The sequence below is a fragment of the Somniosus microcephalus genome, chromosome 16, assembly GCF_052327205.1.
Source record: "Somniosus microcephalus isolate GS21.2 chromosome 16, FLI_Smic_1.0, whole genome shotgun sequence".
Taxonomy (NCBI): Eukaryota; Metazoa; Chordata; class Chondrichthyes; order Squaliformes; family Somniosidae; genus Somniosus; species Somniosus microcephalus.
Window position 1 is genome coordinate 65,510,890 of NC_141002.1, and position 72,089 is coordinate 65,582,978.

The 72,089-nt window shown below is 45.7% G+C and overlaps 2 protein-coding genes across 2 annotated transcripts; both read left to right on the forward strand.

Annotated features, from left to right (window-relative positions):
* The first annotated feature begins 11,464 nt into the window (after nucleotides 1-11,464).
* On the forward strand, nucleotides 11,465-17,098 carry LOC147106239 (caveolin-2-like). Its single transcript, XM_086009172.1, has 3 exons — nucleotides 11,465-11,847; nucleotides 12,362-12,549; nucleotides 15,311-17,098. Exons 1-3 carry the CDS (start codon nucleotides 11,488-11,490, stop codon nucleotides 15,459-15,461), a joined length of 699 nt encoding a protein of 232 aa, XP_085865298.1. The 5' UTR covers nucleotides 11,465-11,487; the 3' UTR covers nucleotides 15,462-17,098.
* Nucleotides 17,099-20,704: 3,606 nt separating this feature from the next.
* Nucleotides 20,705-34,933, forward strand: LOC147106240 (caveolin-1-like). Its single transcript, XM_086009173.1, has 3 exons — nucleotides 20,705-20,895; nucleotides 22,819-22,983; nucleotides 32,944-34,933. The coding sequence occupies exons 1-3, from the start codon at nucleotides 20,866-20,868 to the stop codon at nucleotides 33,283-33,285; spliced, it is 537 nt and encodes a 178-aa protein (XP_085865299.1). The 5' UTR covers nucleotides 20,705-20,865; the 3' UTR covers nucleotides 33,286-34,933.
* The last annotated feature ends 37,156 nt before the right edge of the window (nucleotides 34,934-72,089 follow it).

Genomic DNA, 72,089 nt, shown 5'->3' on the forward strand with positions numbered 1-72,089 from the left:
CAAATTATTCAAATTACCCCATCCACAGGAAATTGGCCACGGTCTGGGGTGCAGCCATGGAGGATTTCCTGCTCCACCGAAGATCTACCATCATTGCAACAAAAAGGAAAATCCTTCCCGAGGAATTTACCCACAATGGACGTAAATCTAATTGTCTCATAATATTCTGGCTTACCTCTTTTATATATATTTTTTAAACAGGGCAGGGATGTAATACGTACCGCCCTCCAGCTATTTGACATGGTTCACATTTCAAAGACTTTTTTAAAATTATGGTTAGTGCCTCCATTACCTCCTCCCCAACCTCCTTCCGACTTATGAGTGTTTTACTGGTTAAAAAAATGATATGGATTGCTACATACAGCACTGTAAAAGGGCCAAAGTAGTTCAGCATTGTTCTGAAAAATTAGTTTGTGTGGATCACTGTATTATGTTTGAGCAATCATAATGCAAAACTAGATTTTATTATTATACCTGCCTTCACTGAATGCTGTATTACTCACTGTTCCATGTGTATATTTAGGAGTATAGAAAAGAGAAGTAACCATTGGATCTGTTCAATGGATTTTGCATCGATTTCTATTATGTTGGGACTGAGGTGGCCATTTGAACTATATTCTGTATATAAGGAATGTATTGCAGCACCACAGGTTGGTTCCTGCAGCCAAACAAAAGCTACACCTATTACGGAATTCCAAATTAGTGACTGGTGCTGGGATTAATGTTGTGGATTGTTCTACTGGTTAGGCATGTATGACTGAAGCATGTCCAGACAGTCATTTTTTCTGCTTAAAAAATGTGAAAAAGATAGATCTATCACAAGTTTTTCTTTTACTATCTTACTGGATTCTGCGTTGACAAGAAAAGTTTATCACCCAGCCAACTTTTGCACACTGTCTGCAGCTACAGGTGTCCCAGATGAGTTGACTGCAGTTTGTTTTTGAATGTATAGGATTTGTCCTCCTGTAGTGCCTTCTATATATCATAACCAGCTAAATCATTCATTATAATTCATAGTCTATCACCTTTTAAAAGCTATAATCTTATCCATGCATCATAAACAAATGCAGCTGTAAACTATAGAAGTATTTTCCACAATGCAACAATACATGACAGGAAATTCTAGTTATAAGTCCTTCCTGTGCTGAAAACTGTGGAATTTTTGTAACTTTTAATTTTTTCCACACATTACTAGACATATTAATTAGGAAAACAACTGCAGGAAAATGGGTGCAACATGGATTTCAACCTATCGCAGGAAGTGCTTGTAGTAGGAACTCCCTGCCTTCGATTACATCATTGTCCTTCAAAAAAGAATACAATGGAAACAACTTAGGTTTCAAAACATTCGCCAGCCAACATGCAGATTTTAGCATCAGTAACATTATCTAATTGATCACAAACAAAATAAAAGTGAGGAGCCTTTTAAGCTTAGTGCGAGTACTTAGAGTTCCTCTTTAATAATGGTTACCCAATTGCTGTAACCATCAAATAATCAATTAATGTCAAAAGTTTATTTTCCCTGATCTTTAATTGCTAAGTGATTTTAAAACCATCCTTCTTTGAAAATGGTGGTCTTCAAAAGTTTTTGTCATATTTTCATTATCTTGGAGTGGAAAAATGCATCATGTCCAGCTGGAAAATGTAACATAATTGAATTAAAACGATACTATTTGGTCACTTGGGTGAGTAGCTACCTGCAAAATAAAACCTTTCGATTCATTTGAAAGCTAGGAAGTCACGATGTTACGTACAGTGGGCCATCTATAGAACCTATATACAGGAATACTAACCATAAGAATTGCCTCCATAGTTTTTAACAATTATCTCTATTGCAAGGATTATATGCCAGATGCCCAAAAGTCTCCCCCAGTGACTTCACAAAGCAGGGTCTGATCTTTTCCGCTTTGTAGGTTGGCTTCCTATCCTGCTGAGATACAGACCATGCAATCTCTGCAAGGGACACACGTTCAGCCCCAATAAAGTGCTCAATCTTCAACAAAAAGTCAGAATGGTAGGTTAAGTTAGTTGGGCTGACATTCAGTCACTGAACAATGCAAATATGGATAATTGGTGAAAATGGCAAGTTTATTCTTTCACCAGAAGGAACAGGAGTATTCTATCACACTCTTGCCTTCAGCCTTATAAATGACACCATGGCAGAGTACCCAGCCTCTGCTCTGCTATTGTACCGTGATGAAATGACTGGTCCAGTTAAGCTTTGGGTCAACAGTGACCCCAGGATGTTGGTGGTTGGTAACTTGGTGATGATGGTGCTGTAAAGGGCCTTGTTGAACATGGTCATTGCCTGGCACTTATGTGCCACAAAAGTTACCTGCCAGTTGTCCAGATCATCTTGTAGGATAGCATGAGCTGCTTCATTATGAGAAATTGTGAATGGAGCTGAACCATCAGTGAACAATACCACTCCTGACTTTACAACTTCATTGATGAAGCAGTGATATGTGAAAATGCTAGTTGTGTGGTGACCAGAGCTGTAGACAAGATGGGCTCGATTTTGCCAGGCCCGAGGAGGCGGGATTGGAGGCGTGTGAGGTGTTAAAATTGCAAAAATTGGCGGGCGGATCCGATCCCACCTCCAGCCCGCCTCTGGGCAATTTTGCCAAAATCAGGGTTTCAGACCCCGTTTCCATCCCGCCTCCAAGAGGCAGGATAGGCCTTTAAGGCCCTTAACAACCAGTTAAGTGCCTCTATAATTTATTCTTTCTGAATTTAACACATTTCCCCCATGCTGCACGTCTCCTCTGAAACACACCAGTGAATCCTGGCGGGCTCACAAGTGGATGGCTTACTAACAGCTGCAGCTCCACCATTAAAAAGGAGTTTTCACCGATGATCATTTGCCTGTGGCAGAACTTTGTTGTCTCAGGTCTGGGGAAACTTTTAGCAGGCCTACTCATTGTTGTAGAAGCTTGGAGCCTGAGACCCATCTCCAGTGTGACCTGGGAAACCCCTCTCCCCACTTTAACTGAGCACTTCCTCAACTGAGGTGTATACCAGAAGCATGGGAACCATTTATTTCCTTTCCTCCTGGACATCAGATTCGGACGAAGACCAGCCGCGGCAGCAGCAGCACCCGGAACAACAGCAGCACCAACAGCAGGAGCAACAACAGGAGCGCCAAGCTGCTGCTCAACCACCTGAAACTGTACAGGCCAGAAGGTGCCAGCGCATGGAAGCACGTCGCCACAGGAGATACCCCCAAAACAGGGTTTACAGACAGAGGATGAGCTACCTCAACATGGCTGAGCAGCAGTGCCAAAGGAGGCTCAGACTTTCGCGAGAGGTAGTGGGTGACATCTGCGCAATGCTGCAGCAAGACCTGGAGCCCAGAGAAGCGGGTGGACACCCCTTATCAGTGGCCGTCAAAGTCACCACCACACTCAACTTTTTTGCTTCAGGCTCATTCCAGTGATCAGCAGCAGACATCAGCGGCATCTCCCAGGCGGCCGCACACACTTGCATCATGCAGGGAACCGATGCCCTCTTTGCCATTGCAAACAATTACATCAACTTCTCCAAGGATCAAGCAAGTGTAACCGTGCATGCGGTTGGGTTTGCGAATCTGGCAGGCTTTCCAAGGGTGCAGGGCATCGTTGACTGCACATATGTGGCCCTTAAGGCACCCCATCACAATCCAGGTATTTTTGTCAACCGCAAGGGCTTCCACTCCCTCAATGTGCAGCTGGTGTGTGAGCACAATAAGGAAATTCTGCATGTTTGCACCAAGTACCCTGGTAGTTGCCATGACTCCTTCATCCTGCGGCAGTCTAGTGTGCCTCCGCTCTTCAGTCTGCCAGACCAACTTTTCGGATGGCTACTTGGAAACAAGGGCTATCCCCTGAAGACATGGCTAATGACGCTGTTGAGGAGGCCATCCAACGAAGCTGAGAAGCGCTACAACTCCAGCCACATTTCCACCAGATCCATTATCGAGCAAACCATCGACTTGCTGAAGATTCGATTCAGATGCCTTGATAGATCAGGTGGAGCCCTGCAGTACTCAGCAACCAGGGTCTCCAGAATCATTGTGGTCGGCTGTGCACTTCACAACATGGCACAGCATAGTGGCTTGCAGCTGGCTCAGGTACAAGTGGCTCATCGCATAGCCTCCTCAGATGAGGAGGAGGAGGAAAGCGACAACGAACAACTTGCTGAGGCACATCAACCAGTGGCAGCAGCACGCGGGTACAATGCCGCCCGGGATGCAAGGGACGCACTCATCTTGGCCAGATTTGCTTAGCCTGCTCAATCAATCGTCTCCACAATGACTGTGCAGTGGTCACTGCTACCAATGCTGTCATGCGACAGGTAGATTGGTGAGGATGAGGTCAAGTAGGTTTTTCCCTCGTGTTGGTTCTCTCACCACCTGTCGACAGGCCCAGACTGGCAGTTATGTCCTTCACGAATCGGCCAGCTCGGTCAGTACTGGTGCTACTGAGCCACTCTTGGTAATGGAAATTGAAGTCCCCCACCCAGAGTACATTCTGTGCCCTTGCTACTCTCAGTGCTTCTTCCAAGTGGTGTTCAACATGGAGGAGTACTGATGCATCAGCTGAGGGAGGGCGGTAGGTGGTAATCAGCAGGAAGTTGCCTTGCCCATGCTTGACCTGAAGCCATGAGACTTCATGGGGTCCAAAGTCAATGTTGAGGACTCCCAGGGCCACTCCTTCCCGACTGTATACCACAGTGCCACCGCCCCTGGTGGGTCTGTCCTGCCGGTGGGACAGGACATACCCAGGGATGGTGATGGAGGAGTTTGGGACATTGGCTGAAAGGTATGATTCTGTGAGTATGGCTGTAAGCTATAGGTGTTGCTGACAGCACAGCATAAAGCCTTAAACTTCTCACCCCCAACAGAGTCAGAGAACCACTGTCATTTCAGGGGGGAGTCTCGTTGGCTTTAAGCACAAAAGAGGCATGTGGAGTGGCAGTACATCATTTGCCAATTGCTTTTAGTGATTTTACTGCTCAGGGAGCCAGTGTACTACAGGGTGAGTGGACTAGGTGAGATACAGCTAACTGACCCTACCCAAAGGTTTGGGGAAAGGCAGAGAGAAATGGAGTGTTGACCTTTACCTTAAGCGGGTTGGAATTCAAAAATGAGGAACTGATGATAGTTGCCTCTTCTCAATTGTGGTGATAGCCATGTAAATCTTTTCTGCATTTTCTCCAATGCTACAATATAATTTTTTCATATGGAGACCAGAACTGCACACAGTACTCCAGGTATGGTCGAACCAAGGTGCTATATAAAATTAACATTACCTCCCTGCTTTTGTATTCTATTCCTCTAGAAATGAGCCCCAGTCAGAACTTTGTTTGCACTTTTTAAGGACTTGTTCAGTGCAGAGGCTGAGGGAGGATATCTCGGTGATAAACTCGGGGTGGGCCTTGGGGAGACCAGTAGAGAATGAGGATTTTAAAAGAAAGGCCAAAGGGGTGGATCAAGGGGTGCTTGAAAGAGGAGAACCAGAGGAATAGGAGAAAGAGACCAAAGTGAGACTGTCATGTTGTAATTACATTCTTCTGCCAGTTTGGCACCGTCGCTCCTCAGTTTTGCATCTCCTAGCTCCTCAGTCTATGCTCCACAAAAATATCAAGTATTATATAAAAATAAGAACAATAGATATTACTTTAAAATGAAGATTGAATTATGTCTGCATTCCTTGGTCTAATTATCCCTTTCTCGAAAGCCACTACATTGGCTCCTGGTCTGGCAATGCCTCGATTTTAAAATTCTCATCCTTGTGTTCAAATCCCTCTATGACCTCGGCCCTCCCTATCTCTGTAGCCTCCTTCTAGCCCTACAACCTTCCAAGATCTCTGAGCTCCGCCAATTCTGGCCTCCTGTGCATCTCCGATTTCCTTCAGCTGCCTAGACCCTAAGTTCTGGAATTCCTTTCTTAAACCTCTCCTCTTTTAAGAAGCTCCTTAAAACCTACCTCTTTGACCAAGTCTGTCCTAATATCTCTTTATGTGGCTCGGTCTTGAGTCTGTGTGTGTAATACCACAGGAGATCAACTTGTAACATATATTTACAATAAAAATTATGGTATCTAACCACTTGAGAGAAACAAATTATTACGATCTCTACACTAAATTAGTATTCTTTCCAATTAACATTTTATATACAGTGTTTCTTTTATATAGTTTAGATAACACATGTCTGACCTAACCTTTGATGGTTCCAAACAGACTCTGTGCTTGGACAAATCAACTTACTTAAATACGCCTTAAAATAATTGCCAAGGCTCCCTGGATTTAAATAAATGACAACTCAATTTATAAAGGAGCTGTCAGTCATTCACATGACTGAACCAATCATACTGTCTTGTGTTTTAATTATGTGGCTTAGTACTCCTCTCACACCTATAGCAGTAACTAACCAAACCTCACAACTTTATATAATTTTTTGCTGGGCATATGTAAATTAACTGCAGCTGGCTTTGAACTCTTTGGGGTCAATTTTAACTCAGCCATGAGGCGGGCTTCGAGGCGTGTGGGGGGTTAAAATCGCAGAAACTGGGGGCCGGGACCCCCCGCCTGGTTCCTGACCCCGAGCCATTTTAACCCAGGTGTGTCTGATGGTCCCGAATCAGTCCTGCCTCCAACAGGCGGGACTGGTCTTTAAGGCCCTTAATCAGCAATAATTGGCCTTTATAATCCCATTTTAACAGGCCCTTGCATTTTTAAGCCTTTTCCCACGTAAAAGACGCCTGGTGGGGATCATGCCTGTGAAACCTCGCGTGAGCACTATTGGCTTGCTGACTATCAGCTGCAGGTCAACCATTAAAGAGGAGATTTGATCAGTCATCATTTGCAGGTGGCAGGACTTTGTTGTTTCAGGTCTGGGGCAACTTTTACCAGGCTTAACCACACCTGTAGAAGGTTGGAGCCTCACACATATCTCCAGTGTGACCTCCTGGGAAACCCCGCTCACCACCTTCACTCAGCGCTTCCTCAATGGAGGCATATACCAGAAGCATGGGTGCCATTTATTTCCTTCCCTTCTGGGCATTAGATGAGCTCGAACACCAACCGCAGCACCAGCAGAACCAGGAACAACAGCAGCAGCAACAGGAGCGCCAGGCTGCTGCTCACCCACCTGAAGCTGCACAGGCCAGAAGGGGCCAGCGCTTGAAAGTGGCTTGAGAGCACCTTACTGTACATCAGGGGATCATGGGGACCCGTATCTGCACTGGCAGTCCTACTCAGAAGGACTTCCATGAATGTCTGGTTTCTCTGTTCAATAGATGCCCATTGTTCCTCAAGAGATGTCATTCTATTATGAGCACTCACCATGTTTTCCATACCCTGGCGACTTATCTCCTCCATGGAGGTTGCCATCCTTTCCATGGTGATGCGTTCATGCGCCAATGACTCCACAAAGGCTCTGCTCATGTTCACTATGGACTCCTCCATTCGCTCCACACTCACATCAACCCTGGAGACAAAACCTACCAGAGACTCCTGCATCTGTTCCTGAAGTTTCAGCCCCGCTGATCTTATGGATGGATCCAGAGGCACAGGGTCCACATGCAGCTGAGCCGAGCTGGCAGAGTCCTGCGCCCTCCGACTAGCTCTCTCCACTGCTGTCCCTGTCTCCACAATTTGCTGATGTTCACTTGTGAGCTGTGATACACCAGGTGACAACACTACTCTATGTCCTGAAGGTCCCACTGAGGTGTGAGTGTCTGCGCTGGTGCTGGGTGCACTGAATTCTGCTGACGCTGCGCCCTCAGAGGTTGCAGATTCCTCTGAGGAGTCTGGAAGCTCAGGCTCTTCCTCCTGGATAGTGGAGGCGGGGGCTCTCGATGGTCCTGTGGGGGAGTGAAGGAAAGAGTTAGAGATGTGAGGTCAAGGTTACATGCACATTGCATATGATCATAGGTCCATCTGTTAGAGCTTCCGAAACATTATCAGCGACTCATGCAATGTCAATGAGAGAGATGGAAAACTATTGTGTCACCAGCTTGGTGTGATGCACCCGTCTGTCCGTCCCCGACATGCGCCTCATCCTCCAGTCCTATGATCTCCAGGACCGCCTCCTCCCAGGGGGTGAGGTGGGCTACTGATGGTGGCCCTCCTCCTGTCCTCGCTCGTTCTCTTTTATTGTGAGCTCTCTTTTCCTGCAATGAGGGAGACAAGTGGAGTTTGAGTGAGAATGAAGGAGTGAGTGTAGAGAATCCATAGCATAGATGCTTAGAAGGAGACAAAGATGAAGTGAGGTGGCAAGACCAAGGGCCCTCCCTGTGTGCTGTCAGTTGTTTTCATAGCATCAGAGTGATAGGGAGTGTGAGGGTGAATGTGAGCATAGAGAGGGAATGGGTAAGGGTGCATGGATGTCAGTGTCAAGTGGGATGTGAAGGAAGAGATTGCTAAAGCTGAGTGCTGGTGAGGAGAGGCAATGGAGATCAGATTGAGAGTGATGGGAACTTCATACTCACTTTTCCAGTGTGCTGAAGGTCATGAAATCTCTTCCTGCACTGTATCCAGGTTCTGCGGGTAGCCGATAAGGAATTGACCTCCTCTGCCACTTGCAGCCACGCAGCCTTTGTCTGCTGAGGAGGCATCTTCCTCCCTGATGAAGGGAAGAGCACCTCCTTGTGAGCTTTTGCTCCCTCCACTAAAGCCTGCAGGGCAACGTCATCAAAACGGGGTGCAGACCTCGGTCTTTCTCTTGCCATTCTGCTTTCAGCTCAGTGTATCAGCAAATGCCAAAAGGTTGGCAGCCTGCAGAAGAAGCAAGGTTTGTTGCCGACCCTAAATGCAGCAGCAATACAGGTAGACTATCCTTTATCCGAAAACCTCGGGACCAGCCAAGTTTCGGATAAAGGAGAATTTCGGATTTCGGAAGGTGGGTCGGCAGGGGTCCGCGGGGGGGTCGGCGGGGGGTCGTGCGCACAACTTACGCTGACGCTCAGCGTAAGTCAGTCGGGGTCGGCGGGGGTCGGGATCGGCGGTTGTCGGGGCCGGCGGGGTCCGCGGGGGGGTCGGCGGTTGTCGGGGCCGGCGGGGTCCACGGGGGGGTCGGCGGTTGTCGGGGCCGGCGGGGTCCGCGGGGGGGTCGGCGGTTGTCGGGGCTGGCGGGGTCGGCGGTTGTCGGGGCCGGCGGGGTCCGCGGGGGGGTCGGCGGTTGTCGGGGCTGGCGGGGTCGGCGGTTGTTGGGGCCGGCGGGGTCCGCGGGGGGGTCGGCAGTTGTCGGGGCTGGCGGGGTCGGCGGTTGTCGGGGCCGGCGGGGTCCGCGGGGGGGTCGGCGGTTGTCGGGGCCGGCGGGGTCCGCGGGGGGGTCGGCGGTTGTCGGGGCTGGCGGGGTCGGCGGTTGTCGGGGCCGGCGGGGTCCGCGGGGGGGTCGGCGGTTGTCGGGGCCGGCGGGGTCCGCGGGGGGGTCGGCGGTTGTCGGGGCTGGCGGGGTCGGCGGTTGTCGGGGCCGGCGGGGTCCGCGGGGGGGTCGGCGGTTGTCGGGGCTGGCGGGGTCGGCGGTTGTCGGGGTCCGCGGGGGGGGCGGGGTCGGCGGGGGGTCGTGCGCACGACTTACCCTTTATCCGAACTTCCGAAACCGGAACCCTCTAAAAACCGAACGTTTTTTCGTTCGTACGCACGACTTACGCTGAACGAAAAAACCTTCGGTTTTTAGAGGGTTTCGGTTTTCGGAAGTCCGGATAAAGGGTAGTCTACCTGTAATGACGTCATATTATGCGACTTTCTGACTGGAAATACTCATTTGTCAAGGGTTCCCACACGTTGTAAATCAATTGGCCAATTGAGTTAAAATTGCATCAATCTCACACACCCATTTAGATTCGTGTGGGAAACACTAAATTCAGCGAACCCGGCAATTCCCTGCACCTGAGTTAAAATCGACCCCTTTATGTATTGCAACTGGATTTAAAGGGTCTGCCACCAAGTCAAAACTAGAAAAAATATTTAATTTTTGTCATACCTCACTCGGGGAATGCTGATGTAGAATGCTGTTGTGCTGTGTAACGCTTCCACATTTGTGTTTTAAAATCTCTTGGCCTAGAAATTGGGTTGGGGCGCCAAAGTGGCGCAAAAGTCGCCTGAGCGCAGGATTTAGCGCAGCGATCGGAGTGATACCGATCGCCAGAAATTCAGTTTCAGTGCCCCTCGAGGGACACGGGGCGAGGCTCGAGGTGCTCCGCGTCCCTCTTAGGGCGCTGAAACTGATTATCGCAGCGCAACGTGCCGCAGTGCCACATGCTGCGGCACGGCATGCTGCGGTACTGCAGGCCTTCCTCCCACTGTTAAGGGGGAGGTGCCTGCAACAGCGCAATCCCCGCTCGTGAGTGCCGGCAAATGAGCCCGGCACCAAGGAGAAGTGCTGGGCTCTCGGGAAACAGCCGGCAATGCCGTGGGGGGGTGGCGGTTAGGAGGCCGGGGACGGAGGTGCTGGCAGGCGGCCGCCGAAAAAGCGGCCGCCCCACACCTCCACCTTAACTTGCGCCACTGCCGGCACAGCAAGGCCCCGTGAACCGGGCGCGGGTAGCGAACGGCGCAACTGCGGCGTTCGCTACCAAATATCGCGAACGGGGCACAAATGGGGCGCTGCGCACACCGATGACGTCATCGGTGGCGGCGCAGCGCAAATGCCTAACGCCACCATTAGTGCCCCTACTGAATATCGCGGGAGACGCAGCCAGTGGCGCTACAGCCACTGACTGCCTCTTTAGGCGCTAACAGGTGGCGCTACTCACCCAATTTCTCCCCCCTTGTGTTTTAAAAATATTGCTTAAGCAGAGTAGATGGACCTTTACGCTGCAACTAACTCATTCTGTGTATTTTTCACAGAATTTAGTTTAATTATTAACATATCCTGCTTTCTCTTTCCTAGCGAAGTTTACTGTTTTTTGGAAGTGCCCCAGATATGGGAGTTTTTAATACTTTGACCTTTTTAAATGGTGCCAGTCAAAACCAATACTCACTTTTGCATTTTGCAATCTGTCTGGGTTGAAACCGTTGCTCTTGATGGCTGGCAGGACCAACAGACTGGCTCCTCTTTTAAAAGAAACATGAAAAAATAACAGCAATAATCATTTTGAAAGTAAGACTGATAAAATATCGATGTCATTTGCAGTTTGCACATCACCCCCGCCAATGAGAAAACGGAAGGCTTTGCATTTGTTCTGAAGTGAGCAGTATTTGGATCTGGGACAGGCAGGGGGGGGGAATGCCTATCCAGTGGGAAACTATTTCTTGAATCTGTCCACATTAACTTCATATGCATGGGCTGGTTTGAATCCCGAATTAAAGCTCCAGAATTTAATTGACTATTGGCAGAAACGCACAGACACTGAAAGATGGCAGCTTGCCCATTTTGCCAGTGAATTTGCACATCACATTGCTGCCCCTCCACCCACCTAAATCTATCAGCGTTGCCAAGTGGTTGCCTGTGGGCGAGCTGTGTATGTGTGTGTGTGTGCATCGAAGTCCTTGTTTGGAGGGATGCATGGGTGGCTGATACAGGCCATGGGACTCGAGTTTAATTCCATCTCTGACTGCGCCCAGCGGGCGTGGCTCTGGCCCAGAGCCGCCGCGCTGCTCGATTCGGGGCAGACTGCAGGAAGAGTTGGAACAACGAAAGGAACTAAAAAAATCCAGAAGAAGAGGTGGTGGGTGGGGGGGGGGAAGCAGGGAGAAAAAAATACAATGGGAAAGGAAACGGGTACTATTGAACGCGGGGTAAAGTTTGAAGATGACGATTTTTTTAAACCGACCGAGTTCCTCCCTCGCCGAGAAGAATCGCTGCCGGAAGAGAAAGAGCACCACAAGCGAGACCCGAAAGGACTGAACACTCACATCAAGGTGAGCGAGAGCTCGGGCGGGCAGCACCGCGTCCACTGCCCCTACCGACCTTCAGACCGTGTATTCCTCGCCTGTGGGTGGGCGCAAACAGATAGTTAGTGCAAGTGTCCATATGACGGGCGGGAATGTGATCCGGGGGGGGGGAATTGTCACCGATGGTGGGGGTGAGTTCGGTCGGGTTAGGTGCAGATTGTACAAAGTGACAGCGAGCTACAAGGGACGTTTGTGTGGGTAGTTTGTCCCCTGGCGTGGACCAAAATAAAGTGATCAGGCGATAGAGCGTCGGTCTTCCGCGCCCCTTTAGTATCGTTGTACATCGACGAATCAGCCCTAAAATAGAGATAATTTAGAAACAAAAATCATTAAAAAAAGTTCACAAGGATCCACTGAAATCCATATTTTGTACACGATGGTTAACGAAGGTATTCTGGTAAAATTGCACGCCTCATTCCAGGTTTAAATGGGTGTGGTGGCACGCTGCCTGTGGTCACTGATGTGCATTGTTTGTCTCTAGGTGTCTTTCGAAGATGTGATCGCAGAACCTGCCGCGACGCAAACTTTCGACGGAATCTGGATTTGCAGCCACGCGTCGTTTGAGCTCAGTAAATTCGTGCTGTACAAATTGCTGACCCTTTTCCTCGCCATCCCCCTGGCCTTCATCATAGGGATTCTCTTTGCAATAATAAGTTACATCCACATTTGGTAAGCGTGCCTTTTCCCTAAATCGAGGAAGCAGTGTTTTGCCTTTTGCAACTTGTCGCCTGCTCCAGTTGATATAACTAGTTATAAATTAGATATAATGGATAAGATAACGTTTAGTTCATCCAAAGATGAAATCAGATCGTGAGAATACAGAAATTCCTTTCCTGCTAAAAACGTGTCCAGTTTGCCAACACAAACGAAATGTTCAACTTGTCAGCCTTCTATGGAACGGAAAACATTGGCCTGAATTTCCTGCGTGGGCGCCATTCCCACGCCCATTCTCCCGATCTTAAGATTCCCTATCAATCTAATGAGAATAGCCTGAATGTAAAAACGGGCGTAAATCAGCGCCAAAGGAAAACTCGGAACTCTCACCACAGCCCAGAATTTGCGGGAGTTGGGTGTCCCTGTTAGTTTGACTTTTTCCCTCACCATTCAGCTCAAAAATGTTGCTGGAAGTGCCAGCTGATAACGGGCAACGGGGCATCTGGCACCTGAATGAATGACAGGACCAACAGTCTATCTCCTTAACCAACAAGATTTAAGGATTGAGAAAGAAAGAGGAATGGCAGAGAAGAATCAAATTAGATATATAGAAAGGGAAATAAAGATTGGATTAAGAGAGAGCGAGGAATAAAAGACAGGAAAAGTAAGTTTTTTTTATTTACATTTTTCATTTTAAAAATCTCTAACAACAATTTACTACCTGTAGGAATGAAATCCACAGTTAAATTGTTCCCTTTCTGGGCTGGAGGGGTTGATTGGCATTGCAGGAACATAAATCTCCTCATTAAAAAGGTACTCATGCTGTTAAGTACTGGCCCTAACTTTCTATGGCAAGTTTAATGGTCAATTAAGGTGAAAATGCAGCAACTTCATGAAACACATGGGGTGGTTGAGGACGAGCTGCCATTTCCGCGAGGCTAACGAAAGAGTATCTCTTCCATGCCACAAGTTGCTGGACTATTTACATGCCATTAAACTCGCCATTATTTTGGCAGCAAATTCTGGGTCGCTATATTTCTCTTCTGAAAATTGAAGTTTTAACTCATTCAACCATCACTCACGCACATTGGCGGGTAGATGGAATTAGGATACAGATCAACCATGATCTATTTGAATGGCGGAACAGGCTCGAGGGGCTGAATGGCCTACTCCTGTTCCCATTTTCATACATTTCCGAGCTAAATTAGAGGCTACTTACTGTTACTGAGGGAAGATAGGATCAGAGAAAGAATCAGAACCAGAAAAAGAGAAACAGAAGAGGACACTGGGAGAATCAGAAAGGCCAGGAAAAAAGACAGAGAAAACTCTCTCCTTAAATATAAGATAGTCACTAATAAATCCAATAAGGAATTCAGGAGAAACTTCTTTACCCAGAGAGTGGTTAATAACATGGAACTTGCTACCACAAGGAGTAGTTGAGGCAAATAACATAGATGCTTTTAAGGGGAAGCTAGATAAACACATGGGGGAGAAAGGAATAGAAGGATAGGGTTAGATGAAGTAGGGTGGGAGGAGGCTCATGTGGAGCATAAACAGTGGCACAGACCAGTTGGGCCAAATGGCCTGAGAACCTGCAAGCGGGAAAGCTTTTCAACTTTTAATGTGACTTATGTTTATGCCATAAAAATGCATTATAACAAAGAGAAGATACAGAGCCGGTCTCAGGGAGGAATAAAAAAAAATGAAACACTCAAAAAGTTGCAACTAAATATCAGAAAAACGATTCTGTTTGCTGCTGCGCCTAAAAATTTGGTCGTAATGTTCAGAGAGCCTCTGAGCAAGCGCATTCGCAGGAAACACGTACATGAGGCTTCACAACATGGCCAGTTTTATGAGAAGAGATGTGTTTGGATGGAGGGATCGATAGACGACCATAAAATATCGAAGAGATTTGGGCATATTGTTGTTATGTGCATAACTCACACCTAAATTCCTCAACCTTTTAGGCCGCATATTTGATTCGCACCCAGAAAGCACTTGTTACTGGCCGCAAATATGCAGGAAATTCAAGCCCAAGTACTATATATTTTGGCAACAAAGGTGGTGAAAGACCGATGTTATGCAAATAGGAATTATTAGGCTGGTTCCAAATTTTTCTAACTTATTTTTAAAGAAAATTAAAATACACTAGCGTTTTTAATGTTTTATACATTGTTAACATAGCCAAATATATATTGTTATTTCCTATTAGGATATTTTAACAGTATAATATATTTGAATATTAGGAAATGGACAAGAGTGGAACAAATGAAATGGGTAAAAATGAGAAAATACTGAAGATACACAGGTCAGTCAGTTCGTGAAAGAGAAAGTTTAATGTTTCAGGTGGGACTCCTCATCAGAACAGGCAGGATGAGGCAGGAGAAGCCCCTTTACAGGACTGACCAAAATAAAAAGGGGAGGAGAAAGCAACAGGTAGAGGTCAAGTGTTCAAATGTGCTTATTACTGTGGGTGTTGGACAAATACATTTTATGGGAAATTCACTATACCTTTTCTGTTCTTAACTGGTTTTATATACACACATACACACACACACACAATTAACAGGAGAGCATGAAAATAAGTATGCAAAGCTTATCTGTTCATGGCATATACCAATGACAGTAGGGAATTGATTTGAGGTGGGAAGTTGTTGCATCTCTCAGTGGGTTGAAGATGCACAACTTGAAACATTTGAATTTTCCGTGTGTTAACTTGTATCATTATGAATCTGTAAGATGCTTGTGAGTAATTGAGTCCATGTTTTAACTTCAGGTTTCTTATGCCCCTTGTGAAGACCTTTATGATGATTCTGCCCTCCTTTAAGGCTATCTGGAGAAGTATTATGGACATGTTTATTTCTCCTCTGTGTCAGAGTATGGGACGCTGCTTCTCTGCAGTCAATTTCCGCTTCACTCGAGCTTAAGGAGGCAAGAAAAAGGTGGTTGATGATCAAAGAGTACAATCAGTACCTAAAAGGAATTTTTCCAGATATTATGAAAAAAGACTAGCATTATCTATGCTTATACTTTTCATTCCAAATGCACTTTCAGAAAGTATCTGACATCTTTTTAAGTATATATGCACTTTTGCATAAAGTTCATTTAGAAATATGTATACATATAATTGATATTTTCTATTATAAGCCAGGATGCACACTGTTTCTGGTAATAATTAAGGAAGATTATACAAAGATATTGCTGTGCAATAATTAAATCTTGTATTATATTTCAGGAAATGCTCATATCTACTTAATACAGTAAAGTTAAAGTTAAATCCAATCATTTAAGAAGAAACAGCCCTGAACTCTTGATGGGTTTTGAGAGTTGCAAATAAATTAGTTTCCATGATGATTCTGTTATTTGGAAATGTTGGAAGGCAAAACTGAAGAAATAGAATTCATTTCACAGGTTTCAGTCCAAACAATAAGCATTTACTATTGGCGGTAACTATGTGCAGAGGGTATATTGTTTGCAAAAGTAATAAAATATAAATAATATTCAATCATAAACGATTTCTAATGCATAGTACATTTTTAAATTATGATCTGCAACTCCCTCAGTCTTAATTTATATGACTAGAGACTTGTATTGTTCTTATATTGACAAATTCTCTAATGTCTTCCTCACTAGCCTCCCATCCTTCTCCCTCCATAAATTCCAACTGGTCCAAAATGCTCACCTATCACCCTTGTCTTTGCTGAGCTACATTGGCTTCCAGACCCCCAATGCATTAAGTTTAAAATCTTTGTCTTCATCTTCAAATCCCTCCATAAACTCCCCCTACCTTATCTCTGCCCTCCTGTGGCTTTAGATTTCCTCCAGCAATCTTTAGTGCTCCAACTCTGACTTTTTGTCCATCCCCTCCTCCCTTTGCCGGAACTTTGGTGGTAGAGCCTTCAGTCACTTTCGCCCTACTTTATGGATAGCCCGCCCTGAAACCCTCTGCCTCTCCTCGCTGCACCTTTCAAAACCTTCCCAAAATTCAGCTTTTCATCCAAGCTTTCAGTTACCCCTCCTAACCTCCCTCTCCATGGCTTAGCATCCATTCCCTTATCTATTCCTTTGTTCTACTCCTCTGTAAAGCACATTGGGATGGTTTCTACACTAAGTGCAGTATTTAAATGCAAGTTGTAACTTGTTGAATACCCAGTAGTAATGTTTTAATTGTGATAATGAGAAACAGAATGGTCTGATCTGTTTCTTCTTAAATTAGTGGGTTTAACTTTAATTTTACCATATCAAGTGGATATGAGTAATTCCAAATCAGTATACATATACACACTTCTTTGTTATAATGCTTTATGTTGTAACTTTATAGACCAAAATTGTGCTATTGTATCAACATATAATGTTAAAATGTTGGTAATCTTTTAGATGTTGTATTTTGCAGCACTTGTAAAGGTTGTGCACTGCACTTATGTAATGGACTCTATATAAATCTGCTGTGTGATGTTTGTAGATCTATCTACCTGTGCTTTAAAAATCTGTGCATAGATTGTACAGTTTTAAGATTTTTTGTGAGGTACATTACAAAGTTATAAATAAAAACAATTCAGTGGCATCATACTTTTCTGTTTATTTTCGCCACATCATTTGGTCCAATATTAGCTTGAAATCAGAATCAGTTTTAATAAGAACATAAATAATACCAATGTAAGAAATACCACATTTTGAAAAGAGTCACTATAAGTATCAGCTTATAGTGTAGAAATCCAATAGGTAATTCAGAAGAAACTTCTTTACCCAAAGAGTGGTGAGAATGTGGAACTTGCTACCACACTAAGTGGTTGAAGCAAAAAGTATAGATGCATTTAAGGGGAGGCTAGACAAGCATATGAGGGAAAAGGGAATAGATTTTGCTGATAGATTTAGATGAGGAGGAGGCTCATGTGGAGCATAAACACCGACATGGACTGGTTGGGCTGAATGGCCTGTTTCTGTGCCGTATATCCTATGTAATCCTATGGACTGTACAATTACTGAATACAGTTACAACAGGTCTATTTTTTGCTATGGGAGTGAGGTTTTAAAAACTTTCTCTCTGACCTCTTTCCATGTCCTGTGGGTAAAGGCACCACCCATATAATACTGTCTTACAAACCAAAAAATCTCAGATTCAGTTTCTGTTCTGTGCTGAGTTAACTGGCTACAGCCAGGGCAACAATTGGTGTACCACAATTGACATCAATCCCCTTCGACTGGGGGAAGTTCACCGCAAGCTACCCAGAGGAAGTTTGCAGACGGGACCATAAAGTCAACCTGCCAGAAGGAGCAGCTTGTATATAAAGCTGTCACATTGAGTACAAACTGTAAATGTAGCCTTGCTAAACTGTGTGGCAATCTTGGACTTTGAACGTAACTTGCTGTACTGTAACTAAGAGAACCCAGCTATGGTTGAAATACTGACTACATTGAATGTGTCTTCCTGTCTGTAATGATTTATACTCTGCTGATTAATAACCACTACCCTAAGTGCTGATTGTAACCTCAATGCATAATTAAAATACTGATTATAAACTCAATACCTAAACCTAAATATCAATTGTAATCTCAAAGCGTAACTAAAGTTCCAAATGTAACCTCAGTGCATAACCTAATTGCCAGTTGTAATCTCAATGCTTAACCTTATGAGGCTTCACAACAAACTAAATTGAATGTCTTATAAACCTTAAAATATATCATAGATATCTGAGCTAGACTGCATATACAAAGGAAAGGAAAGCAAAAGACTCAGAACAGTACAGAAGGAGGCCACTTGGCCCATCGAGTCTTTTGAAGTTAGTCCCACTCCCCAGCTCTTTCCTCATAGCCTGCAATTTTTTCTCCAAGTATTTATCCAATTCCCTTTTGAAGGCTACTATTGAATCTGTATCCACCCCCCTATCAGGCAGTGCATTTCAAATCCTAACCACTCATTGCATAAAAAGTTTTTCCTCATATTGCCTCTGGTTCTTTTATCAATCACCTTGAATCTGTTCCTTCTGGTTATTGACCCTACAGGCATTGGAAACAGTTTCTCTTTATTTATTCTATCTAACCCCTTCATGATTTTAAACACCTATCAAATCTCCTCATAGCCTTCTCTGCTCTAAGGAAAACAACCCCAGCTTTTCCAATCTATCCATATTACTGCAATCCTTCATCCATGGAACCATTTTAGTAAATCTCTTCTGTACCCTCTCCAAAGCCTTCATGTCCTCCTAAAGTGTGGTGCCCAGAATTGGGCACAATACTCTAGCTGGGGTTGAACTTGTGTTTTATATAGATTTAACATAACTTCCTGGCTTTTGTACTCTATGCCTCTATTTATAAAGCCCAGACTTGCATGTATATAGCACGTTTCACAACCTCAGGATGTCCCAAAGCGCTTCACAGACAATTAAGTACATTTGAAGTGTAGTCACTGTTATAGTGTAGGAAACATGGCAGCAAGTTCCTATATATCAACAATGTGGTAATGACCAGATAATCTTTTTAGTGATGTTGCTTGAGGGAGAGATATTGTCCAGGACAACGGGGAGAATCCCCTGTTCTTCTTTGAATATGTCATGGGGTCTTTTAATTCCACTTGAGAAGGAAGACGAGGCCTCGGTTTAATGTCACATCCAAAAGGTGGCATCTCCGACAGGGGGATGGAGACACAAGATTCCAGAGTCAGGGGTGGGGGAAGTTGTAGGTCTGGAGGAGGCTACAGAGATAAGGAGTGGTGAGGTGATGAAGAGATTTAAACACAAGGTTAAGAATTGTTAATTTGAGGCGTTGGGGGGCCGGGAGCCAATGTAAGTCAATGAGGACAGGCATGATGGGTGAGCAGGGTTTTGCACGGGATAGGATATGGGCAGCAGACATTTGGATGACCAGAAGTTTACAGAGGGTGCAGGACGGGAGGCTGGCCAGGAGAGCATTAGAATAGTTGAGTCCGGAGGTTACAAAAGTATGGATGAAAGTTTTAGCAGCAAATGGGCAGAGGCGAGCGACGTAATAGAAGTGGAAGTAAGTGGTCTTTGTGATGGATGGGATACATCTTGGGCTTGAATAGGACACTGAGATTGCAAACAGGCTGGTTCAGTGGCTGGGGAGGTGGATGGAGTCATAGCGTTTGAGACGGGGGATAAAGAAAATGGCTATAGTCTTCCCAATGTTTAGCTAGAGGAAATTAAGGCTCATCCAAGACTGGACATCAGAGAAGCAGTCTGACAGCACAGAGGCAGTGGAGGGGTTAAGAGCGTTGGGTGTTTCAGTGTACTGTGGAAGGTGGCTCCATGTCTGTGGATGATGTTGCCAAGGGGCAGCATTGACGGGGGTTGGTGTGTTTGACTGGGGCAAAGGCTGCAGAGATGTTGAGGACTAATGCACCTTAGTCACAGAGAATGTCCCAGAAATCAGTGGGAGTGGAAGGAATCTAATGTATACTTGTAGGGGACGTTTGATTGTATAGGTAGCGCAGTTCTTAAATTATATTCTGCATCAAGGTGTGTTTTCTTTTATTTTGGTCCCGTCATCTTTGCTGCATCAGTACAAAATCAGAGAAACCACGGCAAATTAGGTTCAGGTAGAGAAGACTTCTTTTGACGGATGGTGTCCTGTTATTAATACAATTAAAAACCCCACGAGTTTGGCTTGTTTGCCGACTTTACACGATGCTTGGAATGCCTCCTTGATAAATATGATGCGAACAAACTTCGACTTCCTGTCCCTGTGTACAAAGGTTTGTTTCTTTTTGAGACGAAATGCTTTTCACTGTTCACTCTGTTACCATGCCTGGTGACCCTTTTCCCAACCACACATCCAGTTATATGTAAGCATCTGTTGAACTTCTGTCACTACTTTGCCGGAGTTATTTCTGTCCTTTCTACACCCAACACATGCCATGCCTCTCACGGTGTATTCCCTGTTCCTCCTGTTTGTGTTTATATTCCCTCGACCTCCTCCTGCACATTCTCCATCTCTCTTGTGCTATTACATTCGTCGCTTGCATTGCCTCGTGCAGATTCTACCTTCCTCTCCTACAGATTCTCTCTTACACGTTCGCAGTAGATTCTGTCATTGGCCCATACCCCGGCCCGCAGCCCTGACATTTGCTATGATTCACTGCATATGTATGCATGCATTCTCTATTTCCCGCCGTAACTGGGAACTTCACGTTAGTTGCATTAAGAAGCAGCGCTCTTCAAGCTCAGAGCTCCAAATACAGCCCAAGGGAACTGGCGCCCTGCCACAAAGCCCGGCGATCACTACCTACTTCAAATGTAATCTTCCTTCCGCAGGGCACTAATACATCTAAAGCTGCAGCAGACTTTTTGTTACATTCCAGTTGTTTGAGGAACTATGTCTGGTGACAAGATCGGAGAATTTGAGGTAAGGAACGGATGCATCCGCCTTACTTGTAACACATATTCGAACTATCAGACGTGACCTGCTAACGCGGGTAGGATTGCAGTGTCTTGCGCGTCGTATCTGTTGCGAAGAATGCAGGCAGGTCGTATAGTGATAGCGGGCACACACTGCAGAATAACTGAATCAGTCGTGGCTCAGAAGCAAAATATTTTGCCGAAATCCTGCCATGTTTACCGTGTGCTAATAAAAAAGTTAGAAAATACACAAGTTTTTATTAAACAAAACTAATATGCACCTAGGATTTTTTTTTAAAAACCTTGCAAATCAATGAAACACGAAACTACTTGAAGTTAGAGAACCGGAATAACGTTTGGAAATGGTCTGTACTCCTTGCCGAGAATGTTAAGTTGTTACATTGTCTGAAAGTTTATTACTGTAAGTTTGCAATCCAATTAATGGCCATTCATGTATATGCATATGACCTTCCCTCAAACACAGGGCTTCACCCAAGATCCCCCAAACACTTGGAACTTATTCTATTCCTTTCAACCTCTGATTCCCGCAGCCTCTCATTGAGTTCCCAAATTCTTGCTGATTTATGAATCCTACATTTTCAGGATTTTTTTTCAAAAAGCGAACTTTTGGAAGGAAGGGAATCTGGGATGCCGGTGAAAGACTGGACACAGGTGTTGGGCGGAATCACTCCCCAATAGCTTGTGACCGCAATTATGCATTGGGCGGGGGAGTGAGTCAGTGCTGGGAGATTTCCCAGCAAATGGTTACAGTGCAGTGCTGGGAATAGGGCGCCTGGACTCGCTCACTGTATCCCTTGGTGAGAGATTTCCCAGCAGATAGTTGCAGTACTGTGCTGGATTCGCTCACTGTACCCATTGGTGGGAGATTTCCCAGCAGATAGTTGCAGTACTGTGCTGGATTCGCTCACTGTACCCATTGGTGGGAGATTTCCCAGCAGATAGTTGCAGTACTGTGATGGATTCGCTCACTGTATCCCTTGGTGGGAGATTACCCAGCAGATAGTTGCAGTGCTCTGCTAGATTCACTCACTGTATCACTTGGGACATTTCCCAGCAGATTGTTGCAGTGCTCTGCTAGATTCACTCACTGTATCACTTGGGACATTTCCCAGCAGATTGTTACAGTGCTGTGCTGGATTCATGCACTGTATCCCTTAGCGGGAGATGTCCCAGCAGATTGTTGCAGTGCTCTGCTGGATTCACTCACTGTATCAATTGGGAGATTTCCCAGCAGATTGTTGCAGTGCTGTGCTGGATTCGTTCACTGTATCCCTTGGTGGGAGATTTCCCAGCCGATTGTTGCAGTGCTGTGCTGGGTTCGCTCACTGTATCCCTTGGTGGGAGATTTCCCAGCAGATTGTTGCAGTGCTGTGCTGGATTCGCTCACTGTATCACTTGGTGGGAGATTTCCCAGCAGATTGTTGCAGTGCTGTGCTGGATTCACTCACTGTATCAATTGGGAGATTTCCCAGCAGATTGTTGCAGTGCTGTGCTGGGTTCGCTCACTGTATCCCTTGGTGGGAGATTTCCCAGCAGATTGTTGCAGTGCTGTGCTGGATTCGCGCACTGCATCCATTGGTGGGAGATTTCCCAGCAGACTGTTGCAGTGCTGTGCTGGATTCGCTCACTGTATCCCTTGGTGGGAGATTTCCCAGCAGATTGTTGCAGTGCTGTGCTGGATTCACTCATTGTGATTCCCTGTGCTGCCTCCTGGTGCAGGGCTGGGATTGGCGCCGTTGCTGCCAGCCCCGGTTTACAAGGGTGTGGTGCAGCCCTACTTTCCCCTTTAAATGCGATCAGGCTCCAAAAAGTTCCTCTTAGGCATCAGGCGGCGGCCACCTTCGGCGTTTTATCTCGGAGCGGCTCTAAGTTTGTCTTTTAAAAAAGCGATTGCTCTCACCCTTTCCAGGGACTTTTATATCCGTCGCCGATCAGAGACCACGGGAATATTTACAAACCGAACAATAAAATGGAAGATGAGAAGCTGAACGAGAAATATGTGACTGATGTTCACACCAAAGAGATCGACTTGATCAACAGAGACCCGAAGCATCTGAACGACGATGTGGTTAAGGTAAGGCACAGATTTGTTAAAGTTGGGGCTTATTCAAGAACTAAAGCTAAATATTCGTACACAAGGTATTCTGCAAGCAACAGGTTTGCAGGGACGGGGTGATTTCTAGGGCAAGTCCAAACTGATGTCAGTACTGTTGACAAACTCCTTTATTGCAAAGTGTGTTTGTTACTATTTCCCTGCGGGTTTGTGTCTCCCCCGGTGAAGGTGCCAGTGGTTTACCGCCTGCAAGGTTGAGTTGAACGGGTGACTTGCTTTATAGACTGTTGTCACCGGGGAGGGTTTCCTACTGAAAAGCCGTCACAGGGCTGTGAGGTGGAAATAAACATGAAAATAGTTAAGCGGCAAATCATCCGTGAAGAGCTCTGCGATTTCAGCAGCCCACAAGAACTTGCGCTATAAGCAGTTGTGTGAAAAGCGGGGCGTATCCCCGGTCTCTTGAAAGGATCATGTGTGGTCAGCACTTTACATGGGGTATTTACCAGCACCAGCAGCCAGCCCCACTCCACCCAGCAGTCAGCCCCACTCCGCCCTGTGCCCAGTCCCACTCCACCCAGCGGCCAGCCCCACTCCACCCAGCGGCCAGCCCCACTCCACCCAGCAGTCAGCCTCACTCCGCCCTGTGCCCAGCCCCACTCCGCCCTGCGGCCAGCCCCACTCCACCCAGCAGTCAGCCCCACTCCGCCCTGTGCCCAGTCCCACTCCACCCAGCAGCCAGCCCCACTCCACCCAGCGGCCAGCCCCACTCCACCCAGCGGCCAGCCCCACTCCACCCAGCAGTCAGCCTCACTCCGCCCTGTGCCCAGCCCCACTCCGCCCTGCGGCCAGCCCCACTCCACCCAGCAGTCAGCCCCACTCCGCCCTGTGCCCAGTCCCACTCCAACCAGCAGTCAGCCCCACTCCGCCCTGTGGCCAGCCCCACTCCGCCCTGCGGCCAGCCCCACTCCACCCAGCAGCCAGCCCCACTCCACCCTGTGCCCAGTCCCACTCCGCCGAGAGCCGAGCCCCACTCCGCCCAGCCCCACTCCACCCTGCCCACTCCGCCCTGCCCCCAGCCCCACTCCGCCCAGCCCCACTCCGCCCAGCCCCCACTCTGCCCTGCGCCCAGCCCCACGCCGCCCTGCCCCACTCTGCCCTGTGCCCAGCCCCACTCCGCCCTGCGGCCAACCCCATACCGCCCTTTGCCCTGCCCCACTCCACCCTGCAATCAGCCCCATTCTGCCCATCGCCCCACTCCACCCAGCACCCAGCCCCACTCCACCCAGCAGCCAGCCCCACTCCGCCCTGCAACCAGCCCCACTCCGCCCAGCGCCCTGCCCCACTCCGCCCTTTGCCCAGCCCCCCTGCGTGCAGCCCCACTCCACCCTGCGTCCAGCCCCACTTCGCCCTTTTCCCAGCCTCACTCCACCCAGCAGTCAGCCCCACTCCGCCCTGCGCCCAGCCCCACTCCGCCCTACGCCCAGCCCCACTCCACCCTCTGCCCAGCCACGGGGCTTGCCCTGCAGGCAGCCCCACTCCGCCCTGCCCACTCCACCCTGCACGCAGCCCCACTCTGCCCAGAGCCGAGCCCCACTCCGCCCAGCCCCACTCTGCCCAGCCCCACTCCGCCCTGCGCCCAGCCCCACTCTGCCCAGAGCCCAGCCCCACTCCGCCCAGCCCCACTCCGCCCAGCCCTACTCCGCCCTGCACCCAGCCCCACTTCACCCTTTGCCCAGCCACATTCCGCCCTGCAGTCAGCCCCACTCCACCCTGCCCACTCCGCCCTGCCCCCAGCCCCACTCCACCCAGCCCTACTCCGCCCTGCACCCAGCTCCACTCCGCCCAGCCCCACTCTGCCCTGCCCACTCCGCCCGGTCACCGCGCCCACTCCCACCCGGCAGCCAGCACTGAGGCCACTCCACCCAACACTGCTATAAAAAGTCCAACATGTAGCAGATTACTGTTCTCAGTGTTCGTCAGAATCAAGAACTTTAGGATAACCCATCCCCCAACATATTAATAATTCATATAAGCATATTAGCAAAAGAATCCAACAAACTAAATGAGTTGATTTATAAATTTCAGAGCGGCATTAGATGGGGGAAGTAACTTGGTTAAAGGAAAACCATCTTTATCACAAAATGACTTTTTTGAGAAAAGTATAACCCGAGTCTGTGTTTTGTATTCGTCATTACATCACATACAAGTGACATGTTGATGTGACTATATGCACAATTGTATGCAATGACAAAATCAATACAGTAAAGGCATTATTGTTTCTTCCATTGTATCTGACATAAAATTTACTTTATTACATTTTAAGAAAAATTAAGATCAAGTACAGAAACTACACTGTTAAAGCTGGTGGTTCAGTAAGTAGGGAACGGTAGCATACTGGTTATGTTACTGGACTAGTTATCCAGGAGTAATAAGCTCGAGACCATGAGTTCAAATCCTGGCAGCTGTGGAATTTAAATTCAATTAATTAAAGAAAATCTGGAATAGTAAGAATCAGTAACGGTGACCATGAAACTATCAGATTATTGTAAAAAAAAAACTCTGGTTCACTAATGTCCTTTAGGGAAAGAAATCTGTTACTCAGTCTGGCCTATATGTGACTCCAGACCCACAGCAATGTGGTTGACTCTTAGCTGTCCTCTGAAATGGCCTAGCAAGCCACTCAGTTGTATCAAACTGCTAGGAAAAACCTTCACCTCACAGACTGCAGCGGTTCAAGACCACTACCACCTTCTCGAGGGCAATTAGGGATGGGCAATAAATGCTGGCCTTGTCCACATCACATAAATAAAAAGAAAGTACCTACTATCATAGAGAACATTTTCTTTACTATCTGTTTAGAAACTGTAGCCCCCTCCCAAAAAAAAATACAATGAAACCGTCGTTAACTCTAACCATGGAAAGCACGAGGATGGTGAATTAGCAATTTGACAAGCTCATTGAAATTCTTTCTGATGAAAGCTCTGTAGAGCTAACTTGGTGGAGCACTTAACACATTCCAACCAGTATGGAAACTAACATGTGGAAAAGTTTAGATGATTTTGTATCTATCTGTACTTATAAAATGTTCAGTTGACTGCCAACGTCTGCACACAGAACTTGTGGCGTAATAACATAGTAACAAAATATTGAAATTAATCTTTACTACAGGAAAATTCAGATTGATAACGCAGCATATCAAAGCAATCGTTTCACACACTGTTAACTGTGAGCGTTGCAGTGGTAAATAGAAAGATATTTTTAAGTCTTCAAAAATGTAACTTTCTTTTTTAGTCAACCACTTGCTGTGATCCAAAGGGCTACATTCTTAAACAAAAAGCAAATGTATTCAGCTCTTGTATGTATGCACTCTATTTTTAAAACTGTTTTTCAGTTTAAGGGTTGGTTCTCATTTTTTTTTTTAAAGTCCTCGGACACTGAAACTCCTATTATAGAAATATGGAAGAAACCACAAGTATAAGTCGTCAGTTATTTTTACTCTGTGTCATGTTTGTAGCCAAAATTAAATAAAAACACAATACTCCTTACCTTGTTAAAAAATTGCAGCGGTAATAATCAAAGCAGCAGCATAGGCCAGCAGTTTGGATGATGTCATCATGCACTGTCCACTGGTTACTGAAAACCATGTTTCAGCCAATGCATTGCTTTTACATTTATGTCAGACAGGAAAAATGTAAATTGATAGGATTCAAAAACTGTATACTAATACGAATTTTGTAAAATAGTTTAACTGGAGTAAAAATAAGTGCTGCTTTTAATTTCTGGGACTATCCCAGAGTTTATACTATGTGGTATTACAACTTTTGTGATTTTTTTCCCCCCTGTAATTATTTAAAGCTAATTAAATCCTTCAATATTTCCAAAAAAAAATTGGAGCCCGATTTGCAATCCAAATCACCACAGCTCAAGAGCTATATTTTGTGTTATGACATGGCACAATTTAATTCATTACCATGGCTAATTGGCATTTTTGATTTGCATTTATTTACGCACTGCCACATTCTTCTGGCCAGACTACTGGCAACTGATAGCCAAAAATAAAATTGTTCCTTTTCCTAGTCTGTTAAACTCATGAGCATGGGTTTTGCTTTTAATTAACCCACCAACTGTTTGGTCACTTTTGTCCTCGGGCAGCAACCGCCACATGCATTAAAAAGGAGAGCGCAGAAAGTCTATCCAAGTGATAAGTGCAGGATGGGTTCGAGTGAATCAAATTCCTTGTGTTCCTCCCCACCCCCTGAATTATATGGCATTTGAGAACGTCTGGAATTGTGCCACATTGAACCATGTTTGAGAGGAGAGATGGGGGCTTTGATTTAAAATAAAACTCCTAAGTGCCTGCAGAGTTAAAGCCAGTTTCTAGCTCTCGTTAGCCGTGTCAACGTTTCAGCAGCTGGCAGATGGGCTGGTAATTCTGCTGGCTATTGAGGGAAACGTTAGTGCCAAGGGAAATAATTTTTAGCTGGCAGCAGCTGTTACCAACAACTAAAACCAAGCAGAAATCTTACTACACAAGGAAAAATAAAACTGACTCCAAGCTTTTTATGAGGGGAAAAAGGAACATGCATACCTTACTGAACTCTTATACAATCAAGGTTAGGAGTCTACAGATGCATAATTAATTTACAATTGAGCTGAATTATGCAAAATGATGGCACAGCGCCTTTAATGCAACATCAGCAAGATGGCCTACACATCACCAAAAGACAAAGGGGGAAAAATTGGGTGGCGCCGTGCCCCGAAAACGTTAACGTTCCCTTGCTGTAAATTCAGTAGTAGCGCCCCAAGCAGGAAGTGGGGCACTACTGGAAAGCGCTCCACCTCCTCTTTGGGGTGCTACTACTGAATTTTGCGGTGCTACGTGCAGCCGCGCCATGCACGGCAGCACATAGCGCCGCGTCATTGCAGGCCTCCTCCCCTAATTAAAGGGGAGGGGCCTAGTGCTGCCTGCACCGGGGCCCCGCCGGACCACCAGGGAGCAGGATGCCGTGAAAACAGCCTGGCACTCGAGAGGAGTGCTGGGCTGAGCGATCGCAGCCAGCACCCCGCATACAAAAGCGAAAGGTGCTGGCAGTCGGTCAAAATAAAAATGGCCGCCCGACACCTGCCCTTTAACTTGCGCCGCTGCCGAACCGCCCCCTGATCCTGTCGCGCATATCGTACAGCGATAGGTCAGGGGGCGCAAAGGAAGTTTGCAGCCGGGGCGCTGCGCACGCGACATCATCGCCGCGGCACGGGGAGCTACCGGCTACGGCCGCTGCTTACCTCCCGCTGAATTTCACGGGAGGTGTTAGTGACACCGCGCCCGGGCGCTAGGGGATATATGTCCTGAGGTGCAAACCAACCCACATTTTCCCCAATGACTCCCATCTGGCTTTTTGATGGCACAAAAGAGATATGATGCCAAACAAATGAAGTGGGGCAAACAGCAGTCATTAGAGTTGGGGAACATCTAGGAAACAGTGACTGTAACATAATCAGGTTTGATACAAAAAATTGAAAAGGAGAGGGAACAACCAAAGATAAAGGTACTTGTCTGGAAAATGCAATTCAATGTGATAAGAAAAGGAACCAACCCAGATACATTTGAAAGAAAAAATGGCAGGTAAGCCAACAGAGAAGCAATGGAAAATGTTCAAACAGGAGATGTTTAGGGTACAAGCTGATAAGCAGTCTGGTTAACTAAGGACTGTATACAACTTCAGAAGGACGGAAACAGGTTAGCAGGTTCGGTAGATAGATGTCAGATGAAATTTAATACAGAGAAATGTAAAGTGATACATTTTGGAAGGAAGAATGAGAGGAAATGTATACTAAATTATAAAGCTTTAAAATGAGTAGAAGAGAGAGACTTAGGGGTTCAGATACAAAATCTTTAAAAATGGGAGGACACATTTATAAATTGTACAAAAAGCATATGAGATGGTAGGTTTTATAAATAGTAGTATTGAGCACAAAAGTAAAGAAAAGTAACTTGCATTTATACAGCACCTTGCATGTCCTCAGGATATCCTAAAGCACTTAACAGCTAATGAATTACTTTTGAAGTGTAGTCATTGTTGTAATATAGACAAGTGTGGTGGCCAAAATGCACACAGCAAGGTCCCACAAACAGCAATGAGATAGATGATTAGATAAATCTATTTTAGTGGTGTTGATTGAGGGATAAATGTTAGCCCGGACACCAGGACAACTCCCCTGCTCTTCTTCATAATGCCAGTGGATCTTTTACATCAACTGAACAGGCAGATTGGCCCTTGGTTGTTTAAATCAGTGTTGTCCAATACATTAGCCACTAGCCACATGTGGCTAATTGGGAATCCAGATGTGACTAATTTCATTACTGATTAGTAAATAAAAAATGAGTAATATACACTGTCGTTGGGCAGTTGATCTCAATACACATAGTTACACAGGATGTGCATGTGTTCTTTAACCTTCATGTGCGTTTGTTGGTAAAATAGTAAGACGAAAAGCAGAGCGTATGAGTTTCTTTTGATTGTTGTGCGTGTTATACTTCCTCGGTTACTGAATGGTGGTAGTTGTTAAGTAAATATACATGCGAAGTACATTTATCTGTACTGTGTGAGTGTATGTAAGGCATTTTCCACTGAAATTAGTGTGTGTGCTTGAAACAGTGTTGCTGTAGCCATACCCATGCCTCGTCAACAATTTCTAATGGGCAACACTGGTTTAAAATGTCAGCTGAATGACAGCACCACTCACAATGCAGCACTGCATTGAAGTGTCAGCCCAGATGATGGGCACAAATCTCTGGAGTCAGACTTGAACCCACAACCATTTGATTCAGAACCAAGAGTTCTACCACTGAGACAAGGCTGGCACTTGAAGTAATGGTAAACCGATATAAATTATTGGTTAGGCCACAGTTAAAATATTGCATCCGGTTTTGGGTGTCCTACTTTAGGAAAGATGTCAAGGCCATGCAGAAGAGATTCACTAAGATACTAAGATGATACCTGGTTCAAAGGACATTAGTTACGAGAAAAAAATAAGAAAACTGGGGCTTTTTTCATTAGAACAAAGAAGATTAAGAGGAAATTTGGTAGAGGTGCTCAAAACTGTGAAGAGTTTTAATAAGGTAAATCAGAAAAATGATTTCACTGCCCATTAAGTTAGTAACTAGAAGGTGTAAATTTAAGAACATCACTAAAAGCAATGAAGGCAGAGGTTAGAAAAACTTTTTATTAAGCAAAGAAATTGTTAGGACATGGATTTCCCTATCAGAAACAGTGGCCGAAGTAGAATCCATAATCGCTTTCAAAATGAAAGTGGATAAATATTTGAAGAAGAAAAATTTAAAAGGGTATAGGGATAGGGCTTGGCAATACGACTTAAGGCGATAGGTATTTTAGAGAGCTGGCAAAGTTGCAATGGGCCAAATGGCCTCCTTCTGTGCTGCAAAAGTATATGATTCTACCTTAGTGGGGTGTTAAATATGTTCATCATCATTACCAAACTGATAGAATGTGACAGTTCTCCAAGAATACAAAATGTAAGTTTCCACTGTTGATAGAAAGCTCATTCCTGCCTACTTTAGCTAAGCATAGTAATTATGGAGATTCAGATTGGTAAACAATGCACCAAAAGCTTTTATCTACAAGATGTGTAAATAATGTTTTAGAAACCAGCATATATAGAGAAGATTTCCACTGTTGACTATGTATAGCAAAATAATAAACAAGGCATTTATGATTTTGTTATAAATAGTGCAACTTTTCCACCACATCTATAAAGTTGTAGAGGTGCCAAATATTTTTTAAAGAAAAAGGAATAACTTGCATTTATATAGTGCCTTTCGCATCTTCCAAATGTCACATATTGACTGGCCATTCATCTCATTGCCATGTGCAAACTTTCTGCTGCATTTGCACACAGAACAGTCATTGCACTTCAAATAAATTCAATTTACATGAAGCACTTTGAGACATTTTTGAGATGTGATGAGCTGCTATGTAAATAAATGTCTCTTTTTTTCCGCTCCACTATCCCTTCTCTCTGACCCTGCTACCACATCTTGCTCTTAGCCCATTTCTATCTCCTATTAAGCCACGTCTTTCTCAAAAACTACATTTATCTGATACTATGCACCCATAAAATGAAATCATAGCAAATATTAGAGACAGCAAATACTAGTTATGTTGAGGCAAGAATTAGAATACTTCAAATATGTTCTGCTCATAGCCTAATTCTTTTAATCTAAAAGCTTATCACTGAAATTTAATTCTTGTACTTGAACTCTGGTATTCCCAGTACAGGAATGTGTCACAAGATCTATGTCAGAAGATTATAAATGAATGATACCAAGTCACTGTAATATTCCATTGTGCGTAGGCCATTTTGGCCTAATTTGTCTGATTGATTTAGTGTTTAAATGCCATTTCCTGTGTGTCCCCACTGCACACGTGAACACACTGGATAAATGTACGTAACACACTTCCTATAAGAGCCACATTATTCTATGACTGAAGGTTTCTATTCCCTCGTGATATCACGCTGGTCATGTTCTTCACAGATAGACTACAGTATAACTGTACACTGCTGACATGCATATAAGTCATGCAATTTAAAAAAAGAGTTTTTATACAGGCATCTTGGGGAAAAATTAAAAAATAATCCAAACTGCTCCATGGTCTCTAGTTTGTCTATTGTCACCAGCATGTAATTCTATTCTGAATACCAATGAACTTAATGAATCAACAGGTCTTCTTAGGCAGTCCCTCGGAACCGAGGATGACTTGCTTCCACATTAAAAATGAGTTCGCAGGTGACTGATGAGTCCAATGCGGGACCTACAGTCTCTGTCACAGGTGGGGCAGACGGTGGTTGAAGGGGCGGGTGGGTGGGGTGCTTAGGTTGACGTGCGCTCCTTGCGCTGCCTGCGCTTGGCTTCTGCTTGTTCCCGGCGAATCAACAGGTATATAAATATTGACACAGAAGGGCTCTGTATATTGCCACTTTCAGTGTCAGTTTGGAGGTTTGTCTCCAAGTGATTACCTGCTGCATAATACAATGCACCATTTTCCAAGCTCTCCAGCTTGTACTTCCAAATGATTAGATGAAATATTCTATCTGATTGTTTCTGGCACCCGTGTCCAAAATTGTGATTAATAACATGCCAAAACTCATTTGCACATGCCTTGAAGCTCCCTGACTTTTAGCCCATCTCAACTGTTAATGCGTATCCTATTTCCATAGTTTGCCACATACACTTTCAGATCTAACTTTCATCACAAAAACGAAACCAGTTACTTTGCTCTATTTTTACTAAGGGAGGATGTCAGGAGGATAAAGAAAGAAAGGAAGACATGCATTTCTATAGCGCCTTTCATGACCACCGGACCCCTCAAAGTGCTTTACAGCCAATGAAGTACTTTTAAGTGTAGTCACTGTTGTCATGTGGGATGAAAGTTTTCTTTCTTTGCTGCTGCAAAGGCCCTTTGTATAATGAACTTGAACTTTCTCAACCCATTTCTAATGGTGAGAAGCCCAAAGCTAAAATTGTAACCAAAGGAATGTACTCTTTAAAAAAAAAACATTAATAGCAATTGGAAAAAGGGAAGAGCTTGGACATTAACGGATGAGGAAGTTGAAAGAAAAAACTTTCAACAGAAGACAAATGATTGGAGGCAGCCAGAATGCGAGACAGCAGAGTAGAACTTGAGGGCAGGAAGAAGTGTAGTTCTTGCTGCTGAGCGGCAGGTGAGCATTAGTTTGCTCTTCGTATGCTTAATGGAACTCACACCTGATGAGTTGGTGAATGTGACGTATTCCAATATTGGTGATTCACAGAGAACCAAGCTTTTAGATGTTATTTGGGCAGAATAAGCAGTTCAGTATTGTTGCTGCCCAATATATTTTGATAGTTAATTTGTGTAAAATAGTTAAAAACCATTTACTGCAGAAGTTAATCAGAATGGTTCTGTATTTCTCCTGTCATAGGTGGATTTTGAAGAAGTGATTGCTGAACCAGAGGGAACTCACAGCTTTGATGGTATTTGGAAGGCCAGCTTTACCGTCTTCACAGTGTCTAAATACTGGTGCTACCGCCTGCTCTCAGCACTCTTTGGGATACCTTTAGCGATTATTTGGGGAATTTACTTTGCCATTTTAACATTCATCCATATTTGGGCAGTGGTGCCCTGCATTAAGAGCTATATGATCGAAATCCAGTGCATCAGCAGAGTCTATTCAATTTGCATTCACACTTTCTGTGACCCTTTCTACGAAACCGTGGGGAAAATGTTCAGCAGCATTCGAGTAACGATGCAGAAAGAAGTGTAAATAGGAAAATATTGATAGAAGTGCTTGGTCACTTTATCATATATGGCTTCCCACAAATGGAAGTGCAGTTTCTTTTCACAGAAACACCTTGGTGCCTTTACTAATAGCACTGGTATAGGAAAAAACAAATGGTTGCATGCTCTTTCATTTTATTACTTATCCCTGGAGTGTTCTGTTATCCTTTTATGGTACTCTGCATTTTAACGCTGATCTAAGCTTAACACCTACATTCCTTCACTGTTAAACACTATATGACTGCTTTTGTAAACAAAATGAGTCATTGCCTTTCTTTAGCAAATTAGCCCTACTGCTATTTCACTCTATTGTTTCCTGTAAAACCAGAGACCGATTCACAGTACTGTACTTACCAAGATGGTAAGAATAAAGGATTAAACACTGAGCATAGGATCCTTAATACTGTTTAAAAAGTAGAGATTTGCAATGAGATGAGATAAGAGTTATTTTGCAGTGAAATGATAATTATACCATTTCCGAAAACATTATACAACAAAGAATACTGCATTTCCTTTGTTTAATCTCACTTGAGGTTGTCAGGTTTTTTTTTTAAACGTTAACATTTTAATTATAATTTACACATCTAGAGTGTCAGTATGGAATAACCTACAGCTGACAATAGCTAAGTATTAGTTGAATAGTCATAATAATTGGAAACTAAATAGCTCTGTGTGAGTTATGTTGTGTTTTGATGCCAACAGATTGAATCCTCCCCCACCACCGTCCAAAATGTGCAATATTCTTTTATTAAGGTTTTCCTTTAGTAAGCATTTCAACATTTTTTGTCTCTTTTGCCTGTCTGGTGTAATTTTTTTAACTCTCTAACCTGCTCCAGAATATTAAAAAGAGAACAATGGCAAAAAAAACTGTTGCAATATGCTTGGTGCTTGCACCATCTGAGAAATTGTGACCAACCAACACAAATAGTTACTGCACCATATGATAGCCACGTTAAATTACTGAATGTAACTCAAATTCTCCGCATTGTACAATGCAACATGTTAACTAAAAAAATATGCAACCCAAAGGGGTTAATATCCAGAATTTTCCAGCTTAAACAATTGCAGCAGTGGCTTAAAGCCAGAACCACAACATGTACTACTGAAGCAGGATACGTTTTGATGAGTACAGTCACCTGTGGAACACTGTGTGCCGCACCCTCAACTTTTTAAACTTTCAAACTACCCACAGCCTCGATCTTTTTTCATGCCAAATACATCAGCTACTGTTGCCACCTTGAAGATGTGGAACAAAAAGTTTTAAAAGGGGTTGCTACAACTGCAGTTTTACAGAGACACTGTTGGAAAATTCTTGTGGGGTTGTATATAGTTAAAATATAGTTTAAAGTCTTCCACAAAATAAAAAATAATTTTATAACCATCAGGTTTTTTGCAGAAGCTATTTTATACAGATGCCATTATATCAATTATTAACCATACAGTATATAAAATTTAGCTTTTATTTTTTACTGTCACCTTTAATTGTTTTGTTGCAAATTATTTGATCTCTTGGTAGATTTTTCCAAGTAATATTAGAGCTTGTTGATGCAGTTGATGTTCAAGCATTTAAAGTATGTTCGCATGTAACAGCTGAAATTAATTGAAAAAAAATAAAGAACCAAATGTTTACACAAGTTGGTAATGAGTTTGAGTTATATTTTTTTAATGAAATTGTTCTTATGTTAGTACTGTAAAGTACAATGTTCCTTCCTCTAGTTTAATAAGAACAAATTTGATCTTTAGTGTGACTTAATCTGTAACCATAAAGGGATAATTTGAACATAACATTTCTCCTGGGGTTTGCAGAGCAATATAAGTGGCTAGAATTTGTGTTGCATGGTGTTTACATTAACTGAATGCCTAAGGTTGCAGTATATAATAATCCATCAATATATTTATTGCTTCTCCAAAGTTGTAAGGAGGATTTTCTAATGTTGGCAACACATTAATTCATGTTACAAAAAATGAACTGTCATTTATAAATGAAGTTGCTTCGATGCCCTGCTCTTCCAGATCCTCTGCCTCGCCAATACAGTAACAGTCCCTTTACATACCCTTGTGGAATTGCATTTGGCACCATCTCATACTAAAAGTAAAAATAAGTGAGACACTATTTATATGAACGGTTCAAGAAATGCTCATATTCAGAGGTGAGTACAGGAAACTTTCGTTTAACCGGAGGTTAAATGTCCGGAAAGCTCTTATCTACCAGCAAAATTCAGGAGCCGATTCCTATAAGTTTTTTTACTTCTCAGTTGTTTTTTTTTCCCAGTCAGGCTCTGTAAGGTCTAGCTGAAGCTGTTGCTTAGCTACAGAGATGCTTTTAAGCTGCGGCCGACTGTTTTGAAGCTGTTGGCAACAGGGTTTGTGGATTCACACGGAGCTGAAAAGCTCCGTATGTTTTAACATTAGCGCTGGTTTGTACGGCAGTTTTCATGGTACGGCACCAGCTCGGTCCCATCAGTGCCGGATATCAGAAAGTTTCCTGTAATTTAGATAATTGGTCATGTATTAATTCCAATGTTATCCTGCAATTTGCAATATTAATTCTACACAGATACTCATAGACGGTATGATGAAATAATTCTATATTCAGGCATGCTGGTAGACGTAGCTAGTTTAGTTAAGCATTTAGTTGGTATAAGTGGTATTTTGTTAACCAGAATTTAACTGGGGGCAATTTTAAACCCCCATGATGTGTAGGAGAGTGTTGAGGGGATGGTTAAATTGTTAAAAATGGGAAACCCGACCCCAATCCGCCACGAACACGCCTACTTCCGGTTTAACCACTAGTACGATAGCAAAATACTGCAGATGTTGGAAATCCGAAATAACAACAGAAAATGCTGGAAAAACTCAGCAAGTCAGGCAACATCCGTGGAGAGAAATTTGAGTTGACGTTTCGGGTTTGACCCTTCAAACCCGAAACGTCAACTCAAATTTCTCTCCACGGATGTTGCCTGACTTGCTGAGTTTTTCCAGCATTTTCTGTTGTTATTCCGGTTTAACCAGGGCAGGTTTGGGATCAGCCAAGGAATCCGCTCTTGAGAGACGGGGCGGTAATTATGATATTTACATGAGGCTCGGCGCCTCAGATTTTGTCAGCGATTTGGATTTAACAGCTCCCAGGTTTCCTGGGGCTCGGGCAACCCGGCAGCTAAAGGGAGGTGGGAACTGCTGGATTCAACAGGTAAGTGCTTTTCCAGCAGGAGTGCTCCCACACCCCACCCCCTCTCAAACAAGCCCGCCACGATCTACCTCCCTCCCCAACGATTGGCCGACCCCCACGCAATCTCTCCTCCACCCGCGATATCCGCCCTCCCTCCAAGCCCCCCCACCCACCAACCCCAGTTTGCCGTGGACCGACCCCAGCAGTCCTCCGCTGCCACCTTGTGTCACAGGCTTTCCCACCTGGCAGCCTCTCAATCTGGCCGGCTGCCGGGCGGGAAACGAGTAAAAAAAAATTCTAATGAGGTCCTGCTGTTAAATCGGCAGGATCGCTGTGTTCCCGACATTTCGGAGTTTCCTGGCCGCTGACAGGTGACCCCGTTTCCTCCCCGTCTCCCCATAAATATCAGGGCGATTGATTTAGACAAAACTAGTTTCAACTATTTATTTAAATTCTCCCTTGACTGCTAACTCCACAATTAAGAAGTATTTATTGTACTTTCAACAGTAGAAACAATATATTGCTCACCTTGTATCTCTCACTCGCCTTTTCTGCTGCATCAGATATGCACAGTATAATACTTTCATTTCCTCTGTATTGATACACACTCATACAAGCAGTGCAACAATTCGAAATACTTAACATTAAAACAAATATCCCTTTTGGTGTATACAAACATATGCATCAAGTTCAGTCTATACTTCAATGTAATTTTTAATGTATATTGGTGAATTGTTTAAAGTGTAGTTTCTTATACCCATTAGTAAAGATAAATAGCATGCAACACAAATTCCCTGCTTGCCACTATGGATGCCTCTCCAGGTGGAAGGTTTCGGTGCTGTATGTTCCAAGCTTCGTCAGAAGTGGCCTGAGCAATCCAACTAGTATTTTTAATGTCTCTGGTCTTCCCTGAGGCCACTGCCAACCAGAGGGAATGGGGACAGGCCACAGCGCCATTTCCTTTGGGGGTCTCTATGGTGCAGTGTTTAGTGAGTGGCCCCCTCCTGCCTTATTTGCATTGCTACATTGGACCTGTGCATTGTGTGGGCGCAGGTCCAATTCTAACCACCAACCACCCCCCACCAACCCCAGAAAGCTCCAAAATACCTATCACAAACTAAAATGGTGTAAACCTGCAGTAGAGATTTCCATCACTTTTTCCCCATGCCTTTGCCCCTGGTAAAATGGGTTGTCTTTGGGGTAAGGGCCAGGAAAATCAGCCCTCGTGTTAAAAGTGAACTGATAGAGTTGTTCAGCATTCTGAAGGATTTTGATAAGGTAAGTAGGAAAAATTATTTTTACCGGTCATTAACTAGATAAGAAGTTTAAGATCATCGCTTAAAGAATTAATGGGAGAAGGAGAAGTAATGAAAAACTTGTAACAGGTGGAGGTGGATAAATATTTGAAAAATAACAAAAATAAAAGGTTGTGGGGGAACGGGACTAAATGGATACTCTTTTGTGAGTCAGCACAAGTGCAATGGGTTGAATAGCCTCCTTCTGTGCTGTCAGTTTCTATGTCTCTGTGTATAATAATTTGCATCTAAATCTCAAATTTCAATCACTTTTGATATGATAACTGCACCAATTTGTAAATTGAATGAAATGTAAAATGCCAGAAACTATTCTCCTGAACAGCAAACATGAAATATAGAAAAAACAAATAATCATATTCCCAGCTGAGGCTTTTTGTGTCTTTTACTATTTAATAAAGGTGGTAGAGAGAAAACGGGGAATTATAGACCTGACATCGGTAGTGGGGAAAATGCTAGAGTCCATTATAAAAGATGTAATAGCAGAGCACTTGGAAAACAGTGACAGGATCGGACAAAGTCAACATGGATTTACAAAAGGTAAATCGTGCTTGACTAATCTACTGGAATTTTTTGAGGATGTAACTGGTAGAATAGTTAAGGGAGAACCAGTGGATGTGGTGTATTTGGACTTTCAGAAGGCTTTCGATAAGGTCCCGCATAAGAGATTGGCGTGTAAAGTTAAAGCACATGGGATTGGGGGTAAGGTAATGACTTGGATAGAGAACTGGTTGGCAGACAGGAAGCAAAGAGTTGGAATAAACGTGTCTTTTTCCGAGTGGCAGGCAGTGACTAGTGGGGTACCATAGGGATTGGTGCTAGGAGCCTAGCTATTCACAATATATATTAATGATCCAGACGCGGGAACTAGATGTAATATCTCCAAGTTTGCAGACAACACAAAGCTGGGTGGGCGTGTATGCTGTGAGGAGGATGCCGAGAAACTCCAGGATGATTTGGACAGGTTGGGTGATTGGACAGATGCATGGCAGATGCAGTATAATGTGGATAAATGCGAGGTTATCCACTTTGGTGGCAAAAACAGGAAGACAGATTATTATCTGAATGGCAATAGATTGGGAAAAGGGGAAGTGCAATGAGACCTGGGTGTCCTTGTGCACCAGTCGCTGAAGGTAAGCATGCAGGTGCAGCAGGCGGTTAAGAAGGCAAATGGTATGTTGGCCTTCATAGTGAGAGGATTCGAGTACAGGAACAAGGATGTCTTGCTGCAGTTGTACAGGGCCTTGGTGAGACCACACCTTGAGTATTGCGTGCAGTTTTGGTCACCTTATCTGAGGAAGGATGTTCTTGCCATGGAGGGAGTGCAGCGAAGATTCACCAGACTGATACCTGGGATGGCAGGAATGACGTATGAGGAGAGATTGGGTCGATTAGGCTTATACTCACTGGAGTTTAGAAGAATTTGAGGGGATCTCATTGAAACTTATAAAATTCTAACGGGACTAGACAGACTAGATGCAGGAAGGATGTTCCCGATGGCGGGGGAGTCCAGAACCAGGGGTCACAGTCTAAGGATAAGGGGTAAGCCATTTAGGACAGAGATGAGGAGGAATTTCTTCACCCAGAGAGTGGTGAACCTGTGGAATTTTCTACCACAAAAGGCAGTTGAGGCCAACTTATTAAATATATTCAAGAAGGAGTTAGATATATTTCTTAAGGCTAAAGGGATCAAGGGATATGGGGAGAAAGCAGGGACAGGGCACTGAATTTGGATGATCAGCCATGATCTCATTAAATGGCGGACAGGCTCAAGGGGCCGAATGGCCTACTCCTCCTATCTTCTATGTTACGCATTGAAATAATTTAAATCGTCAAAAGTTAAACATGTGGCGAATTTAATTATTATATGTTAATGCAACTCATTGTAGCTTTCAGTATGATATCAATTTGCTAATACTGTAGTTGGACTGCACCAATATACTATACTGTAACAATGATATAATGATTAGTTTGGCAGCACTGAGACCTCAGTTTGAATCCTGTCCAGACTGGTGAAATGAATTTTTTCCCTTCACAACTAGCTCTATAAGTGGTCTAAGTGAAATATGTTTGTTCACTTCCACTCTAGTTCCTATGTTGTGGGTGCGTTACACAAAACTGCCCAAAATGAGGCACTAAATTTGACATCACAGACCGACTATAAGGGAGGCTGGTGTGGGAAATAGAAAACTTTATGCTGCTATATTTGGGGGAAGTCGAAGTCAAGGCACATTGTTAAGCAGAGTAGGGAGCTTTATTCTGTATCTGACTGTTACACCTGATCTGGCGGTGTTTGATACTGACACTGAGGGGAGAATTTTTCGACAGGATCAGCAGGCGCGTTTGGTGGCGGGTCGGCTGGGGAAAAAATGTTTTTTTGATCAACCCGCCTCCACGCTAGTCTCCCAGATGTCCGGTCTGTCATCGCTGAACAGACCCGACACCAAGCGGAGGGGGAGGCAATTTAGATCATTAGAGAGATTTAGAGACAATTAACTAGCATTTTAAGCTCACCTTTAGATTTTTAGAGTTTGCCAATGGCTTCCTGGCTGCTTGGGGATCACGTAAGGTAAGGAGGTCAGGTGTTGTGTCAGCATGTGATAATTTGTTTACTTGACAGCTGCAAATGGTCTATAAAAGCTCCCATTTCATAGGTGTTCACTTTCCAAGGTTAGAAGCTGTTGTTTACTGCATTTGGAAGACAGATTGAGCTTTATACAGCTTACAAGTGTTTGGAGCAAACTCTCTATCCAGTGCCACCTCATTGGAACAATCTCTCTCACCATTGACATATCGCTTCTGTCAACTCAACCTCACCTGCCATCTGTTACATCAGCATCGGTGCCACTGAATATATCTCACCTTGGTCCTCAGAATCCCACCACGATCAGCCGCAACACCAGCAGCACCAGGCACACCAGCAGCACCAACAACAACACCAACCTTGTCCACAATCAGCTGATGCTGCACAGGACACAAGACATCAGCACCCGACCACATTATTGCCCAAGAAGCCAGGGATGGCCTCACCATAGCCAGATTTACTTCACTTGACACTGTACACCCTGGCTGTCACATGATGCGCCAGGTTGGCACCACCCCACACCAATGTCATAAAGCATCACTACAATGCCCAAGCAATGCCTCGATTTTTAAAATTCTCATCCATCTGTAAAATCCCTCTGTGGCCTCGCCCCTCCCTATCTCTGTAACCTTCTCCAGCCCTACAACCCTCCGAGATCACTGTGCTCCTCCAATTCCGGGCTTTTTGCGCATCCCCGATTTTCACCGTTCCACCAATGGCGGCCGTGCCTTCAGCTGCCCAGGCCCTAAGCTCTGGAATTCCCTCCCTAAACCTCTCCACCTCACTACCTCTCTCTCCTCCTTTAAGCTGCTCCTTAAAACCTACCTCTTTGACCAAGCTTTTGGTCACCTGCCCCAATAACTCCTTATGTGGCCCAGTGTCAGTGTAAGATGTTGTTGAAAGTTTAGTTGGTTGCTTTTAGTAAAATTTCAAATGTTTTTTGCAATGCAATCCAGATCTCAGGAGAACAATCTGACTGTGTCACGGCCCTACCCCCCCCCCCCCCCCCCCCCATTTGCTGTTGTAATGTGGAATTGGTCTTCCTGTAAGCTGCTGCACTTTGGAGGCCCGACATCCTTTTCATGCTCGGGTTGCCCATGCCATTTTGCATCATGACATCACTACAGAAATAATGGAGAGGTTCAAGCATGATGACTTCATGGTGCAACTATATGACCTCACCAGTGGACCATGATGCTGCCAATACAGCAGCCTACTTCCTAGCCCCAGTAGGACTGGCAGTAGCCAGAAAGATCCATTGAAAAGTTTTTTTCCGCTCTCATCGCCAATCTAAAAATATGTTATCCCGTTTACATTGAGGAGGCTGCCAGCTGTGGGAGACAGTGGCCGAGGAACCGTGCAAAAGCAGCTTAAAAGCAACCAATGCGTTAGCTGTCAGTTGCCGAGAGATACCGATATCTCAGCTCTGCTGCACATACCACATGGAAGCTGTAGCTTGAAGCGGTTACGGTCTTGAGCACAATGTCTGTGAGTTGAAAATTGCTGGTAACCCTGCTGAAGAGACAGCTTCCCCTGTGGTCATGAGTCACTGGAAAACTGCACTGAAGTTGTCAACATTTATTTCACTTAACCAGGGGGAGGAAAGAGATCTTCCACTCCCTTTCGTGGTTAAAAATAGCACTGCAGATAATATGCCCAATTTTTTAATTACTCAAAGCTCGGGGCAATTTTTCTGCACCTCTCCCTGGGATGTGAAAAAGGTGTGACTCCCTCTCTTCTCCAATACCCTCCCCACCCCCCCATTATTTTTAGCATTCTTGTAGCTTACAATTATTTAATTCAAACCCTATGCTAATACAGTAAGTTGACTGGTTCGCCCAGTTTACTCTGCCCCTCCCCCTTGTGTTTACTGAGCTCAAATGTATTTCTCTTCTTGGGAGCTCATGCTTCTGTCACTCAGCCAACAGGTCCATAATAATTCAGTCTGTTGTATTGCGGTTTGGGATGTCAGTTACGTGTATGATCTATCAAACTGAGATCAATTGATTTTTGTTGGGCAAGGGCCAGGAAAATCAGCCCTCCATGGTATGGAACAAAGGCAGCTAAATGGAGTTGAGGTACTGATCAGCCATGATCTAATTGAATGGTGGAACAGGCTTGACGGGCTGAATGACCGACTCCTGTTATTATATTCCAAACAGAACAATGTAGAGTCCACTGTTTTCACCGCATCAATGTAAATTAAGACTTTATGGCTTCTGAAAACAAAATGTGGTTGCGCAGTATATCGGCGTGAAGTAGTTCCCCATGTAAACCAGCTTTTCGGATTGTCTTTAATGTTTAGTGTGAAACCCAGGGTGAGCTCAGCCTCCCAAAATTAAGTGATTGCTAACCTGACTGCTATGTCAATGGACATTTTATCACTTTTTTTAAAGCAAGGAGTTTCTAGTTTACAAATCAGTAATTCCTAATGAACTTCAAACCTGACTTTTATATGTGGCCCGATAATGGCAACCTTTCCTTTGACCAACATTAAACAATAATGCGATATTTTGCAGAAAACAGAGATTTCTAGGAGAGGACTTAAAAACAGGCCACACAGCTTTCAAGTTAGATAGTCCGGTAGTGAATGATGAACAAGCTAAAACAAAGGCGATGGTTTAAATCATTGGCCCGGAATTTGCAGTCAGCGGCGAAGCAAAGGCATTCTCTGTGATGAAATGTTTGCCTTTTTCGATGCATAATTGTCTAAGCAACCAATCACATTGCAGAATTCTCACAGATACGGAACCAGGAAATGAGAAGCTGCTTTTATCAAGGCTTTTTAAAAATGTTACAGAGAGCAAAACATTAAGGATTGGGACTCTCACATGGGGATAAGGTAGAACCTGAAATATCATGAACAAACTTTAAAAAAAAAAGTTTTAAGTTTCTTAAAAATTGTAATTCTTACCATAATGGAGCGATTTGACATTCCACAAAATTAAAATTAGTTTTGCAAGGCCATAATGTTTGTTTAGCAGTCAATACGATGTTAAAACCCCAGTTACACCTAATCCAACAAGGCCTAACATTTAATGGGGTATTTAACAGTGATATCGTAGAAAAGCCCAAGTTTTCATCAGTTTCACTGATTTCACTGATGTCCAGCGGGGGTCCACAGTGCAGCCAGTGTCGGAGCAGGGAACGACTGACTGCAACTTCAGGATTTCCATGTTTAGATGCACATGCGCTACATCCTGAAGTTGCGGTCAGTTTCAAAGAGGTAATAACAGCGAACGCTGCTAGTTCGCCACCGCAAATTCCAGCCCATTGATTTATGTTCTAAATTCACTGCAGTGAAAACTCCTTTGTGCCACCTGCTGGTTGTCCTTAATTTTAAATCTGATTACAGTAAAAGTACAGTGTAGAACTGTAGTCAGCCCCATTGTATGTGAAGAGATTACAAGAGAAATGCAGGGAACAGCACCAACCGCTGTACATGGCCGCCTTCGATCTCACAAAGGCCTTCGACACTGTCAACTGTGAGGGATTATGGAGTGTCCTCAAATTCGGCTGCCCTCAAAAGTTTGTCATTATCCTCCGCCTGCTTCACGACGACATGCAAGCCGTGATCCTGACCAACGGTTCCACCACAGACCCAATTCACGTATGAACCAGGGTCAAGCAAGGCTGTGTCATCGTACCAACGCTCTTCTCGATCTTCCTTGTTGCAGGGAAGGAATGACCTTTTATTAAATAACCTGGTATGTTTAATTCCCAGGCATTGTGACCCTAACGTTATTACCTCTTTGGGAACAGGGACTGCGGGGAGGATGAGCAACCCGGCCACAGCACCGTGGAGCGGGGGGCCATTCAAGTGGGGGGAGTTAAAAAGAAATGTTGTAGTGGTAGGGGATAGTATCGTTAGGGGGATAGATAGAGTTCTTTGCAGCCGAGAGCGAGAGTCCCGAAGGCTGTGTTGCCTGCCCGGTGCCAGGGTTAAGGACATCTCCTCTGGACTGGAGAGAAACTTGGAGTGGGAGGGGGAGGATCCAGTTGTCGTGGTCCATGTTGGTACCAACGACATAGATAGGACAAGGAAGGAGGTTCTGCTGAGGGAGTTTGAGCAGCTAGGGGCCAAATTAAAAAGCAGAACCACAAGGGTAATAATCTCTGGATTATTACCTGAGCCACGAGCGAATTTGGCTAGGACAAATAAAATTAGAGAGTTAAATGCGTGGCTCAAAGACTGGTGTGGGAGAAATGGGTTTTGCTTCCTGGGACACTGGCACCAGTACTGGGGCAGGAGGGAGCTGTTCCGTTGGGACGGGCTTCACTTGGCCAGTGCTGGGACTAGAGTCCTGGCGGATCATATAACTAGGGCTGTAGAGAGGGCTTTAAACTAACTAGTGGGGGGGAGGTTCCTAGAGAGCAAATAATAAAAATGACAACAGAGAAGGTCATAGACTTAGGTAGCAGTGGGGAAATTAAAAACCAGAGCGTGTCAGGAAGGGGCAGAAGGTATGGAGTAAAAGGTAAAGTAATAAAAAGGGCAAAAGCAGGAACTAAGTGTCACAAAACATCTTTGAAAGTTCTCTATCTGAATGCACATAGCATTTGTAACAAAATAGACGAGTTAATGGCACAAATAACTACATATGGGTATGATCTTGTGGCCATTACAGAAACATGGCTGCAGGGTGACAATGCCTGGGAATTAAACATACCAGTTTATTTAACGAACAGGAAGGACAGGCAGGAAGGAAGGGGAGGTGGGGTGGCTTTGTTAATAAAGGAAGGAATCACTGTAATACAGAGAAATGATATTGGGTCAAAAGATCAGGATAATGAAACAGTTTGGGTGGAGGTAAGGAATAATAAGGGGAAAAAAACACTAGTGGGCGTAGTCTATAGGCCTCCGAACAGTGGCAACTCTGTTGGACGGAGTATCAATCAGGAAATAGTTGAGGCTTGTAATAAGGGAACATCTATAATTATGGGGGATTTTAACTATCATATTAATTGGACAAATCAAATTGGGCAGGGCTGCCTTGAGGATGAGTTCATTGAGTGTATTAGGGATGGGTTTCTTGAGCAGTATGTAACTGAACCGACCAGGGGGCAAGCAACCTTAGATCTGGTCCTATGTAACGAGACAGGATTAATTAAAAATGTCCTAGTAAAGGATCCCCTTGGAATGAGTGACCATAACATGGTTGAATTCCATATTCAATTAGAGGGTGAGAAGGTTGGATCTCAAACAAGCGTGCTAAGCTTGAATAAAGGAGACTATGAAGGCATGAGAGCGGAATTGAGTAGAGTGGATTGGGAAAATAGATTAAAGGGTAAGACGATACATGATCAGTGGTGTACATTCAAGGAGTTATTTTACAACTTCCAAAAAAAATATATTCCACTGAGAAGAAAAGGGTGTAAAAGAAAAGACAGCCATCCGTGGCTAAGTAAAGAAATTAAGGATAGTATTCGAATAAAATCAAGGGCATATAAGGTAGCCAAATCTAGTGGGAGGATAGAGGATTGGGAAAACTTTAAAAGACAGCAAAAATAACAAAAAGATTGATTAAGAAAGGGAAGATAGATTATGAAAGTAAATCAGCAAAAAATATAAAAACAGATAGTAAGAGTTTTTATAGTTATATAAAAAGAAAAAGGGTGGCTAAAGTAAATGTTGGTCCCTTAGAGGATGAGACCAGGAAATTAATGGTGGGAAATATGGAGATGGCAAAAACACAATGAATATTTTATATCAGTCTTTACAGTAGAAGACACTAAGAATATCCCAACACTGGACAAACAGGGGGCTAAAGGGGGGGAGGAGCTAAACACGATCAAAATCACTAAGGAAGTGGTACTCGGTAAAATAATGGGACTCAAGGCGGATAAATCACCTGGACCTGATGGCTTACATCCTAGGGTCTTGAGGGAAGTGGCGGTAGGGATTGTGGATGCATTGGTAATAATTTTCCAAAACTCCCTGGACTCAGCAAAGGTCCCGGCAGACTGGAAAACTGCTAATGTAACACCCTTATTTAAAAAGAGCAGTAGACTGAAGGCTGGAAACTATAGACCGGTTAGCCTAACATCTGTGGTAGGTAAAATTTTGGAGTCCATTATTAAGGAGACAGTAACAGGACATTTGGATAATCATAATTTAATAGGACAAAGTCAGCATGGTTTTATGAAGGGGAAGCCATGTTTGACAAATTTGCTGGAGTTCTTTGAGGAAGTAACATTTAGGGTGGATAAAGGGGAACCAGTGGACCTGGTGTATTTAGACTTCCAAAAGGCATTTGACAAGGTGCCACACAAAAGATTATTGCTTAAGATAAAAAATCACAGGATTGGGGGTAATATTCTGGCATGGATAGAGGATTGGCTATCTAACAGAAGGCAGAGAGTTGGGATAAATGGTTCATTCTCACACTGGCAATCAGTAACTAGTGGTGTTCCGCAAGGGTCAGTGCTGGGTCCCCAACTTTTTACAATCTATATTAACGATTTGGAGGAGGGGACCGAGTGTAACATATCAAAGTTTGCAGATGATACTAAGATGGGAGGGAAAGTAGTGAGTGAGGAGGACATAAAAAACCTGCAAGGGGACATAGACAGGCTAAGTAAGTGGGCAGAGATTTGGCAGGTGGAATACAATACTGCAAAGTGTGAGGTTATGCACTTTGGCAGGAAAAATCATAGAGCAAGTTATTATCTTAATGGCAAGAAACTGGAAAGTACTGAAGTACAAAGGGATCTGGGGGTCCTGGTGCACGAAACTCAAAAGGTTAGTATGCAGGTGCAGCAAGTGATTAAGAAGGCCAATGGAATGTTGGCTTTCATTGCTAGGGGGATAGAATATAAAAATAGGGAGGTATTGCTTCAGTTGTACAAGGTATTGGTGAGACCACACCTGGAATACTGCATACAGTTTTGGTGTCCATACTTAAGAAAGGACATACTTGCTCTCGAGTCAGTACAAAGAAGGTTCACTCGGTTAATCCCGGGGATGAGGGGATGGACATATGAGGAGAGGTTGAGTAGATTGGGATTCTACTCATTGGAGTTCAGAAGAATGAGAGGCGATCTTATTGAAACATATAACATTATGAAGGGGTTGGATCGGGTGGATGCAGGGAAGATGTTCCCGATGATGGGTGAAACTAGAACTAGCGGGCATAGTCTTAGAATAAGGGGCTGCTCTTTCAAAACTGAGATGAGGAGGAACTACTTCACTCAGAGGGTGGTAGGTCCATGGAATATGCTGCCCCAAAAAGCTGTAGAAGCTACATCATTACATAAATTTAAAACAGAAATAGACAGTTTCCTAGAAGTAAAGGGAATTAAGGGTTACGGGGAGCGGGCAGGAATTTGGACATGAGTCTAGGTTCGGATCGGTCATGGCCCTGTGGGTAGCGGAGTGGGCCCAGGGGCCGTGTAGCCTGATCCTGCTCCTATTTCGTGTGTCTAATTCTGTTAGATTCAGGAGATGGTTCTGTGATAGTGGATTGGTGGTTAGGATCAGATCAGCCATGATCTTATTGAATGGCGGAGCAGGCTCGAGGGGCCGATTGGCCTACTCCTGCTCCTATTTCTTATGTTCTTATGCAATGCTCCACCTCACCCTCAGTAAGCTCCCCACTGGAGTGGAGCTAATTTACAGAACAAACGGGAAACTGTTCAACCTCTGTCGCCTCCAGTCCAGATCCAAGGTCGTCCCATCCTCTGTCGTTGAATTACAGTATGCAGACAATGCTTGCGTCTGCGCTCACTCGGAGGTCGAACTCCAAGCCATCGTCAACACCTTCACCGAAGCATACGAGAGCATGGGCCTTACACTAATCATCCGTAAGACAAAGGTCATCTACCAACCTGCCCCCACTACACAGTACTGCCCCCCGATTATCAAAATCCACGACAAGGCCTTGGACAACGTGGACTACTTTCCATACCTCGGGAGCCGACTGTCAACAAGGGCAGACATCGACGACGAAGTCCAACACTGCCTTCAGTGTGCCAGTGCAGCCTTTGGTCACCTGAGGAAGAGAGTGTTTGAAGACCAGGACCTCAAACCCGGCACTAAGCTCATGGTCTACAGAGCAGCAGTGATACCCGCCCTGCTGTATGCCTCAGAGACATGGGCCATGTACAGCAGGCACCTCAAAGTACTGGAGAGGTACCACCAATACTGCCTCTGCAAGATCCTGCAAATTCATTGGCAGGATAGGCGCACCAACGTCAGTGTTCTTGCTCAGGCCAACATCCCCAGCATTGAAGCTTTGACCACGCTCGATCAGCTCCGATGGACAGGTCACATTGTCTGCATGCCCGATACGAGACTCCCAAAACAAGCGCTCTACTCGGAGCTCCGGCAAGGCAAGAGAGCCCCAGGTGGGCAGAGGAAATGCTTCAAGGACACCCTCAAAGCCTCCTTTAAAAAAGTGTAACATCCCCACTGACACCTGGGAATCCCTGGCCCAAGACCGCACAAAGTGGAGGAGAAGCATCTGGGAAGGCGCCGAACACCTCGAGTCTCTTCGCCGGGAGCAAGCGGAAGCCAAACGCAGGCAGCGCAAGGAGCACACGTCAACCCAAGCACCCCACCCACCCGCCCCTTCAACCACCATCTGCCCCACCTGTGACAGAGACTGTAGGTCCCGCATTGGACTAATCAGTCACCTGCGAACTCATTTTTAATGTGGAAGCAAGTCATCCTGAGTTTCGAGGGACTGCCTAAGAAGAAGAATGTGAAGTGCGTCGAGATGTGATAAGGTGTAAAAGGAATGTAAATCTTTCTTTGTTTAAAATTTAAAATGCAGGTCATTCTTTAAGTTCACTGCATATCAACACTGAAGGAAATAACTCACTGGTTGTTGACATTGCTATATAGTGTCTTGCAAATTTATAATTTTAGTATTCAAAATTGGCTAGGGATGGTTCATTGAAGGTGAGATGAACATTGTCAAATTAAGGAAACTGTTTTAAAGTTAAGACTTGCTACATGTTGCCATGAATAAAATGTTGCAAGTTCATGGATGCAGGGTGTTTTTCTTTAATCATTCATTCTTGGGATGTGGGCGGCGCTGGCAAGGACAATTTATTGCCCATCCCTAGTTGCCCTTGAGATGGTGGTGGTGAGCCGCCTTCTTGAACTGCGAGTGCATAACTACACTTCTATGGACTGTGTGGATAATCAGGTGTGAAACATCATGAGCTGCAATCAAATATTTTATGCTTTTATTGTGCTGGTGCAAGGACAAGTCAGAAGATTGTTCAGTGCATAAAGCAGTGGTGTAGCCAGGCAACAGAAAATGCTGGAAAAACTCAGCAGGCCAGGCAACATCCGTGGAGAGAAAATAGAGTCAACGTTTCAGGTGAAAACCCTTTGTCAAGACTGAAGAAGCACAGGAAATGAAATGGATTAAAAGGCCAGTGGGGGCTGGGAGAAAACAAAAGAGAAGTGAAGAGACATTAAGAGGTATTCAAAATGAGACAAGATGGTGATAGGACTAGTGGAGACAAAAGATGGCTCTAGATTAGGTGTGAAATGCGTTGGCAGAATGGGAGACAGCTGCCATGTGGGAGAGAAAAAAAGGGGGGGTGGGGGAAAGGGCCAAAACTAAGGTGTTGGTAAAAAACATAAGTAAAAATGTAATAGGGGCCGAGGTTATGATCTGAAATTGTTGAACTCGATATTGAGTCCGGAATGTAGCCAGGCATGTCAGTAACCCAAAGTCCTGCGCTATGGAGTGCTAAGATATGGGACCAAGCCCAAAATGGCTCCCCACACCATGGCGGTAACTTTCAAACTTTGGTGGAGGCATAAAACTGGCGGTATCGGATCGGCCGCTCGTTATACATCCCACCCAATTTTCCTTTCCGTTAACTTCAATGGACTTTAATGGAAAGCAAAGTTGGGTGGGGTGTATAATCAATGATCTGATACCGCTTGTCTGCTCCTACTGAGTTGGAAACTATCCCCCATTTTATTCATTTCAGGCACCAGAGGGAGTTAAGGGGAAGCCAGATGTTTCCTCATAACAGCAAGAGAGGGAAAATCAGTAAGAGTCTCCATGACTGTTTTCCTATACCTTCTGGAGGTCAGTCTCTAAATGATACTGGCAAGGGCCTCGCAGTGGATCGCTTAGCTTCCACCTTCCCAGCTTCTCAACTGGGGATAGCGTCTTCATGGAAATTCAAGGGGAAGGAAAGAAAATACAGGGAGTTCCACCCTTAAAAGGAACAAAAAGTGGACAGACAGGTTTGGAAAACACAAGTCATTAATTTTTTTGCCTGGTAATCTGCCATAAGACAGTGCAACATAGTACATATTCAATAAAGAAAGTCAGCATGCAGCATGATGTGCTATTTCTAGTAAAACCTCTGCTCCTTCTTTGTGTCACTGGCAACAGGAGTAGCTTTGTTACAAACACTTCTCTCTTTGTCATGTATGTATCTGTTCACCGTGAGCTTTGTAGTCAATAAAATGGTGCAAGGCCAATCCATTGGATTTTCTGGGGTCAGTACTAATTACACTTTGTGAGCTCCTGCCTGCATTAGGTCGACATGGAGGAGAGGGAGAGGAACTTGCATATATCATCAGCTCTTAAAGAGCTGCAGGCCACAATTAAAAGGATGTGGCTCTGACAATAATTAAGTATTTTGTCCATGATTTAATATACTGCTGACTTTTTTGCCATGGTATATACGTGGTTAAAATATTTAAAGGAAATAATTGGAATACACAGCATTGTGGCGGAGACCACATAGGGACAATAACACAATTCACAATGTATAGCCAATGTGGTTATATGTACCTAAACACAATTCACTATGTATAGCCAATGTTGTTATATGTACGTATTTGGTTGGGTTGTCGGGGCAGGGTCCCTTTAAGAGCGTCGGTAGCGTGATGACATCATAGCCCTGCAACGAGGCTGAGACCCTCAGTCCTCATGGAGAGTGAATAAAGTAACACGCGTTTTGCCTTTGCTACAACAAAAGTCTCAGAGCCTGTTGATTTCTAGCGACTCCAACATTGGTGACCCCGCTGCTCTTTTGGACGTTTCCAAAGACCTCATCCGAAATGGCAACGAACGCCGTTTCCATCAAATTACCCAAGTTTTGGGAACGACAGGCTGCCGCTTGGTTTGCCCAGGCCGAGGCTCAATTTGCACTCCGGGACATCACCGCGGACGACACGAGGTACTATTACATCGTCTCTGCCGGAGTCGTGAGCCTGCTTGAGAAACCCCCGGAGCTCAACAAATTCAAAACGCTGAAAACGCACCTCTTAGAAACTTTTGGACTCACTGAAGCCGAGCGTGCACGCCGGCTTCTCTCTCTCAACCCGGGCTTGGCGACTCCAAGCCCTCGGAGCTGATGGACCACATGCTGGCCCTCCTGGACACACACAGGCCGTGCTTCCTCTTCAAGGAACTGTTCCTTCAACAGCTGCCAGGTCAGGTACGGTCGGCTTTAGCCAACTCTTCCATTACCGATTTCCGCGGCCTGGCCAAGGAGGCCGACAAATTTTTCTCCGCCGGGCAACAGTACTGCGTGGCCACGCGGAGCCCTGCCCCCACCGATACAGCCCAATGGTGGCAGCCCCCAAGCCTCTGTTTCTACCACGCGCAGTTCGGCCCCAAAGCCAGGAAGTGCCGGCCCCCATGCAGTTTTCCCGCATCGAAACAAACGAAAGACCACTCGTCAGCTGCTATGGCTGTCGGCCGTTCAGGCAGTTTGTTATTTATTACGGACACCGACTCTGGACGTCGTTTTCTTTGCGACACGGGTGCCCAGGTGAGCCTCCTGCCCGCGTCAACCATAAACATGCAAGGGGGGAACCACGGCCCCGTCCTCGAAGCAGCCAACGGCAGTTCCATCCACACCTTCGGGAAACGGAGCGTGGCGCTTTGTTTTGGCGGGCAGCGGTTCACCTGGGACTTTGTCACGGCAAAAGTGTCCACCCCCCTTCTCGGCACTGACTTCCTCTGCACCAATGGCCTTTTGGTGGATGTCAAAAACCGACGTCTCATCAACGCTGAGACTTTCAGCTCGCTCCCGTTTTTCCTCAGCGGGTCCAGCACGACAAAGTTGTCCAGCGCACTCTCGGCCTCCGATAAGTTTTCCCGCCTCCTCGCCGAGTTCCCGGACCCCACGAAACCCACGTTCTCGTCCGCCACCACCAAACACGGGGTAGAACACCACATCTCAACCACCGGTCCGCCCGTCTACGCCCACGCTCGGCGCCTCGACCCGGGGAAACTCGCCATCGCTAAAGCCGAGTTCGACACCATGGAGCGCCTCGGCATCATCTGCCGGTCGAACAGTCCGTGGGCCTCGCCCCTCCACATCGCTCCGAAACCAGGCGGCGGGTGGCGCCCGTGCGGTGATTACTGGCACCTCAACGACACTACGACCCCCGACCGCTACTCGATTCCACACATCCAGGACTTTTCCGCCCGCCTGACCGGGAAAGTGGTATTCTCGAAAGTGGACCTCGTCCGGGGTTACGACCAGGTCCCTGTCCGGCCGCAGGATGTCCCGAAAACTCCACCGCATGCCATTCGGCCTCAAAAACGCCGCCCAGGCTTTTCAACGCCTAATGGACACCGTGTTACGGGACCTTACATTCCTGTTCGTATACCTGGATGACATCCTCCTCGCCAGCGCCTCCAGGACGGAGCATGTGTCGCACCTTCGGACTCTCTTCCAACGCCTCAGCCAGCACGGCCTAATCATCAACCCGGCCAAGTGTCAGTTCGGGCTGTCCTCGATCGACTTTCTCGGGCACCGCATCACGAAGGACGGGGCGGTGCCACTGCCATCGAAAGTGGCGGCCGCGATGGACTTCCCGCAACCCCTCACCATGAAGGCCCTGCAGGAGTTTTTGGGCATGGTGAACTTTTACCATCGCTTCGTCCCCCGAGCAGCCCAGCTTATGCGGCCCCTTTACGAGGCCCTCAAAGTCAAGCCCGACAAGCTCGCCATTGACTGGTCCGAGGAGTTGGCCAATTCTTTCACGGACAGGGAAAAGGCCCTGGCTAACGCAACCATGCTGGCGCATCCGTTGCCTGATGCACCGATCGCTCTCACCACCGACGCCTCGGACTTTGCGGTCGGCGCCGTCCATGAACAGTGGGTCAACGGCACCTGACAGCCGCTCACCTTCAGCTGGCAGCTCCGCCCCAACGAGCGGAAGTACAGCACCTTCGATCGTGAGCTTCTCGGCCTCTACCTCGCCGTCCGACACTTCTGTTTCCTACTGGAGGCTCGCCCGTTCACAGCGTTCGTGGACCACAAACCGTTGACCTTCGCCATGGCCAAAGCTTCCGAGCCGTGGTCGGCCCTTCAGCAACGCCAGCTGGCCTTCATCTCAGAGTTTACAACGGACATCCAGCATGTGGCTGGGAAAGACAACCCCGTCGCTGACTCTCTCTCCCGAGCCGTCGCCAGCGCCGTACACCTCGGCATCAACTACACCCGCATGGCGGCCGACCGGGCCTCCGACCCGGACGTCCAGGCCTACAGGACGGCGCTCACGGGCCTTCAACTAGCGGACGTCGCGTTCGACGATGCCGGCACCATACTCCTGTGCGACGTCTCCGTTGGGCAGCCACGTCCCGTCGTGCCCGACGGGTGGAGACGGCAGAAGCTGGTGGCGGCTAAGTTCGTCTGGCACGGGCTCAGGAAAGATGTTCGCGACTGGGCCAGCACCTGCGTGGTATGCCAACGCTCAAAAGTGCATCGCCATACCGCCTTTCGCGGTGCCCGAGAGGTGGTTCGACCATGTTAACGTGGACCTGGTGGGGCCCCTGCCGCCCTCCCGCGGGTTCACCCACCTCCTCACAATGGTCGACAGAACCACCCGATGGCCGGAAGCCGCCCCGCTGTCTTCAACGACGTCCGCCGATGTGGCTCGGGCGTTCATCAGCACTTGGGTCGCCCGGTTCAGCGCCCCATCTGACATTTCCTCCGACCAGGGGCCCCAGTTCACGTCGGAGCTCTGGAACGCTGTCGCCCGAGGCCTCGGGTTGAGACTCCACCGCACCACATCATACCACCCTCAGGCTAACGGACTGTGCGAACGGTTTCATCGCTCCATGAAGGCCGCGCTCCGGGCCAGCCTCCGGGACGACAGTTGGATCAACAGACTCCCGTGGGTCATGCTGGGACTCGGGACCACCCCCAAGGAGGACCTCCAGTCTTCGTCCGCCGAGCTCGTCTACGGACAGCCGCTGCGGGTTCCCGGGGATTTCGTCCCCAACGCAACGGAACCTTGGTCCGCAGCCCGTCAGCGGTCCGACCTTCTGGACAACGCCAAGGTTTTCGCGCCGGTGCCCACATCGCAGCACGGCCTCCCGCAGTCCCACGTTCCGCTCGACCTTCGTGCAGCGGAGTACGTTTTCGTCCGCCATGACGCCCACCGGGGACCTCTTCAGCCACCCTACGATGGACCATTCCACGTCCTGGAAACCGGGGACAAGACCTTCGTAGTGGATGTCGGCGGTAAACCGGACTGCATTTCCGTGGACCGTCTTAAGCCGGCCCACCTGGATCTGGACCGACCCGTTGAGTTGGCACAGCCCCCGAGGCGGGGCCAACCTCCGGTTTCTGCACCCTCAGTCCACCACCGAGCGCCCGAGGTCCCTCCGACGAACCCCTCGACGAACCCCTCCAGAATTGAGGAGCCGTTCCGACCGTGTGATCCGGCCCCCCCCAACGACGTGACATTGCCAGTGCTAGTGAATTCTGGGGGGACGTATGTGGCGGCGACCACATAGGGACAATAACACAATTCACAACGTATAGCCAATGTGGTTGTATGTACGTACTTGGTTGGGTTATCGGGGCAGGGTCCCTTTAAGAGCGTCGGTAGCATGATGACGTCATGCGTCGGTGGCGTGATGACGTCATAGACCTGCAACGAGGCTGAGACCCTCAGTCCTCATGGAGAGTGAATAAAGTAACACGCGTTTTGCCTTTGTTGCAACAAAAGTCTCAGAGCCTTTTGATTTCTAGCGACTCCAACAGCGTGGCTTTTGCAGATATCAGAGGATAGACCCAGACTGGAGGAGGAATTTGAAAATAAATGCCTCTAATTCTCTTGGATGAGCCCACTGTGGACATCCTTGTATATAAGAGCATCAAGGGACATGGGGAAGGTCAAGCCATAGGCATCCCCCAAGCTCAGGGCTAGTGCTATCCAACTTCTGCCTTGTCACACTTTACATTTACCCCCACACAAGCATACACAAAAGTCATGAGTCCTTCTGAAACCTTCAGAGAGAGAGAGAGACTCCACAGCAGATTAACAATGCAATGCCCATTCATTGTTGCCTATTTATTTGTTTTGTAGTTTAAAGCTTAAGGCATGATCTGATCATATTTATTCTACTACTTTCAAAATTCAGGGAGATCATATGGTATATCCAGTAAGCCAAATTACAGTGACAATGGTCTCTGTTTGATCCCGAGCTTGCTACAATTATATAGCTATTGGGCAGATAAAGGCATATTCTGGTTCATAGGGAGTGAGGGCTCACATGGGAGTTATCGTAGGCACTAAACCTGAGGAAAACATCTGAGCTAAAAAGTTTAAAAGCATAACAGATGCCATTTTATGATAGGTGGTTTCATGTGAGTCCAAAAATAGGTCAAGCCTTATTAAAGGCTGCAAAGACTTACAACTTATTTTTTAGCCTTTCTAAAGTCAGTGCAAGGAGAAGTGGCTACAAAAATCAAGGAAAGACAAAACAAATGTGGAGCAGAAGATGGAGTCTGAGTGCAAGGGGTGAAGCATTAAAGCACCTAAATATTAATTGGCTGTTTAGAAAATAAAAGACATTTGGTAGCCTATACTTGGGGTTCTGATGCCCTCATAACTTTGCTGTGGCAGCTTACATTGCCATCAGAACCCATAGGACTAGAAATTCATGGCCTGAGTGCCACTCTGTAGCATTATTAAATGGCACTAAAACGCCAGCTGCTGGCGGGACCCGCGGCAGGCACCATTTTGGTCCTTACCTTTGCGCTGCCAGTAACTGGCAGTGCCACACTGGACAAAATGGCGGCGTTGTGATGTCAATCGGCGTGCAACGCTGACTTAATGTCACAAACACAAACTTCAACCCTAGCGCTGAATGGCGGGCAAGCAGGTTGACAGTGGCGATGTCAGCACCTCTTAAAGGGACACACACATTTTTCAGGTAAGTTTGTATTTAAGCTTTTGGACTGATTTTTTAAAATTTTATTGAAGTAGTCACTTGCTGCAATATATGTTAAAAGTTTTTTAAGTGTGTAGGGAGTGCTTCTAGACACTTGCAAGGGCTCAGATGGTAAATGAAGGCATTTGAGAAGACAGAGCATGCTGCAAATACTCAGCAGGTCAGGCAACATTCGTGGAGAGAAAAACCGAGTTCATGTCTCAGGGCGAGATGCTGCCTGACCAGCTGAGTATTTCCAGCATTTTGTGCTGGCATTTCAGATTTACAGCATCTCCTTGCAGAGGGAAGAGGAGGAAACAGAAGAGGAAGAAGCCGAAGAGGAGAAAGCAAACGGAAGAATTCATCCCAGACAGCCCCTTTGTGGCCGGGATATCCAGGATGGAATCATCTGCCTGCAGTCCCAGAGACCATAACCCCAATTCCCCTTTCAACATTAGTCCCACACCTTCCCTTCCCTCTGTTACTGACCATCACAATGTCCTCTTGGCCACAATGCTGAAATAAAAGCCACTACAAAGCAAACTTTCCAAACCAACTATATACATCTATCCATCCAATGTGACATCAAGAAATCAACTCATCACCCTTATGCATTCTCTTAATGACCGACTTGTGTGTGCCTTTGCCTACCTTACTAATGTCGTGCAGTGCTACCCCAGTGGCTGCAACATGGCTGGTGGAAGGCTGCTGACTTTCAGGGGGGGACACTGCAAATGGCCTTGTTGGTTGATTTTGAGGAGCTGGTGGCTGGGAGTGTCAAATCAATCATCATCTTCTTGTTCTTCTTCACTCTCTCCCTCTTCTTGGTCACCCACTGGCTGGGCAGGCTGCATTTTTTGGGTGTGTGAAATGAGGAAGGCACAAGGGTGGAGTTGTGGTGAGGGGAGGGCGGGAAAGTAAGAGGTGCATGCCAGAAGGATGATAACATATGAGGGTACCAGCATCTTTTATCCTTTCAGCCCCACTGCTGGTCAAGGGCTCAACTATGCCCCTGCCAAGAGTGGTTAATTGCACCGTCTCCTCCAAGGGGGTGAGGTGAGGCTAAGAATGGAAGGTGTGCCTCGTGATTGGTGCAGATTGTTGGTAGGTGAGTGATTGGAGATGGGGGTCGTGCATTGAGCAGTGTCTGAGGCTAGTGATGCAGTTGGTAGGAGACGGCTTTTGAAGATGCATTCACTGACCTTGACCCAAAGACGATGCTTCTTTGGGCACTGGAGCCAGGTGATGGGGGCAAAACTGCTGGCAATGATGGCCTCTGTGATGTAGTCCCACATCCTTCTTTCTGGAGGGCCTCCTGGCCCCTGTGGGTAGAGGACCTCTCTTGCAGTGTTGACCCCCTGCACAAAGCTGGAGCACTGCGTGCAAGATCCTGGGTGCCCCTTCCCTGACTTGCTGAGCCATTTGTGTTAGTGCTAAGCACTTTTCCCATTTTTTGAGGTTAAGAAGGGAATTCAGCTTTAAGAGCTAAATATTCACATTTGGGACTTTTTAAAGTTACATTTTTTTTTGAAAGGGCAGAAAGCTGCATTGTTTCACTGGATTTTAGTTTGTATTATTCTAAGTGCATGGCTCCTTTTAATTCATAGGCCTTTTCATTGCCCACAATTCCTTGTGAGCGCCACAGCCTCGCTTCCAGAGGCTGTACGAAGCTCGAACGCGGCACCTGAACAGGAACTTCGGGTCGGATGCCTTCACTAATGCCACCAGGATGGCGTTGCATAGAAGGTAAGCGCTGCGTCACCAATTGCCAGCCCCTAGATTAATTTTGTCCCGTTATTGTTGCGGCCATTTTCAGTGGCCATTAACTCCAGTTGCTGGTGATACCGGCAACTTTCCTGGTGAGCACAAATTTCTCCCCCATAATCCCTTAATTATGTTATAGCCTTGTAACACATGCCCACTTGGGTTGTATTCTATATGCGTAAGTGAAACATGGGTTTGCTGTAAGTTCAAAGCACAAGGCTGACACTCATCAGCCTAGAGTGTTGTGTTATAAATCCGACAAACAGATTCTATAAATATCTGAGAGTGGTCTGATATGAGTAGCTAATAGTTTTAACTCTAAAATTAATAGTGAGAATGAGCATCCTCTTCCAGTAAAGGAGAGAAGGATTGTGTGCCCTATAGAAAGTTACCAGACTCAGTGTTAAAGCTGTGAATCTAAACTATAATTGTTCTCTTAACCCAAAAAGTGTGGAATGTCTATTGCATTCTATCAAGTGCTTTCCCACACGTCACATAAATATTAAAGATGTTCTAAATGATCAGCTGTAGTATTTTATCATTAGGATTTCAGCAAATGTTTTGTTGGAGGTGTAAAATCTTTCTATTATGTCCTTCTGAACTGAAAACAAGTAATAGATCTTGTTCTTCCAAATTTGGGTTGTATCTGGAGAGTTTATTTTCATAGAATTATCAAAATGAAAGCACAGAAGGAGGACATTTGGGCCATTGTGTCTGTGCCAATGCTAGTTCTTCAGCTGGAGATACCGACCCTAATCCCACTTTCCCACCCTTTCTCCATATCCTTTTATATTCTTCCTTTCCAAATACTGATCCAATTCCTTTTTAAATGATATTATAATCTCTGCCTCAAAATTTACTTGTGGTAAAGCAGTTCATGTTCTAATAATCCTCTATGTGAAAAAAACTCTTCTAATTTGCCCCTTCATTCTTCTAATGATAATCCAAAATATATGCTCCCCATAACTGATTTGCAAGGCAATGAAAACAATCTTTTATCATTTACCCTTTTAAAACCTTTCATAATTTTGAAACCTATAATAGATTTGCCTCTAATCTTCTCTATTCCACAGAAAAAGACTCAATTTTTTGCAGCTTTTTGTTGGATCCGTGATTCAGAGGATATGCTGTTATAAAATAATCACACAGATGCTGTACATCAACAATAAACAGGTCTTTACTGGAGGAGGGTAGTCTCATGACTGGGGGTACAGAGGCATGCGCAAAGCTTATATACCGGTGTGGTTACTGCCGGTACTACAGTATACAGGAGCTGTAAAAGTAATTCTGACTTAAAGGCACATACACTACAATTCCTCCCCTTTTAGATTAGTAGTACCCCTAATATTCAAATAACAATTAACATTCTTAACATGTACAGTAAACAACAAAAGTCCATTTATAGATTCAGTCTTTTGGGGCGGCTTCCTGACCCTTTCGGGATAGCGCCTTTCCGGAGGTTCTTGTTCTGGGTGCAGAGGCGATTCTGACTCCTTTTCATCGGGTAGTTCATCGGGTTCCACTGCTACTGGGTCTGAAGTAGATGCTACCGGTATGTCGGGTTCATCCTCAGGTACTCGAGACATGGGGTTGACGCGTTCCTGTGACGCTAAGATCTGATCGACGTGGCGTCTCACAATGTTCTCCCCGATATCCACTGTGTACATTAATGGCGCCTGCCTTGTGCATATCGTTCCGGGTCCATTCACGTCCTAGCAGTGGTGGTCCTCCATCTGGCAATACATATATATCCATTTTAGGTATTTCCTGGCCTTTATATGTCACTTTCGCCCTTATTTTTCCTTTGGGGTAGACTTTTTGCCCCGTATACGTCTTCAAGACAATCTCTGTAGCTTTCAAGGGTATGTGTGAAAATAGCCGCTTGTAGTCTCTTTGATTTATGACTGTTAGAGCTGACCCTGTGTCCAATTCCATTTCCACTTGGACTCCGTCTATCTTGAGTGTAACCCAGATAGTCTGGTGATCCTCCATTTCGGTTACCTTATGTAGTTTCAGACAACCCAGCTCCTTGCTTCCGGAGTCTGTGTCACTTTTCTGTTCATCTGAACCATTGTCCATCACCTGGTGTACCTTTTTGTACTTCTCCTGTGGAGATTTCTTACTGTTGGTTTTCTTCCCAGACCTGCAGACTCTTGCTATGTGTCCTGCTTTCCCACACTGTCTGCACACTTGGTCCTTGAACCAACAATCTTTCTGGTCATGTGTTGTTCTGCCACAGCGATAGCACTTCCCTGTTCCATAGGACATTTCATTGGTGCCATATTCTTGCGGTCTCCGTTGTATCTCTGCAGCGCCCCTTGCGGCTGCTTCGTGTGATACTGCCATACTGAAAGCTTTGTCCAGCGTAAGATCCTTTTCCGACAGAAGCCGTTTCTGGGTTCCTTCACTCTGTAGCCCACACACAAACTTGTCCCTTAACGTATCTGCTAGTCCCGCTCCAAACTGGCAGTGTTTCGATAGCTTGCGCAGTTCCGTTAGGTACTCCGCATTGCTTTCGTCTTTGTGTTGGTTCCTCTTATGGAACTTAAATCGTTCTGCTATCAGCAGCGGTGTGGGGTTGAAGTGGTCCTGTAGGATTTCTACTATGCTTTCAAAATTCTTGTTTACCGGCTTCTCTGGGGTTATTAGATTTCGCAGTAACCCATAAGTTTTTGCACCCATGGAATTTAACAGAACCAGTGCTTTATTAGCATCTGGCACTTCATTTGCCCTGCAGTACACTTCAATACGTTCCACATATGTCGCCCAATCTTCGACTTCATTGTCGAACGTAGAGATACTGCCACTCTTCGGCATCCTTGGGTGTGAGTTAACTGTCAAAAACGGCGCCTCCCGCGCTTCCCCTTCTTCTCCGCTGGCACAAAATGGCGTCTCCCGCGCTTTCCTTCCTTCCCGCGCTCGCCCTTCTTCTCCGCTGCGGCTTCTAAAAATGGCATCTCCCGCGCTCTTCCTTCTCCGCGGCTCAATGGCGTCTCCCGCGCTCTTCCTTCTTCGCGGCTCAATGGCGTCTCCCGCGCTCCCCTTTCTTTGCCCCGCGGACCCTGTTCAGCCCGTGAGCCCTGGCTGTGCTCTACCCTCTCTCCGGTTTGTTTTCTTTTTCTCGACGCCGCTCGGTGTTCAACCCCCGGCTGCACCCTGTGCTCTTCACCCTTTGCCTTACCCCGTCGACGCTGCTCGGCTTTCTCTCCGCCGTCGGTCGGCTCCAGCCGCCGCTGCTCGGGAAGGGTCTGCGCTGGACCTGTCGTCGGTCTCTTGCTGCTCATCGTGGCTGGGGAACCAAGCCCGGCTCTCCACAGCCTCCCCTGCGAAGTTCAATCTCTGCCTGACGGCTGGGCAGTTGCTCGTGGTCGACGCCCGTGTTCCTGGCCTCGACTTTTTTTTTTTGTTGCAGGTAAATTCGAATCGACACTCGTTGCCACTGTTGGATCCGTGATTCAGAGGATATGCTGTTATAAAATAATCACACGGATGCTGTACATCAACAATAAACAGGTCTTTACTGGAGGAGGGTAGTCTCACGACTGGGGGTACAGAGGCATGCACAAAGCTTATATACCGGTGTGGTTACTGCCGGTACTACAGTATACAGGAGCTGTAAAAGTAGTTCTGACTTAAAGGCACATACACTACACTTTTCTTCATAACTATAATGTGTCATTCCTGATATTCCTAATGAACCTTGACTGTGCCCTTTCTATGGCTCTAATATCCTTCCTAGTGTCAGATTCGCTCAGTTGGTAGCTCTCACCATTGATGAAAAGTTTCTTTAGTATAGCTGTAGTTGTGCCTTTAATTAACAAGGCCATCATTCTCCTTTTTTTCCTTCTCTGTCTCTCCTGAATATTTTATAGCCAGGGAAATTTAATTCCCAGCTCAGCCAGGACTGAAGCTAAGGGGAGGAATTATTCAGGGGGTCAGCGGGTGCATTCATTGGTGGGTTGGGTGGGAAAATATATTTTTTTGACAGCGGGTCAGGACCCCGCTGTCAACCTGCCGCCACGCGACTTTCTCAGATGTCGGGTCTGTTAGGGCTGAACAGACCCGACACACAGCGGCGGCGGAGGCAATTCAGGTCATTATGACCTTGTTAACAGCCCATTCAAAAGTAATTTAAGCTCACCTTACCATTTTACGAGGTCACCTACAAGGTCCATGTTGCTCGGGGATCACGTCAGGTAAGGAGGTCGGGAGTAGTATGACGATGGAATCATCTCATTACTTGACAGCTGCAAATGTGCTATAAAAGCTCCCATCTCACAGCTGTTCACTTTCCAAACTCAGAAGCTGTTGCTTACTGCATTTGGAAGACAGATTGAGCTTTATGCAGGTTGCAAGTGTTTGGAACAAACTCTCTATACAGTGGCACCTCATTGGAACAACCTCTCTCACCATTGACAGATCGCTTCTGTCATCTCAAGTTCACCTGCCATCTATTACATCTCACCTTGGTCCTCAGAATCCCACCACGATCAGTCCCAACACCAGCAACACCAGGCACACCAGCAGCACCAACATCCACACCAACCTTCTCCACAATGAACTGATGCTGCACAGGACACTGGGCATCAGCACCCGATCACATTGCTGCTCGGGACACCAGGGATGACCTCACCATAGCTAGATTTACTTCACTTGATGCTGTACACCCTGGCTGCCACGTGATGCGCCAGGTTGGCACCACCCCACACCAACACCATAAAGCATTCCTACAATGCCCAAGCCATTCCTTTCACACTCATATTGTGGGGAGTAACGTTATGTCTCACCATTCACTGCAACTCGCTAAGCCACTTCCAAAGGTGCACACAGATCTGTCCAAGAACACAAAGTGTTGAAAATAAAGGTTTCAAAGTTTGACAGCACATTAACAGAAACTTCACATATACATTGGCTAAAACACACAAGTGCCTATCCTTGTGTGTTGTTAGTTGGTATGATTGGACTAGGATGAGTGTGAGTGTGAGGGGTGTCTAGTGAGATGGGCAAGTGATAATATAGATAGAGAGGGATGGGTAGGGGTGCAAGGTAAGTTGGTGTGAGTAAGGATGTGCAGGAGTAGGGTAGGGAATGCAGCGTGATGGGGATGTGATGAGTGGCACAGCAGGTTGAGGTTGAGTGTGGCTTTGCAGTAACGTTTTGTGATCTACTGAGATCATTGAAAGGTTTGCGCTACTGCAGCCTGGTCCTCCTGACGACATCCCCGCTTGTGTTCTCCTGTGCAATGTGCAACCAGGCTGCGTTGATCTCCTGGGGAGGTCTCTTCCGCCCATGGGAAGGGAAGAGATCCTCCCTGCGTGCTGTGACTCCATCCATAAGCATATGGAGGGAATCATGGGAGAGCCTGGGTGCAGCCGTGCACCTCTGTGCAGTGCTTGTCAGTGTTTGCAGCACCTCAATGCTGTAGAACATTGACAGCACAGCTGTCAAAATCAATTTGCACATGGTCCCATTAAGAAAACCGGCTGATGACTCGTCATTAAATTACGTCATCAGACCCGCTTCCTTCAATTGGCCGGCAAACGCGTTGGGCGGGCTTAACAAGCCCAATCAACGTAAAATCATTCTACACAGCGGGCTGGAGCCAGCAGCGGGGTCGGGACCCACCACCGACGTCGCCCACCACGGACCCGGCGAGGTAGGGGAAATCACAGGCAAAGTTTCCATCAAGGCTATATCATTTTGCTCCATTCTAATTAGTGCCTCGAGTTTCCAAATTTAATTTCTAATCATTGAAGCCCTGGGGTGTTCAGTAACTTTTTCACTTCAGTCTTTTTTTCTTTCCTTACCTACCTTCTTAACCTCTCTCCTATCTGTCCTAGATTATGCCTTTTCATACCCCCTCTCTGAATTCACCTGTTTAAACTCACACCCATAACTCTATTATTGGTACCAGAACATTGACACCAGTTCAATTCAGGTGGAGTCCATCTCTCCTCTTTAACCATCTTTTTTTCCAAAACTCGTACTAATTCCCCAAAAACCTGAAATTCTCCCTCCTACATCACTCTTCCAAACAAACATTCAGCTGCCTAATCTTCCTTGTCTGTCTGTCTTCGCATGTGAAACAGGTGGTATTCCAGAAGATATTAGTTTTGGAATATTTGTAGTTTTCTTGCTCACTCATATTCCCTGCACAAGATCAGTTCTTTGGTCCTACTAACATCATTGGTTCCCATGTAGATCAGGCTGCTCATCCAACCCCCTCAAAAGTCTGTTCACACATTCCTTGATATCCTTCGCTCTAGTCTCTGGGAGGCAACATACCATATGAGCTGTATAATGTTAGAGTGAAGTACTGATGGTGGAGTGGTAATGGAAGGAGAAATTTGAGATGTGAATTTAGAATACCACACAAAGCATATTTGACTAAAGTGCAATTGGTGTCAACATGCGAAAACACCTGGTGATAACATTGAACTGATGACCTTGTTTTTGTAATCCCCGCCTGATCAGGGTGAATAACATTTCCTCTTGCCTGATGTTATGAGCAAAACAGGTCCATGGTTTCCACGGCTGCTGAGATATTTTGCGGAGATAAAAATGACTCAGATGACCTAAACTTTTGAACTTTTATCTCTGGCAACTGGAACAAAACTGCTACTTTTATTTTTAGTATGCGTTTTTACAAGGCTGGGGATTCAGGAAATTGAGAAGAATGTATATATCTTTTCATTTCAACTTTACATTTCATCTAAAAAATACAGTATATGGCTTGGTTGGTGTAATACTGTGTCCTATAAGCAATAGCTGGAAAAATGAGTCATGACCGCCCCTTCCAAAATGTACAAAATAACAGTTAAGGCATTGCTGACTGCCAAAACTGAGTATTGTATTACATTGTCCAAAGGATAAAACAATAAAATCAGGGACACCCTTGTACGTAATTGAACTGACCAGACTGAACTATATGTGCTGCCCCTGCAGTTTAGTGTCAGTGAAAAAACATATAAAATAAGGTTTGTCTTAAGAGTTCCAGCCTTTATTATTCCCTTGATTTGTTCACTTTATTACAGTGATATAATCTTGCTTTCTGTTATTTTTTTCCTTTATTTTCTACTCTGATTAATTTGGTTTTCTGTTTTTTCATGTTTTCTATTCTTGCTTCGCAGAATCATCAATGATACAGCACAGAAGGAGGCTCATCGTGCCTGCGCAGGACTCTTTGAAAGAGCTATCCAAATAGTCCCATTCCCCCCACTTTCCCCATAGCCCTGCAAATATTTCCCCTTCAAGGATTTATCCAATTCCCTTTTGAAAGTTATTACTGAATCTGCTTCCAACACTCCTTCAGTCAGTTCATTCCAGATCACAACAACTCGCTACATAACATAATTTCTTGTTATATCTCCCCTGGTCCTTTTGCCAATTACCTTAAATCTGTGTCCTCTGGTTACCGACCCTTCTGCCACTGGAAGCAGTTTCTCCTTATTTACTCTATCAAAACCCTTCATGATTTTGAACACCTCGATTAAATCTCCCCTTAACCTGAGAGTCTCAATCTGTTTACCTCACAATTATTTTTGTACTTCACTGGATTTTAATTTTCCCTTTTTTAATGAAACTTGTGTGAGCAAAAGAGGAGGTAGAAGAGGCCGATCAGGCAAAAACTGACAAACTCTCAACTCCAGGAGCTAATGGAAGCTGCAGGTGGAGATAACAGGATAGAGGTCATGACTGACAGAGACTGCAAGGGACAGACAGAGAAAGACGACGCATCAGTGGAGATTGCAGGGAAACGGAAGAGAGACTCCGCAAAAGAACTGGTAATTATAGGGGTAGAAATCTGTCTGTATTTCAGCCTTTGTAGTTGAACTTTTTAGGTGAATCAAAAGGGAGCTGAAAAATAGCAACTATATATACATAAAAATATGTAACTTTCCAGACAAAGTAATATTTCTGGCAGTTATTGCAAATGTGCACTATATGAAACACAAGTATTTATTTGGTTCAAATTGCCTTGTTTAATTTTATGCAGAGTATACTCCTCTTAAGATTAGTAACAAAAAGGGGGTTATATATACAGGGCAGAATTCCCTGCTTCTACTGCCACCCATCTAAAGCTACCCATTGAAAGAATTGTCAGTGCAGAGTTGAATTTTTACTGATTTCTAAAAGCTCCAGTTTTATATTGTATTCCAATCCATGCCGATCATGTTCACAAATTATTAACTCTCTCTTCTCCCTGCTCTCCAATCAATAAAAAATTGTACCTTTATGGCAGGGCCAATCACATGGTGCTCCACTGAGCAGGAAAATCCTGCTCTGAAGTCTCGCCTACAAAACAGTAAGTGGCATTGAAAGGCTTCCCTAATATGAGACCATTTCCTTACTGATGTCATAGATTCTGAATTTAAGCTCTTTTTTAGGCAGCAACAAAAACTACTAACATGCCAATTCCGCTCTGGGAAGAGAAGCGGGGGCACGGTTAGAGGTCACCTCATTCTCTCCACAGCAGCTAAAAAGAGTCAAGCTGCAGTATTGCCTGCCAATACGAACCTAGAACTGCATTCACTAAATTAGTACCTCAATATATGGTGTGGAGATGCCGGAGTTGGACTGGGGTGGACAAATGTAAGAAATCACACAACACCAGGTTATAGTCCAACAGCTTTATTTGAAATCACAAGCTTTCGGAGCGCTGCTCCTTCTTCAGGTGAAGTGGAGAAATGCATAAAGACACAGCTTATATAGTCAGAGAATCATGTCAGATGTTTACAGGTAACCTTTCCAACTGCCATTTATCGCACCTCGGCAGAGAGATAATCACAGCAGTCAAAGGTGTGAATGGTGTCCAAACAGGTCAGTCAGGGAAACATTACACCAAAGAACAATGAGGTGGGGTCACAAGGGGTCAAATATTGCAGATGCTGGGGTCTGTATGAAAAACAAAAAAACAGACAAAAAACATTTTTTTTGGCTGGAAATCACAGCAGGTCCAGCCGCATCTGTGTAGAGAGAACAAGCCAATGTCGACTCGAGTCTGGATGACCCTGCATCAGGTGGGGTTACATGTAGCGTGACATGAACCCAAGATCTCGGTTAAGGCCGTCCTCATGGGTACGGAACTTGGCTATCAGTTTCTGCTCGACGATTTTGCGTTGTCGTGTGTCTCGAAGGCCACCTTGGAGAATGCTTACCCGAAGATCGGAGGCTGAATGTCCTTGACTGCTGAAGTGTTCCCCGACTGGGAGGGAACACTCCTGCCTGGTGATTGTTGCGCGGTGTCCGTTCATCCGTTGTCGCAGCGTCGCAAGACGCAGCAGACCAGCTACGAGACACCGCCAAACAAACAAGGCAACGGAACTACGCTACCTACATGCACACCAAGAACAGGAAGCTTGAGAAACTTGGCATCACCAGCAGCAGCAACCAAGCCTCCCCCGGTACCACGGTTGAAACCACAGGGAAATCCGTCGTCAACCTGTCCGACCACACCCTTCAACCAGACGAAATTGAAGTTCTCAGCCGAGGTCTCAATTTCTGCCCCACCACCAAAATGGACCCCATCAGTCTCGCGGCAGACACAGAGGAATTCATCAGGAGAATGAGGCTCCGGGAATTCTTCCACAAATCCCAAGATGTCAGCAGCGAACCCAATGAGACAATCAATGATCCGGAACAGCAGACAGAGGGATCCGCAGTGCAGCGACCGAAGAAGAAAGAGTCAAATTGGACCCCTCCGGAGGGTCGCTGCCCTAAGCTTGACATGTATGCTCAAGCTGTCAGGAGATGCATCAATGCCAGATTCATCAGCCGCACTCACAAGACAGTCCAGAATGTCACCCGAGCGCAACGCAACGCCATCCACGCTCTCAAGACCAACCGCAACATCGTCATCAAACCAGCAGACAAAGGAGGTGCCATCGTCATACAGAACAGAACGGACTATTGCAAAGAAGTATACCGACAACTGGACAACCAGGAACACTACAGACAGTTACCCGCAGATCCGACCAAAGAACACACCCGCCAACTCAACAGACTGATCAAAACCTTCGATCCAGACCTTCAAAGCATCCTACATGCTCTCATCCCACGTACTCCCCGCGTGGGTGACTTCTACTACCTCCCAAAGATACACAAAGCCAACACACCTGGACGTCCTATCGCATCAGGCAACGGAACCCTGTGTGAGAACCTCTCTGGATATGTCGAGGGCATCCTGAAACCCATCGTACAGGGAACCCCCAGCTTCTGTCGCGACACTACAGACTTCTTACAGAAGCTCAGCACCCACGGACCAGTTGAACCAGGAACACTCCTCGCCACGATGGACGTCTCGGCACTCTACACCAGTATCCCCCACGATGACGGCATCGCTGCGACAGCCTCAGTACTCAACACCAACAACAGCCAATCTCCAGATGCCACCCTACAACTCATCCGCTTCATCCTTGACCACAATGTCTTCACCTTCGACAACCAGTTCTTTACCCAAACACACGGAACAGCCATGGGGACCAAATTCGCACCCCAATACGCCAACATCTTTATGCACAAGTTCGAGCAAGACTTCTTCGCTGCACAGGATCTCCAACCAACGCTATACACCAGATACATCGACGACATTTTCTTCCTATGGACCCACGGCGAAGAATCACTGAAAAGACTACATGATAACATCAACAAGTTCCATCCCACCATCAAACTCACCATGGACTACTCCTCAGAATCAGTCTCATTCCTGGACACACGAATCTCCATCAAAGACGGACACCTCAGCACTTCACTCTACCGCAAGCCCACGGACAACCTCACGATGCTTCACTTCTCCAGCTTCCACCCTAACCACGTTAAAGAAGCCATCCCCTATGGACAAGCCCTGCGAATACACAGGATCTGCTCAGACGAGGAGGAACGCGATGGACACCTACAGACACTGAAAGACGCCCTTGTAAGAACGGGATATGACGCTCGACTCGTCGATCGACAGTTCCGATGGGCCACAGCGAAAAATCGCATAGACCTCCTCAGAAGACAAACACGGGACACAACCAACAGAGTACCCTTCATCGTCCAGTACTTCCCCGGAGCGGAGAAACTACGCCATGTTCTTCGCAGCCTTCAACATGTCATCGATGACGACGAACACCTCGCTAAGGCCATCCCCACGCCTCCACTACTCGCTTTCAAACAGCCGCCTAACCTCAAACAGACCATCGTTCGCAGCAAATTACCCAGCTTCCAGGAGAACAGCGACCACGACACCACACAACCCTGCCACAGCAACCTCTGCAAGACATGCCAGATCATCAACACAGATACCATCATCACACGTGAGGACACCACCCACCAGGTACATGGTACATACTCATGTGACTCGGCCAACGTTGTCTACCTCATACGTTGCAGGAAAGGATGCCCCGGAGCATGATACATCGGCGAGACCATGCAGACACTGCGACAACGGATGAACGGACACCGCGCAACAATCACCAGGCAGGAGTGTTCCCTCCCAGTCAGGGAACACTTCAGCAGTCAAGGACATTCAGCCTCCGATCTTCGGGTAAGCATTCTCCAAGGTGGCCTTCGAGACACACGACAACGCAAAATCGTCGAGCAGAAACTGATAGCCAAGTTCCGCACCCATGAGGACGGCCTTAACCGAGATCTTGGGTTCATGTCACGCTACATGTAACCCCACCTGATGCAGGGTCATCCAGACTCGAGTCGACATTGGCTTGTTCTCTCTACACAGATGCGGCTGGACCTGCTGTGATTTCCAGCCAAAAAAAATGTTTTTTGTCTTTTTTTGTTTTTCATACAGACCCCAGCATCTGCAATATTTGACCCCTTGTGACCCCACCTCATTGTTCTTTGGTGTAATGTTTCCCTGACTGACCTGTTTGGACACCATTCACACCTTTGACTGCTGTGATTATCTCTCTGCCGAGGTGCGATAAATGGCAGTTGGAAAGGTTACCTGTAAACATCTGACACAATTCTCTGACTATATAAGCTGTGTCTTTATGCATTTCTCCACTTCACCTGAAGAAGGAGCAGCGCTCCGAAAGCTTGTGATTTCAAATAAAGCTGTTGGACTATAACCTGGTGTTGTGTGATTTCTTACATTTACCTCAATATAGACAGACATATGAAGGAATAATCAATTATTTCTTAGTGATAGTGTCACCATTTTGCTTACGCTTATAAAATATGGGTGTATTATATCAATGCAATAAGCCCAGTAATATACTGCTGCCCATAACCCAGAGGTAAAAGAGGTAACCCAGAGGTAAAGCTGCAAGCTCATCTGCATTCATTCCTATGTGTTACAATTACATTTTCTTTATGTATGTTCTCTGGGGCTTTGCAATGAATTCACTAGTAAAAATAGCAGCTTAAGGAGCAGGAATTGCTAAGCTTTTGTTTGATGTTTACTCTCTCTAACTTATAATGTAAATGATAGTTTTATTTTTTAAAGTCACAAAATATGAAAATGTAAGCTGTACACATTATAGTGCAGTTATAGCTTTTTTTGTTATTTATTTCCCCAATTTTTTGTATTTAAGCTTTAGAAATTAAACCTAGATGAATTTAGGTGGGCAGAGAATGTGAATATCTAACTGAAAATTGAGGCCATAGGAAGAAATGTATTCTTACAAAAAGTAGGGAAATTATTTGGAAAGTTATTGATTGTTATTTATTGGTGCTGTGGTTTTCTTAAAAATGAATTTAAGTCCCATTTATTTAAGTTGTTCTAATATTTTAAGAGGAGTGCCAGAGAGGAGAAAACACTGTGCTCCATGCACAGTGGTAGGAGGTATATTGAATTAAATCTCACAAGACCGGCAAAGATCACATGAATGCTGTAATAACACGATTAAGAATACTTAAAAAATCCAGAATGTTAAATAACTTTGCAGACTGCTTTTATTTTCAACCACTAAATTGCACAAGCCGAAGCCAGCTTTTATACGCTCTGCCACATAAGGTAATGTTGCTTCTACTCCATGCTACACAACATTCCCCTGATAAACAAACATGGGCTGGATTTTGCCAGCCCTGGGGAGGCGGGTTTGGAGGCGGGACTGCCGGTAAAATGGCAGAATTTGGGGGCGGGTACCCAACCCACCCCGCCTCCATGCCATCTTGCCAGGAGGTGGGTAGCCAACCCACGCCAGGTCCCGAGGCGATTAGTGCCAATTAACTGCCTGTTAACTGGTAGTTAACAGGCAGTTTTTTGGCTAATCCCTATTTTGAGCCCTGACGTGTGGGCTTCCCGACGGCTCCGAACCTCGCCAGGGTCAGTGAGGCGGGCCGTCAGTCTGCGGGGGTCGGAGGGGCCGAGATGTCCGGTGTGCAGGTGAGTAATGGGTACATGTGTGCAGAGGTAAGTGTGTGAGGTGTGTGTAAAGTGTTTTAATAAGTTTTACTTACCTTTACTTCTTCCTGCAGGCTTCCCCCCTTCAGGTCTCGGGAGTCCCTCAGCTGCAGCCTCTGCTTTCTGGTCAGGAAGGCTTTCTAATTGAGTCTTGAGTAAAGATACAATTTAGAAGACAGATTGTCAGTGTTTGACAGCTTCACAGAGCTGTCAAACGATGACATTTCATCTGTCAAAAGCGCTTGACAAATGAAACGGCACTCGCTGATGTCACCTGTAACTGGCTTTCCCTTAATTGGCCTGCTAATCCGGCTGGGCTGGCTTAACAAGGTCAATCAAGGGAAAATAGCATGGGGTGGCCACAAGTCGATGGAGGCGGGACTAAAACCCAACAAGTGGGAGTCCCGCTTCCAAAAGCTCCCGATTGACAAAATCCAGCCCTAGCATCCAAC

Excerpts from the sequence above, each read along its gene's own strand:
- LOC147106239 (XM_086009172.1), top strand. The coding sequence starts at position 11,488 with ATGCATGGGTGGCTGATACAGGCCATGGGACTCGAGTTTAATTCCATC. Across the intron at positions 11,848-12,361 it reads GACTGAACACTCACATCAAG|GTGTCTTTCGAAGATGTGAT; the intron begins GTGAGCGAGAGC and ends GTTTGTCTCTAG. Across the intron at positions 12,550-15,310 it reads ATAAGTTACATCCACATTTG|GTTTCTTATGCCCCTTGTGA; the intron begins GTAAGCGTGCCT and ends TTTTAACTTCAG.
- LOC147106240 (XM_086009173.1), top strand. The coding sequence starts at position 20,866 with ATGTCTGGTGACAAGATCGGAGAATTTGAG. Across the intron at positions 20,896-22,818 it reads ACAAGATCGGAGAATTTGAG|GGACTTTTATATCCGTCGCC; the intron begins GTAAGGAACGGA and ends CACCCTTTCCAG. Across the intron at positions 22,984-32,943 it reads TGAACGACGATGTGGTTAAG|GTGGATTTTGAAGAAGTGAT; the intron begins GTAAGGCACAGA and ends CTCCTGTCATAG.